The following is a 72,089-nucleotide window of genomic DNA, read 5'->3' on the forward strand; positions in this document are numbered from 1 at the left end:
GATTGGGTCGTTATGTGCGTAGTCGCCCACCTGCTTCCCGTCGGCAGCCGTGCACCTCATCACCTCAAGCAGGAAGCAGCCGTCGAAGATCATCATGGCCAGGAACCGCTCCCTGCCCCCATCGTTGGCGCGCCACTCGCTGTCGAGGTCCATGTACGCGCCCTCCAGCTGCTCCGCGACGTCCTCCACGCCGTGGACGAGCTCGTCAAAGGTCCGATCCGCGCGCTGGAGCAGCTGCCGCAGGGCCCGGTACTTGTGCTCCTCCATGGGCCGCAGATCGCGGTCGCCGTGGTGGAAGGGGCCCAGTGAAACCACCTGCGGCTGGTACGCCTTGCTCTTGATGTTGGTCATGCAGGGCGGCACGCGGTAGATGCAGTGGCGCTCCCACCGCGACATCTCCGCAGACTTGTCGGCTTCCTTGAGCTTCTTCTCCACGTCCACCACCCACATCCTCTTGCTACTGCCGCCGGCCGCCGCCATTCTGATTGATCTGTATAAGATATGTGATTGCTGTGGATAGGTTAGTAGATGTGTGTTCGTGCAGGGGAGGTTAGCAAGCTATATATAGACAGATAAAGATGATGGTCGCCATATACATTGCCTGTGCAATAAAGGTTACTTGCATTGCATGCCACATAATATACTCCATATTACTATATCAAGGAAGGGGTCATGATGGTCTATTGTTTGTTGCATGTGGTCCATACAAGATGCTAGGGGGAACCGTGAGGAAGCAACGAATATGTACGTCAAAGTAGATGCTGTCGGGAATGATAACATATGGTTTAGGATGGAGTGGAGTACGGAACGCATCACATGCATTTGTTTTTCTATAGTTTCCGCAATGTGCGAGAATGGATGGAAGTGGTACAAATCACCGGAGACGTGCCTGTAGACAAAGGTTTTAAATAGCCTGATATAGCTCTGCTATAGCATGCTATAGCGTTTGAAAGAGATGTTGTGCTAAGGGTCTTTTATCCAAACATATGAGCAAACATTTTAAATAGCGCATCAGCTACTTGTTAGTTGTCTGAAAAGGTTTTTTGGGTCAGTCAATTCTATTTTTCCATGTTCAGTCTATGTCGATGCACTATCCCAGGCCAGCCCAACCAAAGTAGTGGCCCAGCCGGTGCACGCTAGCTACATTGAGCAAAGCCAGACCACTCATCATTCATTCGTTACAATGTGCACGTGTTTACTTTAACACCCCTATTATTCGATTTAAGTATTGCCCTGTAACTTCATTCTTTGTCATTTTTCAGTCTGTTTTGTTCAATCTGTCACACATTGTAAGTATGACCGGTGCCACCGTAGCTCAGTTTGATGGGTGCGATGATGTTGCCACTTTGCCATATGTATGCATGAGGCTCAACTTTTTTCAGTTCAATCGCTTATTCTTTTTGTTTGTCAATTTCTACTATTTTACTTTTTATTATCGTGTGAGTATGCGCGTGCGTGCGCCTTTATGTGTTCTTTTCTGTAGTTCAGTCAATTTGTTCTTCTTGTGTGTGCGCGGGCTTGTGCCAATTTGTTGTTCATATGTGCGTGTGCATGTGTTTGTATCTTCGTGCATGTACGCATGCGTGTATCTCCATGTGTGCGAGAAAGAGAATATCAATGCCACTAAAGGGTAACACCAATGCTACTAGTTCATTATTTCTTAGGAACTTTTATTATGTTGACTTTGTTCTAGTTTTTATTTCAATTTCTACCTTCTTGAAGGGTAACGCCAATGCTACTAATTCATTAGCTCTTACAAACTTTTTGCAAAAAATCATTATATGCTTATTCTTGCATATTATTAAAAAGTGCAATTTATGTGTAACTTATGTGCAAATTTTATCATTATTTCTTTTATTTTTATTCATTTTCTTTCTTCTTGAAGGGTAATGCCAATTTCACTAATTCATTTTTGCTTAGAAAACTTCATTTATAAACTTCATTTATTAAAAATCGTTCTAGTTTTTGTTTTGTTTACTTTCTTCTTTTAGAGTAATACTAATGCCACTAATTCATAGCTTCTTATAAACTTTCTATGCGAAAATTCCAGTATTACATGGGTATTATTGTATATTATAAAAGATGCAATTTCTGTGTAAATGGTGTGCAAGTTTTGTCATTTTATTTTTATTCATTTTATTTTCTCTTAAAGGGTAGTACTAATGCCACTACATCATTATTCCTTAGAAAACTTTATTATTTTGATTTAGTTTAATGCTACTAATTCATTCCTTCTTAAAAACATTTTTTGTGAAGATTCCACTATTATAGACTTATTCTTGCATATTATATAAAATAGTAATTTATGTGTGAATTGTCTGCAAATTTTGTCATTGATTTTTTCATTTTCTTTATTCTTAAACGATAATACCATTGCCACTAATTCATTTTTAGAAAATTTATTATTATTATTATTATTATTATTATTATTATTATTATTATTATGTTTTAGTTTTAATTTCATTTTTCTATCTTCTTTAAGGGTTATACCAGTGCCAATAATTCATTCCTTCTTATGAAACCTCGGTTTTTGTGACAATTGTACTATTATACGCTTATTCTTGCATATTACAAAAAAAGTGGTTTTTGTATAAATTATATACAAAATTTGGTTATTGTTTGTTTTAATTTTTACATTTTCTTTCTTCTTAGAGGGAAATACCATTGCCGCTAAGTCCTTCTTCCTTAGAAAACGTCATTTTCTGTTTGGCTTTTATTTTCTACATTTTTGTTCATTTATTTCTGTTATGTTTCAGACCAACCCAAGTATCTGGTTGGCTTCTTCTTTATGGTTGCAAAGGACCTTGTTTTGGTTTATATATGTCTTTGTTCATTGATGCTTACATGATTGTTTTGGTCAGATGTTCATTAATTCTTACTTGATTTTTTTCGTCAGATGTTTATTGATATGTACTGATGTTGCAACAGTATTATCGTACTTGATTTTGTGTTTGAAATTTAAAAGGAAATTCTTTTATGTTGGGGTGGGGCTGCCAATCATAATATTTATTTTATATTTCATTTATTTTCCTTTCTTCTTTAAGCTTAATACCAAAATTACTAATTCACTTCTTCTTAGAAATCTTTCTTGTGCTAAATTCAACTATTATATTATTATTCTTGCACATTGTCAAAACCGCAATTTTTGTGTAAATTGTATGTAAAATTTTGTTTTTATTTGTTTTTTCTTTTTATTCTTCTCAGGGGGTAATACAGATGCCACTAATTCATTCTTCCATCGGAAACTACATTTTTTGTTTTTTTTGTTTTTTTTGTACTGTTTTCATTTATTTTTGTTTTTATCATGCGTCTTACCATGTATCGGATCAATTGCTTTTATGTTTTAGAACAATCCCAAGTATCTGGTGGGCTTCTGTTTTATGGTTAAAAGGGATGAGTTTCTGTTTTACTTTAGTATATATCTTTGTTCATTGATGCTTACCTGATTTTTTGCCGTCAGATGTTCATTGATGTGTTTTGATATTGCAAAATAATTATAGTACTTGATTTTTTTGTTTACAATCTAAAATAAAATTCTTTTATGTTGAGGTGGGAGTGCCAATCACAAACAGGAAGGTGAAGGAGGATGAGGTGGAAAATAACAGTCGTAATTGATGCTTGGCACCATGTCTTGACATAAGGTCTACTGTATGTGTGCTTTACGCTAGATTATGGTCATTTTGGTGCTCGATGACATCCAATTCCGGGATGTGCCAAAAGATTGAGAGACTATCCGATTTTATTTATTTATTTCCACATTTCACCAATGTAATTAGTCCGGGGCCGAAGCATATAAATCAATATTTTTGGAGCTGGAAATGTTGAAACTATATAGTAGTAGAGAGGATGCAAAAATAACAACGGGCTTATAATGGAGTAGTACCTAGGCTAAGTGGTTGTGACACAGTGAGGAACCTATTCGAGGGCACCCAGCGACAGGTTAGCAAAGCATCAACTATACAGCAATGTTAAACACCAACGGTGCGTACGTACGTGTACGCGCATGCGCACGGGTCGCCAAGGCAGGACGCGACACCACCTTTTGGCCGTCCGGCCGGTTGCGGCTACACGCACCGGCACCGACGGTGAGTACCACCGGTAAGACCTATTCAGCCATGTCCACAGTACATGCATGCAAGATCCTCAAGACAAAAAAGGAAAAGAGTGACTGAACCCAAATAATGAATTTAGTCACCTGACTCCTAGCCACCCCCTTTAAATAGCTCCACTTGTGTTCTTGCTTGTATATGCACCCTATATGGGGATTTTTTTTAATATTTTAATAAAAAGTCAAAATAGGTAAGAACTAATTTGACAAAACACTTGACTTACTTTTGCACTAGTATATAAATCTCGACGAAAAAAAAACAAAAGTTGACCACACAGCGAAAAAGACAAAATTTATTTGCTATTATAGGTCACTATTCACACTATTTTAGCCAAAAATTTATCTTTTTTGAAAAGAAGTCAAAGGGATATTTGTTTTTGTGGATTTTTTTTCTCACGAGTACAATAGAAGGTCAAGTTTATTTCAAAAATATTTTCAGGAATTTTTGCCTTTTTGTTGAATTACTATTTTTTTTCCATATAGGGTGCATATGTCCCCATAGACCAAAAGTTCCCCTCCCATATACCACCACTATAGCCGAAAATGCTGTTTGGAGGCCGAGCTCCATGGTGCTCTTTATCATGCGCGTCAGTCTTTGTAGCGATCAAGCTGAGCACCGTATTACTGTCGCGCATGTCATCCTCTAGCTATTTACAAGCCACCATATTTCTTCTTTATGAATAGTCGTGTCCCATGGACGCGTCCGTTCGCTGAGGCACCTCCTCGGGAGGCAACTACTGATATGGGAAGCGGGGATTATCACTTAATAACCATCGGGTTATTATTTTCAACACTCCCCCTAATCACCGCTTGACATAAGAATTCATTATTTTGATTAAGTCTCCTCCAAAAACCCTGTGAAAAAAATGTGAGGAGTAGTGTAGTATGTGTTGTTAACGTGTTGGAATTCGAGACGTAAATGAGAGAGACAACGAACAAATGATTCAACCCTTCTTTATTCATTATGCATGTACACTTATATACAAGGGAAACGGACGCGTCCATGGGACACGACGGTTCGCTGAGGCGCCTCCTCAGGAGGCAACTGCCGATATGGGAAGCTGGGATTATCCCTTGATAACCACCGGGTTATTATTTTCAACACTATATATCCCATGTGAACCACGCCGTCCTACCACCTGTGCTAAAAGCTGCCCCCTCTACCACTGAGCACCCCTCAACTCCACGGACAGGTAGTGTTATTTAATTGTGAGATCAACCCAGCCAAGAGGCCCAAGATAACTATCATCTCCTTACAGCAGCTCGGCACCATTATTACACCTCTATTATTTTTTGAGTTAATTTCTATCTGTGCAAACTGGAGCTTGTCTCCACTATTTACCCATGCTGACTTTTCCCATTTTACTTAATGGATAAGATATCCCCACGGTGATGTTTGCTTGTATAACGATCATGTAAGAATCGTTCGGCATTGGCAAAAAGAAAAAAAAAATCACATGGATCAAATGCACATCGAACAAAAATTTCGTGGACGATATAAGAAATGTTCCATATTCAACACACAATCCGTTTATCCCAAGATGTCCTTCTCTCCCGCAAAACACCTTCAAACATCCGTTCCACACACATAAATGAGAGCAATTTTTTTCATGTTTGTTTTAATTTTAATACTTTTTCTAAAAAAAATCAACAAACAATTTATGGCATTTGATCTGTGATGAAGTTCGAAAAGATTCTAGGAGCCCCCGCCCTCCTCCTACAGCCTCGCCCCTCCTCCGCTCCCCTCCGCCGCCGTCGCCCGGGGCGTCACAGGGCAAAGCCCTTGTGGCGTGGCGGCGGCGGCGGTTTCTCCTTGGATCTCGATCTGGTTGGGAGGCGGCGGTCCTCTCCGGCCAGATCGGCGACGGTGGCGCAGATCGGTGGCGACATGGAAGTGGTGTGGCGGCGGCGGCGGGGGAGGAGGACGGCACCATCAACGGCGGATCTGGCCTTGACTCATGTCGGGCTAATTCGTTGTGCTACCGATCTCAATCGCCGTCGGCGGGGCACTGCTCCTGGACTTGATCTGCAACACGAGGTTGTCTGGGGCGCCGGCCCTAGGCTTGGTGGTGGTGGGCTTCTTCTTCGTCGGAGTTGGTCGGCCGGCTGGTTGTGCTCGCATGGTCATGCAGTGACTGGCGGCTTGGACGGTCGGCGGCGGCGAAACTTGGCCGGTGGCAGCGCCAAAGTTCTATCTGGATCCCGGGGCGGCGGCCCTAGAGGGTGGAGGCCGGTGAAGCTTGGGCTTCCCGCGGTGGCATGGCGTGGTGCAGTCCCTGTCCAAGGCGGATATGTGATGGCGATATGCTATGGATTGGTTCGAATCAGAGACGGCGGCGAGCGCGCAGGATCCTTCTCGGCGGCTCTCACGGCTTGGCGAGGCGGGGTGGGAGCCCTCCTCCTAGGCTCCAGTGGTGGCACACTCAGGCAGTGGCCGGTGCGCCAGGGGTCCCACGGTGGCACTATTGCTGCGGTTGGTCGCCGGATCTAGGCGGCTGGATCTGGGGCTTTCAAGGCGGTCGAGACGGTGCACAGGTTGTTGGGTGGATTTCTTGGGACGGATCCGGATGAAAACCTGATCTTCGGTTGATGGCCGGAGCCGGTGATGACGATGCCCTTATCATCGTTTCCTTCATGAAGGCATCATCGAGGTGAAGCTCCCAACTCCACTCAATACCTCTGGGGGAAACCCTAGATCAGCTGATCGGATGTTGGCGGCAATCATGTGTCGTAACCCCCTTGGGGGCGGCATTCTTGGAGGTGTACTCAGCTTCGCGGGACTAGCGGACGGCTTCTTTGGTGGAGCGGTGCTTCATCCATACATTGATGGCGACGGATCTGGACGGCGTGGCGCAGTGCAGATTCGGAGTTCGATGTGGGAGGATGGACTCGCGCAGGAGGACGACGTTGTCTGGCGTCGTGGTGGCGTCGATGGCTGAGAGACCTGGCACGGTAGATGCAACAGTACAACTTGAAGATGGACTCGTGGCAGGTGGCTGCGGCGGCCCCATACCCGATAGGCGTCCTGTTTGAGGAGTGCGCCGGACTGGTAGGTGCCCCATACCAGGCAGGCGTCCTGGTTGGGACCTCAGGTCTTATATGTTTAGGTTTGGCTGTGATGTCTGTTTGGTATTAGGCCCAGACTATTAGCGCCCATTCATCAATTAGATAGGTGTAGCGACAATTGTTGCTTAGACGGTGGCTTTAGTCTTACTGTTGTATGATTTTGTAAGGTTTTGTGAGAATAATTAATAAAGTGGCCGCATGCATCGCCAAAATGCATAGACCGGGGTCATCCTCCTTTTCTTTAAAAAAAACATGCACTCAACATCAATATCCAATGATACTACGTCCAACCCAGGGCACATTGGCCACCGAGCCAAAAGTATCGCTTCCATGTGATCCCACCATGTCATGTCTCATGACTGAAGCATTCTCCCCCTCCCGATCACAAACACGCCACCCCCCATCCCCATCCTAAAAGTTATAGTAGAAATCGACTTATTTCAATTTTCTCAGTACCCACACCCAGTGGCGGATCCAGGATTTGAAGCTACCCGGGGTGGACTTATAAAGGAAACGAAAAATCAAACCATGATGCAATCAAAGAAGAATATAAAGAAAATTAATTGGTCAAGTAGTATGATTCAAGCAGGACGATTGACAAAATTAATTGTTCAAATTAGTTTCATTGTAAGAACTAGGAGAAAAATATATGACTCACCAAAAAAATTATATAAATTCTAACTCTGACTTCCACTTTACCCCAAAATCTCTAATATTCAAGTCCAATTGGTAAATAAAACATGTAAAAAAGTATTAATATTAAGATAAATATTTAGCATACTCTTGAATTTATTTTTGAAGGCCCGGGGTAGGTTCAATGTATGCTTGATTAAATATTCTAGGAACATTAGCTCGCAAATTGTTCGTATCAGATTCTTATACCTTAATAATTCAGGAATATTAACTTGTCATTATCTGACACTTGGAAGGATATCTGTAATTCTGACCTTAGAAGTTTTTTGAGGTAATTTTCCCTTAGATGGGGGAGCATGGGAGCATGGGAGTAACAAAAACATAGGAAGATGGCGCTCCCAACGGCTCCTGTACGGACAGGCGTTGCGAGCGTCTCTGGCGATGGTGGCGTCGGTGGCGGTGTCTCGGCGCAGGGCGGCGGTGCTCAGGCCCCGGCGGAGGACCCGGCGGCTGGCTGGGCGGCGGCTCGCGCCCCAGTCCCCAGGCGGACGGCTGCGCCCCCCCTGGGCGCCGCCGGGTGGTCGGGAAGCCGCTTTTGGGCGTTGGCGGAGGACGATTCGGACAGCGACGAGGAGGCGGAGTTAGGCGACGCGGTGGCGCTGGGGGCAGGTGGCCGTCCGGCCTGCTCCCTTGGCGACTTCGTGGCGCGGGCAGAGGAGCTCGGGGGCTCCCTCAAGGCCGGGCGCCGTCGTGCGTTTGCGCCCGGGGGCTGTGGCTCGCGGCGGGTCGTTGTGGCTGCGCCCAGAGCGGCTCGCTCGGTGTGGCGCCGCAAGGGTCGCGACAACCTTGCTGCGCCAGACGCGGGGCTGCTCCTGCAGCTCGCGGCAGACCGGCTGTGCCCGGCGCCGGCGTCCCCCATGGCGGCGCCGGCGGCGCGGATGACGCTGGGCGTGGTCAACCCTAGGGCTGGGGCGGACCAGCCAGCGGTCCAGTCGGGCCAGCCCACACGGGTGGTGGACGGCCCAAATGCGGTGGTGGCGCGGGCTGGGGCCCAGTCCCCTGACGCGCGCGTGGAGCAGGGAAACGTTCCTGCCCCCAGGACCCAGCCCGACCCACAGGGGGCGATCCAGCCCAACCAGCCCAGCCCAGAGAGGGCACATAAATGGCTCTGGATCCCCCGCGGAACCCTAAATCCCTCGCTAGGTTTTCCAGCCACCGCTGCGGAGGTGCGGCGCTTCGGTCGTCTCGCCCGATTCCTCTCATCCACTCCACTCCCCTCCCCACTGCGGCGCACCTTTGCTGAAGTAGTGGCGATGGGCTCCAAGCAAGATCGCCGGGGGAAAAGCCTCCCATGGAGCAGCCGCGGGACCGCAACCGTGGTCGCGCCGCCGACGAGGGGGGCTGGGGACCACCGCCTGCGTGGTGGCTCAAGGAACAGGAAAGGAAGGCAAAGAAGAAGGCGGAGCACAAGCAGCGCGGCCTCGAGCTCAAGCGCAAGGGGATGCAACCAGCGCCGGGCGGCGACCGGGGCGGCGACTCCCACGCGAAGAAGAAATCCAAGCCTGCGGGGGCGGCGGCCTCCAAGCTGCCCCTCCCGCCCAGAGCTGAGGTGCCGGGCTCATCCAAGGGCACGGAGGCGGAGCCAATCCCGATCGAGGAGGCCGACGGACCTGAATGCTTCCGATGCGGGCGCACGGGCCATTTTCAGAGCTTTTGCACCTTCAAGCCTCTGTGCGTGGTGTGCACCAAGGAGGGGCACACGTCTGCGCAGTGCCCGACCCGGGGCAAGCCTCTGCTCCTCCAAACCATGGGACACGCCATCTCCGGCGAGGGTTTCTTCTGCCTCCAGTACCCGGATGATTCGCGGGAGGAGCCGCAGATCCAGCTGGGGGCCAACGCGGCTGTGCTCTCCATGCCTTCTGGCGCGCTCACCCAAGAGATTCTACAAGTGGAGCTGCCACACCTCTTCGAGGGCGAATGGGACTGGCAGATCTCCGCAATGGAGGGAGGGGCGTTCTCGGTGGTCTTCCCAGATCCGGTGATGCTCCGGATGGCAACCAGGAGCGGCAAGCTGTTCCTCTCCCTCAACAACCTCATGGTGGACATCCGCGACGCGGTCCTCGAAGCCCCCAAAGGAATGGCGATGCCAGAGGTGTGGGTCAAGCTGGGAGGAATCCCTCCCAAGCACCGGCGTTCCGACCTGCTCTTGGCGGCCACCGTCATGCTTGGCCGTCCCCTGCTGGTGGATGAGGAGTCCCTCACTCGTCCGGGGCCAGTCCGTATGCGTTTCGCATGCCGCACCCCCCGCAAGCTGCGTGGTCTGGTCCAGATCTGGTTCAATGGCGAGGGCTTCAACATCACCATCGAGCCCGAACTTCCCCCGGAGCAACTCACAGCACCTGCCCTGCCTTCTCCACACCCGCCTTCTCCAACTGACCAAGACAGGGGTGGGGAGGGGCCCGACGGCAATCTGGGCGGCGACAAGGAGGCGGATGCAAGCATGGAGGATGATTCCATCGATACGACGGCTTGGGAGAAGCTGGGCATCTCTGACAAGGGCGGGGCGACAACCAGGGCGCCGATGCCTCCGATGGAGCCGCCGCTGACAGGGGGGTCCATGGAGCTGGATCTCCCCATCCCCAACCAGTATGGCTCCAACCTGGGCTCGGTCACGTCCCCCCCGGTGCGGGCGGTGGCGGAGCCTGGTGCGGGCCAGATGGTGGAACCGCTGGGGGAGGCGCGCACTCCTATTGCGGTGTCCATGGAGTCGCAGCCGCTTGCCTCACGCTCTCCATCCCAAGGGGGGCGCAGCTCCAACAAGCTCGGGGCGGTGAAGCAGCTCAAGAAGGTGGCCGTGCGCAAGGTTAGCGCGGAGGCCGTTCGTGTGGCGGAGCTCCAGGGTGCGCCGGTGACCCCCCGGCAGGCGGTGATGGCGCTGGCTGTGCCCACCTCCGCTCCGACCGCGCTGGAGGCGGACAAGACGGTGCCTGTCCCGAAGGCCAAGCGTACCAAGACCGTCGTGGACGGGCAGGTAGCTCATGTGCGGGTCAGCGCGCGGGCTAAGGGCGCTAAAGGAAACATGCCTTCGCTCCAACGCGCCCAACTCCTCCAAGCACAGAAGAACCTGGAAACCTCAGGTAATCCATTGCCCCGTTTCTCGATTTTGGATTGTTTCTCGGACGAGCACCTAGGCGAGGTGTTGGTGGAGAGTGGAGTTGAACCAATCGGGGAGGGCGGGGTTAGCGAGCTAATCTCGCTGGTGCGCGCTAAGGAACTGGCTCAGGCGGCACTCGCAGCGGCGGCTGCTCAACACGCGGAGCATATGGCTGTCGAGGAGGATCCCTCGACGTCGCTAAGTCTCCGGCCCGAAGGGGAGACAGCAACAGGGTTGCTGCTCCTCCCTCGCCTCGCTGCGGCAAGGCGAGGCGCGTGGCCAAGGCGATCACCTCTAGGGGGATCCGCCTGCGAAACCGCGTCATCTAGATGCGGATGCTCATTTGGAACATCCGTGGCTTCGGCCACTCGGGGCGGCGCACCCAACTCCGCGACTACATCAGGAAAGAAGGGATTGATATAGTAGGGCTCCAGGAAACCATTAAAACTGATTTTCGTCACCAAGACCTCGTAGCCATAGACCCTTTGGAGCGTTTCATTTGGCAACATAGCCCGGCTATTGGGCATTCGGGTGGCATGCTGCTTGGCTTTTGCAGTGCCATATATGAGGTGCTGTCCTGGGAGGTAGGCACCTCCTTCATTGCAGCCAATATTCGCGTGAGAGCTTCGCTACGCGAGCTCGTGATCCTGCAAGTCTATGGACCAGCAGATCACTCACGTTCGGCAGAGTTTCTGGGAGAACTCGAAGCCAAGGTGCTGGCAGTTGCCGCATCCCAGGTCCCGCTCCTAGTGGGTGGTGATTTTAACCTCATCCGATCGAACGCGGACAAAAACAATGACAACATCAACTGGTCAAGGGTGACCATGTTCAACAGCGCAATTGCGTCAATGTCACTTAGGGAAGTGGCAAGAACGGGGGCAAGATACACTTGGACCAACAAACAACTAGCCCCGGTGAGATCCGTCTTGGATCGCGCCTTCATGTCTCCGGAATGGGAAGTGGTGTTCCCATTATGCTCGCTCCTTGCTGAAACAAGGATCGGCTCGGACCATGTTCCACTCATCCTATCTTCAGGGGAAGATAAGGTACGTCGCAGCCCGCGTTTCTTTTTCGAAACAGCGTGGTTCGAGGCTCCTGATTTCGACAACATCTTTCGGGAAAGATGGTTGAGAAGTGTTCAAGCCACGGGCCAGCAGCGCGGCCCTATGGAGTTTTGGACAACGGTGGGGGGACGCTTGCGTGCAAGCCTCAAGGGATGGGGCGCGAATCAGGGACGAGACGAGAAAGTTTTGAGGGCGAAACTTCTCGATGAGATCGCAATCCTCGACACTCAAGCAGACTCGCGTCCATTCTCGGCGCATTAATGGGCGCATCGATACGCCTTGGAAGGGCAAGTCGAGGAGTTTCTCCGATCCGAGGAGGAATACTGGAGGCGCCGAGGAGGACTTAAGTGGATGCTCAAGGGAGATGCGAACACTGGCTACTTCCACGCGTACGCGAATGGACGTCGCAGGAAATGCCTAATCCTGAGGCTGCAGACGGAGCAGGGGCTCCTTCTCCAGCAACCAGCGATTAGCAAACACATCTACGACTTTTACATAAGCCTGATGGGGACCGACGAGCCTCAGCGCGCCAGGCTGAGAGAGGACGCCTGGCTGCCAGCTCAAAAGGTCTTGGAGTCGGAGAACGAAGAGCTGGGGCTCACGTTTCTCCCCAAGGAGATTGACGAGGCTCTCCAAAGCATGAAAACTGACACGGCACCGGGGCCTGATGGGTGGCCGGTGGCGATGTTTAAACACTTTTGGCCACTGTTGCGCGAACCCATCTTTGCGTTGTGCAATGGCTTCATGCGAGGTTTTGTGGACATTGCTAGGTTAAACTTCGGAGTGCTATCCCTAATTCCGAAAGTACCGGGTGCGGATAATATCCGCCAGTACAGACCAATAGCGCTCATTAATGTGCCCTTCAAAATTTGCGCCAAGGGTTGTGCCACGCGGCTTACTCCGATCGCACACCGCACAATCAGCCGTTCCCAATCTGCCTTTATCCGCGGTAGGAACATTTTGGAGGGACCATTAGCGTTGCAAGAGACCCTCCACGAACTTAGGCGCACGCGCGAACCGGCGATTTTACTTAAATTAGACTTCGAAAAAGCTTACGACCGCGTCAACTGGGATTTCCTCAGACAAATCCTATTGACCCGAGGCTTTTCGCCGGTGTGGGTGCACAGAATCATGCAGTTGGTCTCGGGGGGCCAAACTGCGGTCTCGGTGAACGGAGAGGTAGGGCACTTCTTCCGGAACAAGCGCGGCCTTCGCCAGGGTGATCCCATTTCACCGCTCTTGTTCAACTTCGTGGCAGATGCACTGGCGACCTTGCTCCGGAAAGCAACGGAAGCAGGCCACATCAAAGGGGTGTTGGGGCACCTCATCCCAGGGGGGATATCGCACCTGCAATACGCTGACGACACGCTACTGCTGTTCCAACCGGACCTGCACAGCGTGGCCACGATCAAAGCCCTGTTGATTAGCTTTGAGCTTATGTCGGGGCTCAAGATCAACTTCCACAAATGCGAAGTGATGCCCATGGGACTCGAGCCGTCCGACAGTAGGCGTATCGCAGACCAGCTCAATTGCAAACTCGGCAAACTCCCGTTTACTTACCTTGGGCTCCCGTTGGATGCCAAACGCATCACGATAGATGGCTGGGCGCCACTCTGGACCAAGGTGGGTGGGCGGGTTTGTCCGTGGAGGGGGAAGTTCCTCTCTTCTGCAGCCCGGCTAGTGCTCACAAACGCGAGCCTGTCCTCGCTGCCGCAGTTCGCAATGGGGCTGTTCCTCTTGGCTGAAGGGGTACACGCCAAGATGGACACTCCAAGGTCCCGTTTCTTTTGGGAAGGTGCGGGACCCAAACGCAAGTACCATATGGTCAGATGGGACTTGGTGTGCAGACCCAAGGACCTAGGGGGGCTAGGGATCACAAACACACGGATCCTCAACATTGCACTCCTGTGCAAATGGATCTGGAAGCTGTCGCAGGGGGCGACCGGTCTGTGGGTGGACATGCTGCGCAATAAATATTTCCCCAACGGGAACTTTTTCGAAGGCAGGACGCGGGGCTCTCCTTTCTGGAACGACCTCCAAGCGGTGCGCCCGGCCTTCGCCCTTGGCGCCAAGTTCGTCGTAGGGGACGGGCGCTCGGCCCGCTTCTGGCTTGACCTATGGTTAGGAGCGAACCCCCTTTGGGTCCAATTTCAGGACTTGTATGCCCTGGCGGTCAACCTGGAGATGACGGTAGCGACGGCCCTAGCCTCGAACCCACCCGCGATCCACTTTCGTCGAGAGCTAACGGGCCTTGAACAAGCACGCTTTGAGGAGCTGCTGGGCCTGACTCAATCGGCGACGCTGTCCACTTCCGCGGACACGGTCACTTGGGCTTTCACCACGTCCGGAAAGTTCACGGTCAAATCCCTCTACCGCAGGCTATGCCAAGTTCAGGGACCGGCATTCCCAATGCCGACCGGTTTGTGGAACACCCGTATTCCGCTTAAAGTCAAGGTGTTCTTCTGGCAACTTTTCCGCAATAGACTCCCCACTTCGGCCAATGTTGCAAGCGCAACGGCCCGTCTTCCGGCTTATGTGCCATTTGTAATACCATGGAAGATGCGAACCATGTGTTTTTCCGCTGCCCCCTAGCGCGCTTTGCCTGGAGCGCAGTCCGAGCTGCCACCAATACCAATTGGGACCCGCGATCGGCCGCTGACCTAGCGGCCATAGTTGCGTCGACGATGGGTGGCAGTAAACGTGTCCTTTGGAGTTGCCTCGGTGCCCTAGCCTGGGCAATGTGGCTTACAAGGAACAACATTGCCATCGAGGGAATCTTCCCATCACACCCTGCTAATATTCTTTACAAATGCAACATTCTTATGCAGCAGTGGAGTCCGTTGGCGAAGCACAAGGATGCTGACAAGATGAAGCAAGCTCAAGATCGTCTTCGCCAAGTCTACGTTTTGGCCAGGGAGCCGCCAGCCGCTTCTACGACGTGAAGTGATTTCTTTTGTCTTGCGAGCGAGCCTGCGTGCTCTATGCTCTTTGGTCTTTGGCCTGTAATAGACTCGCTTTGCTTACTTTTGGCCTCTGGCCTGCCCGCGACCTTGCTGTGCTCTCGTGCCAGCGTAACCTGAGCCTCCGCGCTCATGACCTTGCTGTGCTTCGTGCCAGCGGAACCCGAGCCTCCGCGCTCGTGACGTTTGTCCTAGTCCTCGTCTGTAAACGCTGCCTAAGTTTGTGGGCTTTATTAAGTTAAAGCCGGACGCTCCTAGCGTCTCCGTTCTAAAAAAAAAAAATGGGAGCATGGGAGAGGGCTCCAGATCAATAGCGTGATTGGGAATGAAGGCTACATACAGAAAATAAATGTGCTCTTCTTGTTTTCTATTGAGCCTTACTCATTGGCCCATCTCCTTAGGACCTTAGCGAACCGTTTTCTTTCCTCACTTCCTCTTCGCATCTTCCTCTCGACCTCGCCATCAACGGAACACAGGCAGAGCTTCTCTCGCCTCCCATGGTGGTCACTGGCCTGGCCGAAGCAGTAGGGGAAACTAGGTGTGGAAAAAATTACCCGGGGCGGCCGCCCCTACACGACCCCACGCTGGCGCCGCCCCTGCCCACACCCTGGCGTGGTTGAATACATTGCAAACCCATTGGCCATTTCCTCCCTTGAATCATCAGTAATTAGGGGATTTAATCAATTTTCTTGATGTAGCATGAAAGTACATCATAGCAAGTATGCGGCTACACTTTCAAACTCCTTGCACTTTCCTTCTTCCTATTGTCCCATAGTTAGGGGGTTTTAATCCATTTTCTCGCTATAGCATGACAGTACATCAATATCGAGTATGGAACTATATTTTAAAATTTTCAGAAAATAAAAACTCATCAAGTGTCTCAACCTTTTTATATATTAGATTAAAATATGTTTTGGAATTTTCTGCTTTAGTTTAGTTTTTGTTCTCAGATTTTCTGTAAAAATAACAATGTCTTATTTTGTTCTCAGAACTTTCCCAAAAAACTACTTACTCCGAAGCATCACACTAGTCGTGGATCACAAATTGTCTAGCAGGTGCATGCATGGTCTCACTCCGACGCACCGCAGCCATTAGCACAGCTCGGCCACTTGTTCGTGCAACCCTCGGACATAACGGTGTGTCCTTGTACAAAGCAAGCACATCAAGTCATGGCCCGTATTTCCTACAAACAGCCAGCGTATATTAACGCAATAAGTAGGCTGCACAAATCCCTATGTATCAATGGCTGCACTAGATAACAGGAGCCATGTACCTTGGCCTCCAAAATGCTCCTCCCCACTGTAGCACGCTATAGCATTTAGAAAAGGTCCGCTGCTAAGAGGCTTAGCGCGCTATTTAAAACTTTGCTATAGACAGGTGTGTTGCGTAGTTGCGCCCATTCCACATCGACCAAGACACGCGAACAAACCTGTTGTTGGATGGTTATGTGGACAATGGTATCTCCAGCCCACCTGTGAGTCAACTAAGCCATGGAGGAGAACGGCCATGTGCGGCACTGGAACGCCGACGTGAACAGCGTGTCCCACCACGTGCGTGGCCGAGCACGGCCCCGCCGCCGGCCCCGCGGTGATCCTCCTGCACGGCTTCCCGGAGCTCTGGCTGTCGTGGCGCCACCAAATGGCCGGGCCCCGACCTCCGTGGCTTCGGCGACTCTGGCGCTCGGCCGACCCCACTGCCTACACCATCCTCCATGTTGACCACCTCCGCCTTCCCAAGGTGTGCCCTTCCCTGCATCAATGTAGCTTGCTTTTTTTCACGGCGGCTGTCGCGAATGACGCGCTGATACCGGGCGCTGGTATAGGTTGTGGTGGTGGGCCACGACTTGGACGCCCAGGCGATGTGGCATCTATGTCTGTTGTGGCCGGACCGGATGCGCCCTCGTCTCACTGGGGTGCCGTTCTTCCCACCCTCCCCTCGACCCGTGACGGAGATGTTTGCGGCACGCGGCGACGGCTTCTACATTACTCAGTACCATGTGACTATGTCCTATATATTTTCACCATCCATTCTTCTTATTGCCAAAGCAATGTGGTTGGAAGCAGTGAATTGACTGTTGGAAATATGCCCTAGAGGCAATAATAAAATGCTTATTATTATATTTCCGTGTTCATGATAATTGTCTATTGTTCATGCTATAATTGTATTAACTGGAAACCGTAATACATGTGTGAATACATAGACCACAACATGTCCCTAGTGAGCCTCTAGTTGACTAGCTCGTTGATCAATGGATGGTTATGGTTTCCTGACCATGGACATTGGATGTCATTGATAATGGGATCACATCATTAGGAGAATGATGTGATGGACAAGACCCAATCCTAAGCATAGCACAAGATCGTGTAGTTCGTTTGCTAAAACTTTTCTAATGTCAAGTATCATTTCCTTAGACCATGAGATTGTGCAACTCCCGGATACCGTAGGAATGCTTTGGGTGTACCAAACATCACAACATAACTGGGTTGCTATAAAGGTGCACTACAGGTATCTCCGAAAGTGTCTGTTGGGTTGGCACGAATCGAGACTGGGATTTGTCACTCCGTATGAAGGAGAGGTATCTCTGGGCCCACTCGGTAATGCATCATCATAATGAGCTCAATGTGACTAAGTAATTAGTCACGGGATCATGCATTATGGAACGAGTAAAGTGACTTTCCGGTAACGAGATTGAACGAGGTATTGGGGTACCGACGATCGAATCTCGGGCAAGTAACGTACCGATTGACAAAAGGAATTGTATACGGGATTGCTTGAATCCCCGACATCGTGGTTCATCCGATGAGATCATCGTGGAACATGTGGGAACCAACATGTGTATCCAGATCCCGCTGTTGGTTATTAACCGGAGAGATGTCTCGGTCATGTCTGCATGATTCCCGAGCCCGTAGGGTCTACACACTTAAGGCTTGATGACGCTAGGGTTATAGGGAAGGTATGTACGCGGTTACCGAATGTTGTCCGAAGTCCCGGATGAGATCCCAGACGTCACGAGGAGTTCCGGAATGGTCCGGAGGTGAAGATTGATATATTGGACGAAGGGTTTTGGAGTCCGGAAGTGTTCCGGAGGTACCGGGTGATGACCAGCATGACCGAAAGGTATTTTGGGAGCCCCGGCAAGTGTTGGGGGGCTTCATGGGCCAAGGGAAGGGGGCAAACCAGCCCACTAAGGGGATGTGCGCCCCTCACCTATTCCCACGTGACCAGGGGGTTTGGGGCGCCCCATCTAGGGTTCCCACCTCCTGGCTTGGGGGCCAAGTCACCCAAAGGGGAGATCCCATCTGCCCTGGCCGCCGCCCCTCCTAGGGGAAACCCTAGGGCGCCTCCCCCTCCCCCTTGCCCCTATATATAGTGAAGGTTTTGGGGCTGCCCAACACATGAGTCTTTCTCTCCCAAGGCGCAACCCTACCTCTCTCCCTCCTCGTCTCTCGTAGTGCTTGGCGAAGCCTTGCTGGAGTACCGCGCTCCTCCACCACCACCACGCCATCGTGCTGCTGCTGGACAGAGTCTTCCCCAACCTCTCCCTCTCTCCTTGCTGGATCAAGGCATGGGAGACGTCACCGGGCTGCACGTGTGTTGAACGCGGAGGCGCCGTTGTTCGGCGCTTAGCTCGGAATCGACCGCGATCTGAATCGCCACGAGTACGACAACCTCTCTCTCTCTCTCTCTCTCTCTTGTTGCTAGAATCTCCATAGATTGATCTTGGTGATGCGTAGAATTTTTTTTAATTTCTGCTACGTTCCCCAACAGTGGCATCATGAGCTAGGTCTATGCGTAGTTTCTATGCACGAGTAGAACACAAGTTGTTGTGGGCGTCGATTTTGTCAATTTACTTGTCGTTACTAGTCTTATCTTGATTCAGCGGCATCGTGGGATGAAGCAGCCCGGACCGACCTTACACGTACACTTACGTGAGACAGGTTCCACCGACTGACATGCACTAGTTGCATAAGGTGGCTAGCGGGTGTCTGTCTCTCCCACTTTAGTCGGATTGGATTCGATGAAAAGGGTCCTTATGAAGGGTAAATAGTAATTGGCATATCATGTTGTGGTTTTGGCGTAGGAAAGAAACGTTCTTGCTAGAAACCTATAACAGCCACGCAAAAAACTTGCAACAACAATTAGAGGACGTCTAACTTGTTTTTGCAGCATATGCCGTGTGATGTGATATGGCCAAAAGAATGTGATGAATGATATATGTGATGTATGAGATTGATCATGTTCTTGTAATAGAAATCACGACTTGCATGTCGATGAGTATGACAACCGGCAGGAGCCATAGGAGTTGTCTTAATTTATTGTATGACCTGCGTGTCATGAGTAACGCCATGTAATTACTTTACTTTATTGCCAAACCGTTAGCCATAGTGGTAGAAGTAATAGTTGGCGAGACAACTTCATGAAGACACGATGATGGAGATCATGGTGTCATGCCGGTGACAATGATGATCGTGGCGCCCCGAAGATGGAGATCAAAAGGAGCAAAATGATATTGGCCACATCATGTCACTATTTGATTGCATGTGATGTTTATCATGTTTTACATCTTATTTGCTTAGAACGATGGTAGCTTAAGTAAGATGATCTCTCACAATAATTTCAAGAAAGTGTTCCCCCTAACTGTGCACCGTTGCGAAGGTTCGTTGTTTCGAAGCACCACGTGATGATCGGGTGTGATAGATTCTAACGTTCGAATACAACGGGTGTAAGCCAGATTTACACACGCAATACACTTAGGTTGACTTGACGAGCCTAGCATGTACAGACATGGCCTCCGAACACGGAAGACCGAAATGTCGAACATGAGTCGTATAGAAGATACGATCAACATGAAGATGTTCACCGACGATGACTAGTCCGTCTCACGTGATGATCGGACACGGCCTAGTTGACTCGGATCATGTATCACTTAGATGACTAGAGGGATGTCTATCTAAGTGAGAGTTCATTAAATAATTAAATGAACTTAATTATCATGAACATAGTCAAAAGGTCTTTGCAAATTATGTCGTAGCTTACGCTTTAGTTCTACTATTTTAGATATGTTCCTAGAGAAAATTTGGTTGAAAGTTGATAGTAGCAATTATGCGGACTAGGTCCGTGAACTGAGGATTGTCCTCGTTGTTATGCAGAAGGCTTATGTCCTTAATGCACCGCTCGGTGTGCTGAACCTCGAGCGTCGTTTGTGGATGTTGCGAACATCTGACATACACGTTTTCATGACTACGTGATAGTTCAGTGCGTAATGTTAAACAATTTAGAATTGAGGCATCAAAGGCATTTTTGAAATGTCGCGAAACATATGAGATGTTCCAAGGACTGAAATTGGGATTTCAGGCTAGTGCCCACGTCAAGAGGTATGAGACCTCTGACAAGTTTCTTAAGCCTGCAAACTAAGGGAGAAAAGCTCAATCGTTGAACATGTGCTCAGATTGTCTGAGTACTACAATCACTTGAATCAAGTGGGAGTTAATCTTCGAGATGAGATAGTGATGGTTCTCCATAGTCACTGCCACCAAGCTAGTAGAGCTTCGTGATGAACTATAACATATCAGGGATAGACATGATGATCCTTGACCAATTCGCGACGTTTGACACCGCGAAAGTAGAAATCGAGTAGGAGCATCAATTGTTGATGGTTAGTAAAACCACTAGTTTCAAGAAGGGCAAGGGCAAGAAGGGATACTTCATGAAACGACAAATCAATTGCTACTCTAGTGAAGAAACCCAAGGTTGAACCCAAAACCCGAGACTAAGTGCTTCTGTAATGAGGGGAACAGTCACTGAAGCAGAACTACCCTAGATACTTGGTAGATGAGAAGGTTGGCAAGGTTGACAGAAGTATATTGGATATACATTGTATTAAATGTGTACTTTACTAGTACTCCTAGTAGCAACAGGGTATTAAGTTACCGGTTCGGTTGCTAAGTGTTAGTAACTCGAAATAAAAACCTATGGAATAAACGGAGACTAGCTAAAGGTGAGATGATGATATATGTTGGAAGTGTTTCCAAGGTTGATGTGATCAAACATCGCACGCTCCCTCTACCATCGGGATTGGTGTTAAACCTAAATAATTGTTATTTGTTGTTTGCGTTGAGCATAGACATGATTTGATTATGTTTATCGCAATACGGTTATTCATTTAAGGAGAATAATAGTTATTCTATTTATTTGAATAATTGCTTCAATGGTCTTGCACCTAAAATGAATTGTTCATTGAATCTCGATCGTAGTGATACACACGTTCATGCCAAAAGATATAAGATAGTAATGATAGTACCACATACTTGTGGCACTACCATTTGAGTCATATTGGTATAAAACGCATGAAGCAGCTCCATATTGATGGATCTTTGGACTCACTCGTTTTTGAAAAGATTGAGACATGCGAACCATGTCTATTGGTAGATATGTATGAAGAAACTCCATACATATGGCTCACTTGATTTTCAATCACTTGAGACATGCAAATCATACCACATGGGCAAGATGACTGAAAGGCCTCGTTTTCAGTAAGATGGAACAAGAAAGCAACTTGTTGGAAGTAATACATTTTGATGTGTGCAGTCTAATGAGTGCTGAGGCACGCAGTGGATATCGTTATGTTCTTACTTCACAGATAATTTGAGTAGATGCTGAGTATATTTACTTGATAAAACACAAGTCTGAATTATTGAAAGGTTCAAGTAATTTCATAGTGAAGTTGAAGATCGTCGTGACAAGAGGATAAAATGTCTATGATATGATCATAGAGATGAATATCTGAGTTACGAGTTTGACATACAATTAAGACATTGTAAAAATTGTTTCACAACTAATACCGCCTGGAACACCATAGTGTGATGGTGTGTCCGAACGTCATAACTGCACCCTATTGAATATGGTGCATACCATGATGTCTCTTATCGAATTACCACTATCGTTTATGGATTAGGCATTGGAGACAACCGCATTCACTTTAAATAGGGCACCACGCAATTCAGTTGAGATGACATCGTATGAACTACGGTTTAGAGAAACCTAAGCTGTCGTTTCTTGAAAGTTTGGGCTGCGACGCTTATGTGAAAAAGTTTTAGGCTGATAAGCTCGAACCCAAAGCGGATAAATGCGTCTTCATAGAATACCCAAAATAGTTGGGTATACCTTCTATTTTAGATCTGGAGCAAAAGTGATTGTTTCTAGAAACGGGTCCTTTCTCGAGGAAAAGTTTCTCTCGAAAGAATTGAGTGGAAGCAAAAGTGATTATTTCTTGAAACGGGTCCTATTATATTTTTTCTATTAATTATTTCTTTTTCAAAAAATGCTCACACTTATAATTTTTTGTTCAATATTTAAAAAAAATAACTTTTTAAAATTTTGTTGTTAAACAACAAATATTTGAGATTTAAAAAATTGTAAACATATGTCAAAAACTTGTTCGTGTCACGAACATATTTTGAAAAGAGCAAAAAAAAATTGAAGATGAACATTTTTCGAAAACACCATGAAATTTGAAATTTCAAGAAAAAAATCAGAAATTAGGAACAAAAAATTGAATCCAATTTATTTTGAATTTCCATGAACATTTTTTGTATTTGTGTAGAAAAAAGTTGAATACAGGATTGTTTTCGAAATTCCAAATAAATTTTGAAAGCATGAACACTATTTGAAAATACAGAATTGTCGGAATCGTAAAAGCTTGGCATCATGTTACAAGACCCCGAAATTTGTTTGGTCCATTTGAACGATGTCAAAAAAAGTACTCTGAGACGGATTTCCGCCCCACTCAAAGTTATTTCCATTTAAATTCATGAATATGTTCTGAAATTCACAAACTTTGTTTTCAAATTTAAATATTTTCCATATCCAAGAACACTTTCCAACTTTTACAAACATTTCATAAAAGCCCGTATTTTTTTTAAATTCAGAAGCATTCTTTTTCAAAATTGATGACCCTTTTTCAAAATGGCTTTCACTTGGCCAGGCCAACATGCACCAGACGGAAGCGATGCCGTTGCCCGGTTGGGCAAGGCATGAGTGTATTTCTTTTCTATTCTCTTTTCTCATTAATTTCATTTTTTATCCTTGTTGTACTTTATTATTCATTTTGAAACCTGTTTTAATTGTTTTTCATATTATTGGGATACCAAACATTTTATTTCTCCCAATATATTTTACAAATGAAAAATGTTCTAGAATTTCAAAAAAATTACCTTTTTTGATTTTTTCTTCATAAATATAATGAGTGCTCATATTTTAAAAATGTTGATAAGTTTTAAAAAATGATGTGGTTGCAATTTGTGTACAACATCAATATTTGAGAATTTATTAAAAAGTTGAAAAAAAAGTGTTCATGTTCAGAAAATTTTCATACACAATATGAAATTCCAAAAAATTTGATAAATTTCAAGAAATAATTCAGATATAAGAAAAGGTGCATGTTCGTTGATAATGATAGAAATTGCAAATAACAAAAGCTTTGATGTACCGGCATATCCGAACCACAACCTTTGAACATGATGTGCTTTTTGATAGGCATGAAATGACACCTAATTTTGCCAACATGTGCATGGCAGGCGTCCAAGCAAAATTTGAGGGAATTCAGACATCTTATGCACATTGCATCACGTTCGGCTAGTGTTTTGGGGGTTTTCACTAGGTAAACCCTAGAAATGCCTAAAAAGTAAAAACTCAATGAAATCTATCGTGGATGGTTGGTAGTGTGATGCTAGTGTGTGGGAAAAAATTGGGTCCAATTGATTGATGAGAAAAAAAGTGGATCCAGACTTGCCTTACCGGCCAAGCCGAACCACCACCTTTGAACATGGTGTGCTTCTTGCCATGCATGAAATGCCACCAATTTTTTTCATCATGTGCGCATGCTCATGGCAGGGCTACATGCAAAATTCGACGGAATTCGGACACTTAACGCTCGTTGCATCTCATTCGGCTACAATTTTAGAGTTTTTCACCGGGAAACCCTGGAAAATGCATGAAATGTCAAAACTCATGGAAATTTATTATGGATGCTTGGCATGGTGATACTAGTGTGTGGAAAAATTTTGGGACCATTTTATTGATGTGAAAAAAGTGCATCCATACTTGCCCTATCGGCCTACCAGAAGCACCACCTTTAAAAATGGTGTGCTTCTAGCCATGCATGAAATGAAACAAAATTTTGCCACCACATGGGAATGCTCATGGCAGGCCTCCATGAAAAATTTGAAGGAATTCGGATACCTAACGCACATTGCATCACGTTCGGCTAGTGTTTTAGGTTCTTTTCACGTTGCCTGCGCTATTTTTTGAAGTTTGATAAAAAAAAGTGGGATACGATCCCTCGTACGTGTCACATATATAGATGGGTATACTGTTTGATGAAATGGCAATACTGCCTGTATATGGTTTGTGATTTGGGAAGGGGGTGGGGTGGGGGTGGGGGTTGTGCCGAAGTAGGCCTCTTTTGATATTTACTCCACCGTGGATGAAAGCAGCCCACCAATCCTTTAGCTTGGAGTTGGTCCATGGATTTCATTTTCAGTGGAATGTTTTAAGCTGGCGTTGATATACACTCAGACTGTTGAAAAAGACATAACCGAGTCTAAAATCCATCATGTGGGGTTCAAATGAAAAACTGCCTGCCTAACAGGCAGGTCATATTACAAAATATATATTCAAATAAAACATTAAATGTTTATCAAAAAAGAAACATTAAATGTTCTATGGTATAACTTTTGTGACGTATAATGCATGTTACATATTAATAAAATTAGCGGCCTAGAGATACACGCACGGCATGAGGGAGTATAAAGCAGATGCATGCGATGCCTCCGTCCTAGAGCTGATCAGATGTTCGCTTGCATGGACCATTCACAACAACTGAACAACATCTACTTTCACGTGCGTATTAATTCCTCGCTTCCTCGTGCCTCCGGCCAGCGGCTCCCGTAGCATCTTGATCTCCCCTTTGCCTAAAGCCTGCAACTTCCTATCATCTCGAAGCTGTAAAGACTACATGCAATGACACAAATTGACCATGACTCCTTCCTCACGGTAATAGAATATATTATGTATCATATGAGGAGTGCTATGCGTCCGCCGGAGGATCTTTCGCGAGGCGTTAGATCTGGCACGAATCTAATGCCGAGCATCGTTCTTCACTTTTGCAACATACATTATGTTACAAAACTTTTTTGCAAAATTTGCAGCGGATATTTGTTACAAAGGTTGTGTTGTATATATACTTTTGCAATAGAGATTATATTTTAGATTTTATTTGCAACAGAGGTTGTGTTCCAGAAATTTTTCTCGGCATCGTCGAGTTGCCACTGCAACATTACCCATCTTTTAGAAACATGGATGATGTTGCAAAAACCTTGAGACTTACAATGGGCGTGGAGTGTATAATCGTCCCGATAATTCTAATCATTTCTCATACATCATATAATCAAGTTTCTAAGGAAAACTTTCGATCTATTCATCATCTGTTAAGGTAGTAAAAAGAACACTACAAGTAAATATTACATCTAGGTTTGTAGACCACAAAGCGATGACTACAAGCATTGGAGTGAGTCGAAGGCACGCCGCTGTCGTCACCCCTCCCTCACCAGAGCCGGATAAACATTGTTGTAGTAGACAGTCCGAAGTCATCGTGCTAAGCCCCAATATGACCAGCGCACCAAAACAACAACCGTCGCTGATGAAGAGAAGTGTAAAGCGGAAGGATCCAACCTGAAAACACATGAACACTGACAAACATTGTTGGAGACAGATCGGCGGCGCCGACGCCGGTGGGAGGCGGGAAAACCCTAGTCGCTGTGTGGGGACGTGTTGAAAGAACATTTCCGCGTGAACCTTGCAACCCATATATCATATAGGCTAATATAATACAATATATGACTATGTACTAAACTGCATGCGATTTACCATGGAGTGAAACAAGGGGACCAGCACCAGATAATGGAATAGGACCAGCATGCGTGCAAGCACATGACATGAACCTCTTTTTGTACGTACACACCTGTCTAGCACGCGGAATGTGGCATGCAATGCAACTTATGCAAGTAACGTATCTCTCTACGCACATATATATAGCGCCCTGCGCTCTGCATCAGCATCCACAATTCCACACGCATGCGCAGATCAGTACTGCCTGACCATTATCCTAGCTATAGCAACCATATATCTTGCATAAATAAATCAATCGTAATGGCGGCGGACGGCGGCAGCAGCAGCAAGAGGACGTGGGTGGTGGACGTGGCGAAGAGGCTCAAGGAAGCCGACAAGTCGGCGGATGTGTCGCGGTGGGAGCGTCACTGCATCTACCAAGTGCCGCCCTGCATGACCAACATCAAGAGCAAGGCCTACCAGCCGCAGGTGGTGTCACTCGGCCCCTTCCACCACGGCGACCGCGACCTGCGCCCCATGGAGGAGCACAAGCACCGGGCGCTGCGCCAGCTGCTCCTGCGCGCGAACCGGCCGCTCGACGACTTCGTCGCCGCCGTGGAGGATGTCTTGGGGGAGCTGGAGGGTGCGTACATGGACCTCGACGGCGAGTGGCGCGACGGCGGTGGCAGGGAGCGGTTCCTGGCCATGATGATCTTCGACGGCTGCTTCCTGCTGGAGGTGATGAGGTGCACGGCCGCCGATGGGAAGCAGGTCGCCGGCTACGCACATAACGACCCGATCTTCAGCCCCCACGGGATACTCTACATGGTGCCCTACATCCGGCGAGACGTGCTCATGCTCGAGAACCAGCTACCTCTACTCCTGCTTCAGAAGCTCATTGAGGTTGAGAGTGGAAAGCCTCCGGTAATTATTAACTACTCTGCCTTCCAAATACTGTTTTTGTTAAAAGTTAGAAACAATGAAATTTGCACAGAAATATAATTAAAAAAACAAATACAAATGTAACTTATAAATCCTGAATGTTCGGATTTTAAGCATATCATCGCAAACGTTTTTTCATGGCAACTTTACTTGGGCGAGGTGGCAACTTTAGTTGTTAAAACATGAAAACTTTATCCTAGTTCATTTTTTTGTCAGAAAATTGCTATGTTTACCAACCTCGAGTGAAATAAAGTTGCCATGCTTAAAATCTGGTTATTTTTTTAAATAATACACTTTTTTATTAATTTACAAAAATAATACGCTGATTAATTATTTTTTAAAAAATAATACACAGTCGGCCAGGTGGCAGTCGACTGACCCCTAATTGGCTTCCCTAAAACCGATTAGTACTAATTGGTTTCCCTATAGCCCATAGGTGCATGCGTTCATTTTCTCACCCTCAATGTTTACCGCTTCTTGGTTTCGGCTTATATCTCGGGTGCACACCTAATATATTTCACATCAAAACATATTACCGAATACTACCGGAGGAACTCGGACGGAGAAAATGTCTATTGAATTATACCCTTGAAGCGTGCGAAGCAACAACGAACGACGGCCTTCACTCGCAGTAGCCGGAGCCGGAGACTCCACCACCCTACCGGAGCTTCGCCGGAGCCAGCTCCGGTTATTGAAGGTCACCGTTCGATATTGCTTCACACGTTTCAGAGGTATAATTCAACATACATTTTCTTTGTTATCGTTGCTTCGCACGCTTGAAGCGGGAAACGTTGGGGGTGAGAAAATGCATGCATGCACCTATCCGCTACAGGGAAGCCAATTAGTACTAATCTGCTTCGGGGAAGCCAATTAGTCCCATTCGGCCTCCCCGTAGCCGACGTGAATCCAATCGGCTTCCCTATAGCTGACGGGAGCCAGTTGGCTCGACCTGGCTGACTATGTATTATTTTTGAAAAATAACTAATCGGCGTATTATTTTTGTAAATTAATAAAAAATATATTTTTTAGAAAAATTAGCTAAAATCCGAACGTTCAGGATTTATCATGTCCGTAAAAATATTCCTTAAATCTTTTAAAATATGACATTAAGTAATTAAATCTATGCTAATTAACATATATGCAATAATAGTCTTGTTGTGAAGGTCTCGTTGCCAAAATATCAAATATATAAAAGAGGGCACACGGTTGTACATAAATTGCCCGAATTTATAGTTTGGGTAAGTCAGTTTCGTGGTAGAAGAAAGAAGGAGGAAAGGCCGAGCTTCGAGGACAAGCAAGAGGCGACGTAGTTCACCGCGGTGGCTCAGGCGGATTTAGGGGGTGTTTGGTTGCAAGGGACTATAATTTTTTGGTGGGCCAGGGACTAAAGAAAAAAGACCCTTCAGAAGAGTCTTTTTAGTCCCTGTAGAAAAAGTCCCTCCTGTTTAGTTACGGGACTAAAAGGGACTTTTTTAGTCTAGTCCCTGTAATCAGACACCCCCTTAGTATTAATTCCCACTTGATTTAGAGAGCGCCCTGGCTGGAGGTTTTAGTAGAACTACTTACTACGTCGAGCTGACTTCGGCGGGATGCCACCTTGCTTCTCTTGCTAGCCGCTAATCTTCAGACGAGACTTGCCTGCTCCTCCGACGTGTGCCCATCCGTGCTCCCGCGTACGTGACTTGCTTTGATTGGAACAAAATAAGGCCCGGCCTCACCCCCTTAAAATCAGGGGAGAGATGATTAGATTAAAAAAAGAAAAAGAAAAAAACAGCCGTACGATGAAGTGGGAGCATGGATGGAAGCACGGGAAGGGAGCAGGCAATCCGGATCCCTAATCTTCCACCCGTGTGGTCAGTTTTCTCTTCATTTTTTGGCATGTTTGCCCATTTTTTCTTTAAAAGGGATTACCTCCCCCGATTTCATTAAAGAAACCAAGTCGTTTCCAACCAAAACGCATCCGCCTACCAAACAAATACCACCAAATCTGAGCACTAAGGACCTAGCTGATCAAAACTCTCTTACAGGACTACAGATATTAACTTGGTGTAAACGACTTGTTTGTCTTGTTACCCCAACAAACTTATATTTACTTTTGTTGCAATTGGACATTTTATATGGACTCACCATGGTTGATTTATCTATAAAGCGGGATAAAAGACTGTTTCTACGGTGTCTATTTCTCTTCTACTAATGGATGTTGATGATTGCATGCATGGATGACGGCCAGAACGACGACTTCATCAACCGAATGGTGCTGAAATTTCTGGCCCAATCATCCGGGACACTACCAGCAGGCATCGGCCTAGGGCTCCACCCGCTGGATGTCTTTCGCCGGAGCATGCTCACTGGTAAGCACCACAAAATCCGGAGCCCCCAGGACATTGAGGACGACAACGCCATCATCCGGTCAGCTGTGGAGCTCTACGAAGCCGGGATCCAGTTCAAGCCGAGCAAGACGTTGAGCCTGCACGACATCCGGTTCCGGCGCGGCACGCTGAGCATGCCGACGGTGTCGGTGGACGACTCCACCGAGTACATGTTCCTCAACATGATGGCGTTCGAGCGGCTGCATGCTGGAGCTGGCAACGACGTGACCGGCTATGTCTTCTTCATGGACAACATCATCGACTCGGCCAAGGACGTGGCGCTGCTGAGCTCCAAGGGCATCATCCAGAACGCCATCGGTAGCGACCAAGCCGTGGCCAAGCTGTTCAACACCATTTCTAGGGACGTGGTGCTCGAGCCCAACAGCGCGCTTGATGCCGTGCAGCGACAGGTCAATGGCTACTTCCGGCAGCCATGGAACATGTGGCGCGCCAACCTCATCCACACCTACTTCAGGAGCCCGTGGGCGTTCCTCTCCCTTGCGGCCGCCGTCTTCCTCCTCGGCATGACCATCATGCAGACCGTCTACACCGTGCTGCAGTTCTACGGTGGTGACAACAACAGCCCGCCGCCATCGGCACCATCTCCTATGTGAGCCAGCCGGCCGCAAAAACTTAATAAGGAAGTACCTGCTACTCGATCTTGCTGCATGAATTCATTTTGTTTTCTGTTTGAGGTTTTGTTGTTGTCGTACATCGTCAAGCCTCTGGTTATCTGCACTGTGCAGGAGTGAAGATAGCATGTGTTGTGTTTGTGACTTTGTGTTGCGTTCGTTATGATTCAACTTATTTTCACAATTGTACATGAGACACGGTCGTTGCTGAGTATTTGGGCGTGTTTCGAGTGTAAATGTTACGCCCTATGACCAATGGATAAATCCTCCCCTAGCGATTAAATTCGCCAGGGGAACCTCCCCATCTGACGTTCGACATTCATGAACTGGTGGGATCCTTTTTAAGCTGCTAGCTAATTACCTAGTGTTGTTGCTTGAGTTCATGTTCGTGATGGTGATCGATCGCCACACAGTGGAAGTGGCCGATGATCATGGGACGTTATTGACCGGCTGATGTTGTAGTGTTGGCTAATAAGACCGCTCTCAATGCTCCACCGTGGCACTATCTGTATGCAATACTTCTTTTGTTTATATGTCATCAAAAATATATGATCGAAAATTCTTTCAAATGTGCATCCAATGACATACTTTTTGTGGTGTATGAACAATTCCTCATAATCCTTGTAGCATAGTAATATGGTCTCAACCAACTTTTGATGGCAGGTCAGGAATTTATTCTCCAAAAGCTTGCCTGTTCTTAGTGAATAAACTCTTGTGATCATTTCGCGACCTTTCGGATGTTGTGGCTGGAGTGAAAACCGTCGAGGTTGCTCAAGCAAGGCGTTTTCCTTTCTGCCTTTGTCGAGGTAGCCGAGAGCGTGGGGCAATGTAACGGTGTAGTTAGGGGCGCGACGGTGTGCCGGGAATAAAACAGCGATGCCATCGAGGCAATCATTATGGAGGGTGGCGATGCCGAAGGCGATGTTATCAAACCGTTGTAGACGAGGTGCCGTACAGGGGTTGCCAAGCTCGGGGACGCGTCGGGATGAAGGCACGTGACGGTGTTGCCAGCACCGGGAATGCGTAGACAGGAGCAGTATGAATTGTACGCCATGTCAGGGGACCAACGGAGGAGGCCTCCAAGAGAGAAATGGTGCAAACAGGCATGGGGATAAAAGGTGGTGATGTTTCTCACGGTTTCCAGAGTAAACAAAGTGGTTGGGGATGATGATGACGACTCTGGCGACAAGCATGTGCTAGACGAAGATGAACGGTGGTCGGTAGAACTAGAGGTAACCTAAAGGGGCGATGTTGGTTATCTGTAGAAGCGCGGAGGCTGTGCTCGAAGTACACAAGAAAGAACCCAAAAGTGTGACGAAGACCATGTGCCGAGCGGTGGTGATCCTGTGCCTAGACAGACGACGCGGCGCGCGTCACAATAGATGTCAAGGTGTGGGAACGACGAGGTAGACCGCATGTGGCGACCCTGCGGCTCTTAGGAGCGATATAGCTGCAGTCGTTTATTGGTATAGTTAGGGAAGGACCTCGGGGCAGCGACACTGCGATACGAAGAGACGACACACCAACAACCCATTGCTCGATCGGTGAAGAATTATGCGTACTTGATAGACTTTCAAGGAATCCTGCAAAGACGCGCACCTGCAACTGATCAGACCGGAAGTGTGAGGTGCGGGACAGGATGTTGCCACACTGCAACCTATAAGTAGCGGCAGGCCATGCAGCGCGGGGCGGCGGGCCATCGCAGGAGGACGCGGGCGGTGGCCGCCAACACGTCCAGCTTGGCTGCATCACGTTGTGCAGCAGCTTGGCAATATCACAAGCACCTAACCCGCACTCCTGCAGGGACACAATGTTGGGCTTGAGCACCTTGTCAAGGTCGCTCGAGAGAAGCTTGGATTGATCCTTCTTGAGCAGCCGGCGCAAGTTCTCGAATGAGCCGAAGAGGGGCAGGTAGTAGCGCAGCTTAGGGACGATGGCTCTGGAGCGGAAGCGGCAGTGGACAAGCGAGACGAGGCCGCCAATCTCGGAACGCGACAGCCCGAGGTCCGTGAGGCCGTCGACGACGGGGACCAAGGTTCTCTCCACGCCGGCGCAGAGGAGGCGGCGGAGTAAGGAGAAGGCAGAGGTGGCGGAGGAGGAGATGATATGGGAAGCGATGCGCTGCTGGAGATGGAGCATGGCGGCGGCGGCGACACCACCGGCGGTGAGGAAGATATTTCTGATGGGATTTGCAACGGCAAGTGCGTGTGCTGGTCACTAGTGAGCGGTGTGTGGACTCTACTGGGCTGAGGTTTCGGCCTTTTATGTGTCCCCTCTCTTTCGGCCTTTAGATGTTTAACATTTATATCTAATGTACAATGTGTATGATAAAAAGTAGACATCAAAACATATATGTCAAATAAACTTGTACTGAAAATGTCTCTAATGTATAAAAAAATACAAAATTTCTATGAAAATGTAGTCATCAAACAATTTTTTAAATGTTAACCATGTATTTAAAAATATTAAATATATAGATGAAAAATGTTCCCGATGTACGAAAAATGTAGACATTTGTTGAATAATAAAAAGGAAAACTGAAGAACGATCATGAAAACCGAAGGAACAGAAGAAAGAAACAAAGATAAAAAACCCAATGATAAACAAGATGGAAACAATGAAAACAAACAAAGAAAGAAAGGAAAATAAAACCAGTGTAAACCCGAAAAGAGACTAAGCAAAAAAGGAAAGAAAAAACCAGTCAAAAACCGTGAAAAATGAAGAACACTGATGAAAAAAAAAGAAAACAGGAGAGAAGCAGTGAAGAAACCGAGAAAACTGGAGAGGAAACAAAATACCAACAGGAAAAAAGAAGCAAAAAAAACAAAGAAAAACCACAGTGAGCACACAACCAGCGAACGAACGCGTGTGAAACAAGTGGGTCGGCCCAGTATTGTACGCACGCAGGAAGGTCCTCAGCGAGACGGAACGTACCCTCGCTTTAGGCGATATATAGATCATATGGGTGAAGGTCGTTCATGAGCAGTGGGTGGACTATATTGAGCTGAGGTTTTGGTCTTTTATGGGCCTCCGTTTTTCTTTCAAGTTTCCAAGTCGAAACCCCTGAAATTTTATTTGGAGACCCCAATGGTTGGCTCACGGACCCCGTGAGGTCAGCGTGAACCATTTTAAAGATTCGCTAAGAAACCTTCGCTATATGAGGAACCTTCTCAATGTTTTGGTTCGCTAAGAAACCTTCCCCGCACGAACCCTGCGCTAGTCAGACAACTTCTCGGCCCAACACCATTCTCTTTTACACAGAAAAAAAAGTGTAAACAAGATTTGCCATGATTTGTCTATAAGTTGAAGTTTTTTTGGCCATTCCAAGTCCAGGTATTAAAAACTTGCCATCTTCAAAACACAAAAAAATTTGCCATATTATATGGCATAGCAATGATGCTTGTTAAAGTAAAAACTAGTAGCATAACATTTTTTTAAAATTTTAGAAACATGATTTCGATGCGATTTTTAAATTTGATAAACATAATTTTGGTTTTGGTCAATCTGGTTCAACTAGATAGGTATCTTATGTCGTTGAATTTATTGGCATGTGAAGATGTTTGGGACATTCCTATTATGCCAGGGAGTGCAATTTTGATGTACTGAGAAGTCGTGCGTATAATTCTTTAGTCCTATGTCAAGTACTCCCTCCGTCCCAAAATAAATGTCTTGACCCTAGTACAAATTTGTACTAGAATTAGTATAACGTTGAGACACTTATTTTGAGACGGAGGAAGTAGTTTATTAACCATGGATGTTTTGTCTCGCAACTCCATCTCTCCTATACATGTGCTGGTTAGGGCACTTGTCCGCTCAAGCTATGTCATGAATCCATGGATCAACATCCTCTCTGCCTATCGTTTAGACGGTGGGTGGCAGGGATGGCAATACCAATGCCTTGGCTCTCACTAGTAGTTTAGTTTAGGATTTCTTCCTCACAGGGGCAACGCCTCATCTTCAAGATGGTCCTATGGGCTCCGAGCCTCCTTGATTTTCATCCATCGGAACATAGTTGACAGAGCTTAGGTGTAGACACTAGTAGAAAACGGAGCTTTAATATCGGTTCATAAGGGCCTTTAATACCGGTTCTGCAACCGGCACTAAAGAGTGGAGACTAAAGGGCCCCTCCCCCCTTTAGTACCGGTTCGGCACGAACCGCCACTAAAGGCCCACCACGTGGCGTGAGCTCGCGCCGTGGTATGGAGGACCTTTAATACCGGTTGGTGTTACCAACCGGTACTAAAGGTATTTTTTTTTAATTTTTTTTTGAAAATTTTGAAAGAAAAAAATTGATTTTTTTTCGATTTTCAATTTTCTGAATTATTTGATGATTTAGTTTAGGATTTCTTCCTCACAGGGGCAACGCCTCATCTTCAAGATGGTCCTATGGGCTCCGAGCCTCCTTGATTTTCATCCGTCGGGACATAGTTGACAGAGCTTAGGTGTAGACACTAGTAGAAAACGGAGCTTTAATATCGGTTCATAAGGGCCTTTAATACCGGTTCTGCAACCGGCACTAAAGAGTGGAGACTAAAGGCCCCCTCCCCCCTTTAGTACCGGTTCGGCACGAACCGCCACTAAAGGCCCACCACGTGGCGTGAGCTCGCGCCGTGGTATGGAGGACCTTTAATACCGGTTGGTGTTACCAACCGGTACTAAAGGTATTTTTTTTAAATTTTTTTTTGAAAATTTTGAAAGAAAAAAATTGATTTTTTTTTATTTTCAATTTTCTGAATTATTTGATGATTTAGTTTAGGATTTCTTCCTCACAGGGGCAACGCCTCATCTTCAAGATGGTCCTATGGGCTCCGAGCCACCTTGATTTTCATCCGTCGGGACATAGTTGACAGAGCTTAGGTGTAGACACTAGTAGAAAACGGAGCTTTAATATCGGTTCATAAGGGCCTTTAATACCGGTTCTGCAACCGGCACTAAAGAGTGGAGACTAAAGGCCCCCTCCCCCCTTTAGTACCGGTTCGGCACGGACCGCCACTAAAGGACCACCACGTGGCGTGAGGTCGCGCCGTGGTATGGAGGACCTTTAATACCGGTTCGTGTTACCAACCGGTACTAAAGGTATTTTTTTTAATTTTTTTTTGAAAATTTTGAAAGAAAAAAATTGATTTTTTTTCGATTTTCAATTTTCTGAACTATTTGATGATTTAGTTTAGGATTTCTTCCTCACAGGGGCAACGCCTCATCTTCAAGATGGTCCTATGGGCTCCGAGCCTCCTTGATTTTCATCCGTCGGGACATAGTCGACAGAGCTTAGGTGTAGACACTAGTAGAAAACGGAGCTTTAATACCGGTTCATAAGGGCCTTTAATACCGGTTCTGCAACCGGCACTAAAGAGTGGAGACTAAAGGCCCCCTTCCCCCTTTAGTACCGGTTCGGCACGAACCACCACTAAAGGCCCACCACGTGGCGTGAGCTCGCGCCGTGGTATGGGGGACCTTTAATACCGGTTGGTGTTACCAACCGGTACTAAAGGTATTTTTTTATGAAAATTTTAAAAGAAAAAAATTGATTTTTTTTCGATTTTCAATTTTCTGAATTATTTGATGATTTAGTCTCTAATCGCCCCTCTTAACTACTCAAGTGTGGATCACTCATTCCAAATCGTCTAACTTCCCGATCGGTCACCCACCCTCTCACTTCCCCAGCCTGAGCACACTTAACTTCAGAGTTCTATTCCCCCTACTTTCCAAGTCTGCACTTGTTGTTTTCCTAACAAATGTAAGCTGTAAATCCTATTAACCCTCAGCAGTTTAGCTTGAGCATTAGGTCACACATTTCACCATTTGAGTTTGAAACTATTATTCTAAAAATCAGTAATTATTTAGTAACACTAATATTTCTTAAATAAGTTTGACCATAGTTTGACCATAGTTTGACCAGATTTGACCAAAATTCAAAAATTGAAATAATTATTTAGTAACACTAATATTCTTGAATAAGTATGTAGTAACATTAATACTTCTTGAATAAGTAGTTTGACCATAGTTTGACCAGATTTAACCAAAATTTAAAAAAAACTTAAATTTGAGCATATATTTTTCTCCTTTTGGAATTTGAGAATTCTAAAAAATTGCAAACAGGCCGTGGCCAGTCAAAATCAGATGCGGATTTTCGTGCTGAATTTTTTGATATATTATACGTTTTTTTCCGACATAGTATGCAGAAGTTATAGCCGTTTTACATTTTCCCTACATTTTTTGCAAAACATGTCCAAATTTAAGTTTTTTAATTTTCCTAACTAGTAGATGTAGTAATATAACTACATCTCGAAGAATTTTATTTTTTGAATTTTTTATCATTTTCTTTTGTATTTTTCAAAACTGAAATGGTGATATACCGGGGGGGGGGGGTGGGGGTAGAGATTGAAAATCGCCCTTTAGTACCGGTTTGTGCCACGAACCGGTACTAAAGGTGATCGCGGGGCCCCGGCCTGACGCCAGCCTGCCACCACCCCTTTAGTACCGGTTCGTGGCACAAACCGGTACTAAAGGTTCAAAACGAACCGGCGTTAATGCATAGCCGTTCGAACCGGCACTAATGGTACCATTAGTACCGGGCCAAAATTGAACCGGCACTAATGTGTCTCACATTAGGTTGTTTTTCTACTAGTGAGATTTCGGCTCTCTCCATAGGGTGACAAGGTTAGTGTTTCTAGTCACATGTGCGCGGTGGCAAGCTTTGGTGTTTGGTGCTTCAAGGGTTCAATGGTGATTACTGCGGCTATGGGGCACTCATCCGACTTCTTGTCTATCATCGTCAAGTTTAGTATGGCTCCGATAGGGGAGCGGTGATAGTGGCCCGTCGGGGGGTGGTCTAAGGTTCTCTATGTAATTTTTGTTATATTTTTGGGCTGCTTTGTATGAATCTTATAACAAACTAGAGGATACCTCGCACGTTGCTGCGTGCATTGGTTGAAGAAAATTTGGGTTGCTAACACGAGAACAAAAATTTAAAATACATATGACTTACTATATTTGATTATGTGTAGTTGTAACAATATTTATGAAATATAAGTCGAATAGCTGAATGAAAACATTTTCCGATGCATGGTTGAATGTTGTGGTGGGTCTTTTCGCATGCATGATTGCGTGTTGGGGTGGGCCTTATCCCATTCATAATTGTATGATGAGGTGACATGCTTGCATGTTGAGATAAATAAGTTAGTGGGAATGAGTCTCTTAGGTATATATAGGATTTGGATCCTTTCATTATTATTTTTGTCCATGATAGTTATATGTAAGTTTATTGAATTTGCAATTTGGTGGGAGATGGAATGGTTGGAAGAGGAAAAAAGATGAACAAAAAAGAAAGAAAGATGGTCATTGGATCTGAATCTAATGGCCCAGAAAATTGACTTACCCAAAACAAACTTTGAGGTGACTTACGTATAAGATAAAGATACATAACAAATTATCCAAGATGTTGCTCTTTTTCCTAAAAAATAATCAGATATATTATAAAATTTCATCAGAAGTACAATGCACCTCATACATAATAAAAATTCATTGTGGTCTCTAGACCATCGACGCGCGCTATCGCCGCTCCCTACCATAGCCTGTTTGACCTTGTCGATGATGGCTGGAAATTCTTCGTGCAAGTGGCCCTAAGGACCAACGCCTTGAAGCTGCAATCGTTGCAGTTGAAACCTTGAATAGATCTAAAGCAACTAACATCAAATCTTGTCGAGGTACGACAATGCATGGAACCAGCAAAGGCCCCTTTGCGGTTCGGCTGTGGGAATCGACGAGCACAAAGAGCAGATCCAGCACTGCAAACATAGAGTTTACCTAGGTTCGGGCTGCCGTGAGGCGTAAAACTTTACTCCTGCTTTGATGGATTATTAATATGTGTGAGCTCAAGTTACAAGAGAGCGCGGCTTGCCGGCAAGGTGCGCGGGAAGTGCAGCTACTTAGTGCAATTGAGCAAAGTGTCGACCTTTGTAAAGGTTCCCATGGGCCTTCTATTATAGACAAATGGGCTACCACGGTGACAAAATGGTAAATACATGAGGTGAATAGTTGCTACAGTGCTAAATACCTAAGTATGATGGGTTAGGATAGAAGCATTGAATGCACTGTTAGGTGTCATGCTGGGGTGAACGACCGCAAGGAAATGCCTCTCCGTATGTGCCGTCAGCCCAACGACCTTCTATTACTTTGACACGCCTCTGGGACAAGTGTCAATAAAGTTGATCTTTAGGCGGCGTGCTGACACGTGCCTTGAAAAGCCTCACCTAACCACCTGCCCGCTCGAGACCTATTGACAAGCGACTAGCTGATCGCTGAGGTGGAGCGGTAGAGAGGCAGAGGAAGCTTGCCGGCACGGAGCTTGCCGGTTAGTCTTGGTCTTCAGTACTACTTTAGTACTTCTCAATCACCTACTTGGAGGTCTTCTTCATGATTTTAACAACGAAGTCTTGATTGTTGATCAGGATCATCCTTCGGCAAGGGTTTGCCGTCGGGAAGGCTACTACTGTATGTGCATAAGGTAGGGTATGGAAACACCCATGTTTTATACACCGACAAATTTCGCCATCACGCACGTATGACGAAAAACCCTATTCTCGCCGCCCCAAGAAGACAACATGAATCTACGTCGATGCTCTATCGACTACATACAGAAGGAGGAGCCCGAGGAGGATCGGAGTTTGGAAGACAAAGTGCCATGATCAGTCTGAGTGCCTCACCTACAAGGACTAACAAAGCCTAGCCTAAACTACTAGACGAACCGAAAGTGTTGGAATTCCCCTCCCGTCACCGGCCACCGGAGCGACAACCAGAGTGGAGGCGAATCCACGGGCTCGCTAGGGAAGCATGTAGGGGAATCACCAATGGGAAGGGGCGAAAACGCTTTGATTGGCAGTCTTTCCATTGATTGGCATGCCATCTGCCGAACCGTTCTATAAATCCTACTTCAAATGTCCCTCAGAGTGCACTTGCACATTTTATACCGTCCGAGATTCACAAAGCAAACCAACAAGCCATGGAGAAGCTGGGAATGAACTCCGTCAACGCGTGCCCGCTCACGCCGCTGGGGTTTCTGGAGCGCGCGGCCACCGCGTTCGGCGGCTGCCGGTCCGTCGTCTACCACGACGTCGTCTGGACCTGGAGCCAGACCTTCCGACGCTGCCTCCGCCTCGCCTCCGCGCTCGTGTCGCTCGACGTCTCCCGTGGCGACGTGGTCTCGGCGCTCCTCCCCAACGTGCCGGCCATGTACGAGATGCACTTCGGCGTGCCCATGAGCGGCGCGGTGCTCAACACCATCAACACGAGCCTCGACGCACCCACGGTGGCCGTCCTGCTCGCCCACTCCGGCGCCAAGATCATCTTCGCCGATCCGGCGTTCCTGCCACTCCTCACCGACGCGCTCCGCCTTCTTCCCCCAGGGGGCCAACCTGCGCCGTGTGTCATCCTCGTCGAGGACCCCTACTACGAGGAGGAGAGTACGACGACTCATGAGTTGGCCGTACTCACAACGTACGAGATGCTTCTCGAGAAGGGAGACCCGGAGTTCACCTGGGTCCGGCCGGCGACCGAGTGGGATCCCATGATCCTCAACTACACCTCCGGCACGACGTCGGCGCCCAAAGGGGTGGTCAACTGCCACCGCGGGATTTTCTTGATCACCGTCAACTCGCTCATTGACTGGGCGGTGCCCGCTCGACCGACGTTCCTGTGGACGCTGCCCATGTTCCACGCCAACGGGTCAAGCTTCCCCTGGGGGATGGCCATGGTGGGCGGCACCAACGTCTGCCTCCGCAGCGTCGACGCCGCCGAGGTCTATGCCACCATCGATCGCCACGGCGTCACCCACCTCTGCGCCTCGCCGATGGTGCTCAACGTGCTGACCAACGCACCCGAGGGCGTGCGGAGGCTCCCAGCAACAGGGAAGGTGCGAGTCCTGACAGGCGGCGCGCAGCTGCCGGCCGCTGTGCTGGAGCTGGCTGAGGCTGTCGGCTTCCAGGTCAGCCACGGATACGGGCTGAGCGAGACCGGGGGGCTGGTGGTGTCGTGCGTGTTGAAAGACGAGTGGAACAAGCTGCCAGCGCCTGAGCGCGCGCGGCTCAAGACGAGGCAGGGCGTGCGCACACCGGTGATGGCCGAGGTGGACATCCTCGACAGCGAAACGGGCCGCAGCGTGCCCCACGACGGATCCACAATGGGCGAGATCGTGCTCCGCGGAAGCTGCGTCATGCTGGGGTACCTCAACGATGACAAGGCGACCCAGGCGGCGCTCCGAGACGACGGGTGGTTCCACACAGGGGACATCGGGGTCATGCACCCGGACGGCTACCTAGAGATCCGCGACCGCTCCAAGGACGTGATCGTGAGCGGCGGGGACAACATCAGCAGCATGGAGGTGGAGTCGGCGCTGTACGACCACCCGGCGGTGAACGAGGCGGCGGTGGTGGCCCGGCCAGACGAGGTCTTGGGGGAGGCACCATGCGCGTTCGTGAGCCTCAAGGAAGCTTGCACCGTGACCGCGAACGAGCTGATCGCATGGAGCTGGGAGCGCATGCCGCACTTCATGGTGCCCAAGACCATCATCTTCCGTGCCGAGCTGCCAAAGACGTCCACCGGGAAGATGAAGAAGTACGTGCTCCGCGACCTCGCCAGCGGGATGGGACCCACACGTGGCAGCTCCGAGATGTAGGTCTATGTTCTTGCTCCCCTTTGGCCATATGTCAGCACCATGGCAGTGACACTGTCATGCATAGCATGTATCCTCCTTGTCTATCTACGGATCTTCGGTTCAGCAATGTCGTTCTTACTCCTTACTTCTTAGTCATTATTCTCTGGTTAAATGGTAATCGAACCGAAGTAAGAATCGGTGCTCTTTTCTCGAGAAAAGCAATTCTACCATGCACCGAACCGAATAAGTGCATGTGGATTTGCTGTTCACTGTTGCTTTGAGATTTGTGCTATATTTCCGGGTTTGCCAACTTTTGTCTTGTTTTAGAACGTTGCATTAGGATTTGTTTCTTCTTCTTACAATATTACTAAAATGCTTCATTCTATACTGTTGTGTGCACTACTGGAATCGACGAAGATGCCTAGTTCCAGAAGTTTGCCGAGTGCTTTCTATCAGGATCTCGGCAAAACCTGATATTGGCAAGTATACAATTGAAACCTGGCAAATATACAAGTTGGCCATGCGTACACCGTTTACCGTTGCTTTGTGATCTGTGCTATATTTCCTTGGGTTGACAAATTTTGTCTTGTTTTAAAACGTTGTGTTAAGATTTTTGTCTTGTTACAACATTTATTGAAATGTTTCATTGTATGAAAATAAACATCGACTGCATCATAACTTCATAAGCACAGTTTTGGGCGTCAGCTAACTTTATTTTGCTAGGATCCTTACCGTGAGCGAGTGTCTATTGAGAGAGACTAATTAACCTCGACATTTTTTAGTAACCTTTTCTTAAGATTGTGAACGAGGCCCAGAGGAAGCATACAAAGAGTATGGTGTTGGTTGGAACCACCTCAGCGCCCACTACCACGAGCATAGAAAGGCTCCCCTATGCAATGACAAACTACTTCCAAACCAGGGGGAGTAGTTAATCTTAGCGTGAGCAGCTCTAGTGCAAAGTACAGAGTAGACTGACTGCTTTGAGTTAACTAATCTCGATGGAAAGTGCTTTAAGAATTTGTGGCACGGATATTCTACCGAATGATCTGATGGAACCATATCCGTCAACTAGTAAGACAGGAGGAGACAATGCGTGCGAGAGAGGCCTAAATATAGTGTACGTGCCAGAGACACGTAGACAGTTATATGTATAGAGAGAGGGCCGTCAGAGACTGTGCATGCGTATGCATGTGAGAGAAATAGTGTTTGTAACTGAGATTAGTGAAAATAGTCGTAGATAGTAGTGAGAGAGAGAGAGAGAGAGACCCCGGGAGAGAGTGCGAGCATGTGTGAGAGAGAAAGGCCGATGTATATATAGTGTGTGCGCATATGCGCCAGAGAAAAAATTAGCATGTGTATGAGGAGGAGCCGAGGGAGAGTGCATCTACGCATAAAAGACTGTTCTACATTTTAAATTAAAATATAAATTGTATTAAAAAATTTAGATGGGATCATGAAATTTGCAATTCATGTATGAACAAACATTGGTCTATCAAACATCCATACTCTATCGAATTCGAGCATGTGTAGGGTATCGTTTCACATTATTAATCCATAGTGTAAGTGGTTTGAAATCTAGACAATGCATGGCTTTTGCAATTTATATATAAACGTGAGTAAACTCTATGCTGTCAGTGTCAAGCACATTATACATAAAAACACACATGATATACATTCAAAATTGTTAGCTACGAACTAACATACATTTTGAATTCAATATAAAAGTGGTTTCAAATATTCAAATTCATAGAAAGTGCATTGAACTATTTGAATTCGAGATAATGATATTTCTAAATCACATATAAAAGGGGGCATCAATCTTTGTCATGCTTTTGAACATTCTATATACTCATACACATTTCTAACTATTTTTTGCAACCAAGAAGATATTCTGGAACCATGAATGAATTAAGCTAAGCTGCAAAAAAAAAAAACTCATCTACAAAGTAGATTCAAAATTACCCCCTCCACTAAAACATAATCATAGTTATAGGATTTTCAAGAGTCAAGATGTTTAATGTTAGACAAATCCTAAAAATTCAATTGAAGAGAATATATTGAACGAAGCGCCAAATAAGCCCCTCATCGTGTCAACGCCGCTGAGGCCTACGCCACCATCGCTTGCCGCGGCGTCACCCACCTCCGCGCTTCGCCGATGGTGCTCAACATGCTGGCCAACGCACCAGAGGGCGTGCGAAGGCTCCCAGCAGTAGGGAAGGTGCAAGTCCTAATTGGCGGCGTGCAACCGCCGGACGCCATTCTAGAGTAAGTCGAGGCTGTTGGCATCCAGGTTAGCCACGAGTACGGGCTGAGCGAGACCGGGGTGCTGGTGGTGTCGTGCATGTGGAAGGAGGAATGGAATAAGCTGCCAGCGCCCGAGCGCGCACGGCTCAAGGCGAGGCAGGGCTTGCGCACGCCGGTGATGGCCGAGGTGGACACCCTCGATAGCGAAACAGGCCGCAGCATGCCCGGCGATGGATCCACGATGGGCGAGATCATGCTCCGCAGAAGCTGCATCATGCCGGGGTACCTCAACAACGGCAAGGTGACCGAGGCGGCGATCGGAGACGATGGGTGGTTTCGGACATCATGGTCATGCACCCGGATGGCTACCTGGAGATCTGCGACCGCTCCAAGGACGTGATCGTGAGCGGCGGGGACAACGTTTGCAACATGGAGGTGGAGTCGGCGCTGTACGGCCACCCGACGGTGAACGAGGTGGCGGTGGTGGCCAGGCCGGATGAGTTCTTGGGGGAGGCACCATGTGCGTTCGTGAGCCTCAAGGAAGCTTGCACCATGACTGTGGACGAGCTGGTCGCGTGGAGCCGGGGCGCATTCCGGACTTCATGGTGCCCAAGACCATCATCTTCCGCGCCGAGCTGCCCAAGACGTCCACCGGGAAGGTGAAGAAGTATGTGCTCCGCCACCTGGCCAACAAGATGGGACCCACTCGTGGCAGTACCGAGATGTAGGGCTCTGTTCTTGCTCCCCTTTGGCAGTGACAGTGTCATGCATAGCATGTATCCTCCTCGTCTATCTTTGGATCTTCGGTTCAACTATGTCGTCCTTACTCCTTAGGAATTCATTCCCTGGTTAAAATAGTAATCGAACCCAAGTAAGAATTGGTGCTCTTTTTTGTGGAGAACAACAATTCTGCCATGCACGGAACCAATATGTGCATGTGGATTCACCGTTCACTGTTGCTTTGAGATTTGTGCTATATTTTCGGGGTTTAACAATATTTGTCTTGTTGTAGAACGTTGCATTAGGAAAAAATAATTCTTGTTACAATATTGCTAAAATGCTTCATTCCATGTTGTTGTGTACGCTACTGGAATCGACGAAGATGCCTAGTTTCAGAAGTTTGCTGAGTGCTCTCTATTGATCGGGACCTCGGCAAAACCTGATACGTGGCGGGAACGGATAAAAATGAAGTCGGTAATGAAGTGAACCCCAACAAATATACAAGTTGGCCCAGTGCCGTTTACCATTGATTTGAGATCTGTGCTATATTTTCTGGGTTTGACAATTTTAGTCTTGTTTTAGAGTGTTGCATTAGGATCTTTTTTTCTTAAAGCATTTATTAAAATGTTCAATTGTATGCAAATTAACATCGGTTGTACCATAAGCAGAGTGTAGGGCGTGAGGTAACTTCTACTCCGTGCTGCATTACTTGTCTTAGATATTGTCTAGATATATCTGTATCTAGACAAATTTAAGGCAATTAATTTGGGTCGGAGGTAATATTTTGCTAGGATCCTCACCCTGAGTGAGTGTTTCTTGTAGCTGCTATTGAGCGAGACTAATTAACCTCGAGATTTTTTCAATAACCTTTTTCTAGGATTGTGAACGAGGCCCAAGAGGAAGCAGACAAAGAGTATGGTGTTGGTTGGAACCACCCCAGCGCCCACTAGCGTAAGAAGGCTCCCCTATGCAATGACCAAACTATTTTCAAAGCGGGCAGACTAGTTAATCTTAGTGCAATGTACAGAGTATGCATTGTATAGAGTAGACTGACTGCTTTGAGTTAACTAATCTCGATGGAAAGTGCTCTAAGAATTTGCGGTAGGACGGAGATGTGACAGATCCTAAAAGATTCAGGAATGAGCAGGGAGGGAGAAAACTGTTATTTTCATGTGCTTTGAAGTTAAGGCACTTGCGGAGGAAAAAGGTGAAAACGGTCTTTAACTTGGATATGGAAGAGGTCCAGTCAAGTCCAGCCAGTTTGGACAAGAAAATGGAGGAGATTGGACAAAAAATGATGTTGAGAAAGAAAGAAAGAAAGAATTTTGATAACTTAAATCAGCATAGAGAGATGATTGAGAGAGATCCCAGCTAGTGATGAGACGGGAGAGGATGACACTATGGATTTTTGTATTGAATGGGGTTGAGAGCATGGATGATGACAGTTTGCAAGGAAGCTAGGCTATGGGAGATTGCTGAATGTGTGAATGTGATGGTTTGTGAAGATGTTTTTGTACGATGCCTTGAGTACTTTTTGTTATAGGGTTCCCTTTGTGGTTCACTGTTTCTTTATCTGTTTGTCGCTTGTGAGAAACTATGGAACGATTCTGTCAGTAAGTATTGACGCGCCGTACCTGTCGGTCCCGTCCATGGAGCGGTTTTAACATCCGCCAATACGAACAGCAAAGCATGTGACATACTCCCTATGTAAATAATTATAAGAGCGTTAGATCACTAAAGTAGTGATCTAAACGGGCGGTTTTAACGCCAGCCGATAGAAACAGAAAAGCATGTAACGTAGATAATACTCCATGCTGCAGCAAACTTCTTAAAGATTGCACTGCAGCAAATTTTGAGACATGTTTTTGCAAAAATGCCAGAGTGACATTTTTTTCTGGAAGGAGGGAGTATCTACCACAACAATTTTGATCACTTAGAGGACAGTGTTCCCACTTGTAGATTACTGCGGCAAACTCCATTGGCAATTCACAAACCAAACATACCGCCCAGGCCCAATAGCAAGCTAGTTTCTCAAAAGAATAAAAAACAATAAGGAAGCAACCATGAATGTTCAGTTTGATCATGCACTAGTTGAGAATTAATGGTTGCCATCATATTTGAGCTAGTTAGCTCAGCGTATGTGTGATGCTTCCATTGGTGTGACTCACTCTAGTGTAAGCAACAAGGCGTGCTCGAATTTTTGTCTTTCCTCCTTGCCGTCCCAACAGGATGGTGGCAGTGTCAAGGCGAGAGGCGAGAGCAGGCTGGGGCGATAACCGCCGAAGATGTTCCATTGGCAGTTGGACGGTGTTTGCGGCAGCTGGACTCGCCGGTCACATTGCGGAAAATCAGCGTCCGGAGATGGCTCCGGCGCGCGTCCTCTCGTGCCATGCTTGTACAAGACCTCATAGTCCTTGTAAGACAATGTCATCTCCGCGTGGTCGAACCAGGCGCTCCTTGGCACGTCGAACACGTAGTGGCCGCAAGCATGGAAGCTATAGCGCAGCTCCCAACGTGCCTCACCGTTGTCGCGGTCGGGAGGCGACGGCTAAAACATGAGTACCCAGAACTGGATCTTCCGGACAGTGGTGTGCACGCCCCGCAGGATGTCGACGGCGAGGCACAGCCGCCCGCCCATCTCGCAGGCGTTCACCAACGGGTCCCAGGCCGGGTGGTACTCGTCGGCCTCGAACGGAAGACGGTGCGTGCGGCGCGCCTCCGTCGCCTCGTCGACCTCCAGCAACCCGTCAGGATTCCGGGGCTTCTCTGGGCCTGTCTGGCCGGGTTAACAAAGTAGAGCTTGCCTTGGATGAGCAACGGGTGAAAGGTGACCAGCAGGGGACACTGAGAGAGGAACGAGCACTGGCGCCATCCGCCGCCGCCGGCAGCACCGTGTCCAACGTGAACACGCTCTGGTCCACGTCGTCCCCTTTGATGCTATAGAAGGGCGAGAAGGCGAATCGGAACAGCTTGTGCTCCTTGGTGGATGGGCTGAACGCCAGGGCAAAGTGATGGTAGATAGTGCAGTCCGGGAGCCCCACGGGCGGAGGCGCCTTGGAGACCGTCGCCGTCTCACCGGTCACTGGGTTGCAGATGAACGCCGGCGCCTCGGGACTGTCACGGACAAGGGAGAAGCAGAGAAGGCCGTTGCAGACGTTGGAGAGGCGGTAGCCGCTGGGGATGCTGACGCGGTGAGGCATGGCGGTAGGTTTCGGCGAGGAGGCCCTGAAGAAGCTGGCTTCGTCGGGCCTGCCGGCCTCCCGCGTCACCGTGACGAGCAAGGCCTCCGGAGGCGCGGCGGAGACGTGATTAGCCTCGGCCTTGGCGTGGAGGGTGGGGAAGTTAGGGTCGGCGACGACGCTGCGCCATAGCTTGCAGACGCAGCAGCAGCGGGCCACATCCCTGGTGGGCAGCTTGAGCAGGATCTCCCGGCGGCAGAGCGGGAGCGGGAGCGGGAGCAGGTCCTCCCATAGTCGACGGTAGATTGAAACGAAGATCGAGATCGATTTTGCTGCTGACGGTTTCCCCGGGCGGACACAAACAGATTATATATGGGCATATTTAGTCGCCGTCATAAAAAAAATAACTAGTCACCGGAATAGATAGATCGATTGCAAGTTTATACAACACTAGTCGCCGACTTAGATTGATCACAAACTCAATCTGAGTCCGTGATTGTTTTCCATTAATTGTGCTACATTCAATCTGCAAAAAATATGACTTGGTGAGTTTTGGTTAAGAGCATCTCTAGCAGATCCCATAAACCGGATCATCCGGCAAAATAATCGCCGGTTTATGTGATGGAAGCAATTTTTCTGTCCTGAGTAGAACCCGTATATTCGACCATCCTGGATTTTTTTTTGCAGGATCCTGCATATTCCGGGCTGTTTCTGCAATATCCATGGGAGTGGGGGCAACTTTTATAGGGACCTGAAATACAAGAAACGGTTGGCGGGAGGGAACTTTCAGCTCCTGCCACGGTCTTCCCCAAGTGCGACCTCACCGGAACGCCTCAACGCCGGTGACCACCGAACCCTAGCTGCGGCCCCGCGAGCTGCCGCCGCTGCTCGAGACACGAGCTACGACCGCGCGCGCTAGCTATTGCCGCCGCCGCTAGCGCGCGCTAGTCGCCGCGGCCGCGGCCGCAGGATCGATGCGGATGTCACTTTTTGCTGTGAGCTCCAATGTCAGACTCTGTCCATCCTCATGAGATCCTCGCGGTGAAAGCAGCCGAGACGGACCCAATTGTAATTTAGCGAGCGTTTTTAGGGGAGTTTGTGCAATTTTGCCGGGACCATAAAATAATTTAACTGCTGATCTGTTCTGTCGGAACAGAATTCATACTGTAAAAATGTGAAGAAACTTTTTGTGGCATCCTGTAAACCGATTTTTGTGGGGCGTGGTATACCGGATCTGCTTGAGATCCTCTAATAATCTATTCTTTCAATGATCTTGTGTTTGATTTCATGTTAAATATCCTTAAACAATTTCCTGTGTGTTCACTTAGCTCAGTAGCTCTCATTATATCTATTTGAATATAAGTTGGAGCATGCTTCTCTGTTTTATGCTCGACTTATCATTTGTTTTTCTTAGACTTTTGAAGTATTGGTTTCACACTGGTTGCGTATCACACACGCTACACTACTAGAAAATAAAAATATGCCGAGTATTAAAAATGCTCGGCGAAGCCAAGATCGAACTTGGCAAACTGTATGCATAGTGTTGCGCTCGGCTTCGTCTCATCAGCCTATACCATGTCCACAAAGGGTTGTAAGCCAAGAGCTTTTTCAGGGGCACTCGGCTTACACTTCGCCGAGTGCTAAATGTGGGATCTTCGGCAAAATAAGGCAACATGACGGCCCTCAGACAGAGACGGCGATGCCATGTGGAATCTCTATAAGCCATGTGTCATGCTCATCATTCTCTCCAACTAGGGGCCACCTGAAGGTAGACACATGGAACAGTCTAAGCCGAGTACCGTCTTGTCGGTGCACGGTATAATTATAAGCCAAGTGCTTTTCCAGCTTGGCGCGAGATATAAATAAGTCGAGTACCACCTTGCCGGTGCATGGTATAGCTATTAGCGAGTGTTTTTCCAACTACACTAGGCATATTTCTAAGCCGAGTATTTGTGTTCGTCGAGATCGTTTATGGCGGCTCACAACAGAGATGAACACTGAGTACGTGGCAGCAGCTGTCGACGTAGGTCTAAGCCTAGTGCTGTACTTGGCATAGGGTTATACCCTGTCGTGCCATTTGGTCCTACACTTCCGAGATCATGGTATGTGTCCTGTAAGCCGAGTGTGGCACTCGGCCTACAAGTATAACTGAGGCAACACTCAGCAAAGATATACCAGAATACATTTTTTCCTATAAGCAGTTGAAATACACAAACACTATCTGTTCGATGTCGTTAACAGAATATTATTCCCAATCATTGTACTGACGCGTATTCTATCAGAACGAGGTGTGTAATGTACATAATAGCTAAATGTCAATCGAAAGACTTTAGCTATTGTGGTCAGTCGATTTTGAATGAAGGAAGGAGAAGGAAGGGGCTTGCCGGAGGGCTACCCCATTATCTATCTCAGGGCTTAGGGTGAAGTTGGTGGTGGAGGGCGGTGGTTGGGGCGGTGGTGGGGCATCACTGGAGGAAAAAGTTGGACATGAGCGGGGCTAGAAGGATGGACGGGGGTGGCGGCAAGACCGGCGGTGGGGGCGGTTCAGTGGAGGGCGGTGCGGCAAGGCGGTCGTGGGCGGCGGTGGCCGGTGGCACATTTGGCGGGTGGAAAAAGAAGACGCAATTTGCACCGTTTATTTTCTATCCAACGGCTGAAACAAAATCAACCGACCCAAATTCGTTTTTCAATCAACTCACGTGTAGCCATTCCCAGTAATATATCGTTGGCAACTTGGATAAGGCCATCACTTCTCATGTAGAATCCACATGGTTTAAGAGAAATTTTGAAGAAGGCATTTCTTTTCAAAAAGGGAAATGATTCCACTCAACCGGCCGATTTCTTGGAACTCATCCGCCACCTCGCTCGCACAACATGTGTCCCACGTGACATGTCACTAGCTCCTCATGATATTTTGCAACTTCTGCAACATCACCAATGTTGCATAAGTTTCTTCCGTAACATTAGCTATGTTACAAAAAGACAAAGAAGAAAAAAGAAATTCTGCAAAAAAGCCTCTGTTGCAAAAAAAACCGGCAACAAAATCTTAGTTCAATTTTTTTTGCAAAATGAGATATCCCATGGTGTATGCTCTTTGCGGATGATGTGGTTCTAGTTGACGATAGTCGGACGGGGGTAAATAGGAAGTTAGGGTTATGGAGACAAACCTTGAAATTGAAAGGGTTTAGGCTTAGTAGAACTAAAACCGAGTACATGATGTGCGGTTTCAGTACTACTAGGTGTGAGGAGGAGGAGGAGGTTAGCCTTGATGGCCAAGTGGTACCTCAGAAGGACACCTTTCGGTATTTGGGGTCAATGCTGCAGGAGGATGGGGGTATTGATGAAGTTGTGAACCATCGAATCAAAGCCGGATGGATGAAGTGGCGCCAAGCTTCTGGCATTCTCTGTGACAAGAGAGTGCCACAAAAGCTAAAAGGCAAGTTCTACATGACGGCGGTTCGAGTCGCAATGATGTATGGCGCAGAGTGTTGGCCGACTAAAAGGTGACATGTTCAACAGTTAGGTGTGGCGGAGATGCGTATGTTGAGATGGATGTGTGGCCACACGAGGAAGGATCGAGTCCGGAATGATGATATACGAGATAGAGTTGGGGTAGCACCAATTGAAGAGAAGCTTATCCAACATCGTCTGCGATGGTTTGGGCATATTCAGCGCAGGCCTCCAGAAGCTCCAGTGCATAGCGGACGGCTAAAGCGTGCGGAGAATATCAAGAGAGAGCGGGATAGACCGAATTTGATATGGGAGGAGTCCGTGAAGAGTGACCCGAAGGACTGGAGTATCACCAAAGAGCTAGCTATGGACAGGGGTGCGTGGAAGCTTACTATCCATGTGCCAGAGCCATGAGTTGGTTGCGGGATCTTATGGGTTTCACCTCTAGCCTACCCCAACTTGTTCGGGATTAAAGGCTTTGTTGTTGTTGATGAAGATGAAAAAAAAACTGCAGCAAAGCTTGTGTTGCAAAAAAAAAAACTGCAACAAAACCTCAATTCAAAAAATAAATAAATAACGCAACAAGACATCTGTTGCAGAAAATTTTCGCAACAAGAACTACGTTGCAATTATGGAGGGCGCCGGTGCGCCTAATCTAACGGCCGCGGACGCATTGTAGTCCCCTTTCATAAACAAAAATCATATGTTAGCTCATTTTCAAACGATGTATCGAAATAGGGTGAAAGGATGGTGTTGGAAAGATGCTCCAAATACGCTCCTTTTTCATGTACAAATTTTTCCCAAATTCCATGAAATGGTGTATTTGGAACAACAACATCTTTTCGCCTCTTGTTTCACATGCTCCCCTAATAGTGCAATACCCAATAACACGACTTTTTCCTTATATCGTCAACTAACCTAGGAGAAAATATGCTTCCCCTTGTAGTTAATTCTACTTCAGTATACTCCTTTTATAAGGAGGTGATGCAATATTTTGTGCTCTTGTTATTCTAATATATGTTGAACCAACCATAAATCTTTTCAAGTGTTTTCAACATAAACGATGGCATGCATATTAATTAGGTATATTGTTTCTATCTATCTATCTATATCTATACTACTTAAAAAGAACGTAAGGTTCCCATTTCACCATTCTTCGCACCGCCCCTTCGTCCAACCTGCCATCTATGTTAATCAATCAACTTAATTTACTTACTTTCTTAACCAATTCACTTTAATTTACTTACATAACTTCTGATCAAAATATAAGGTAATTCATGGGCAGGATTTAACGAACATTTATTTACATAATCGCATTATTATGGATAGGGAAAGCACAAGCTAACATACTAAAATATTTATATCTCGTTGCAACGCACGGGCATTGTTCTATTGACATAAATAAATGGAGCTACATAGGCTCGTCAAGGTATTAGTTGTCTCCTTTCCTTTCATTTCCTTTTTGTGCCTTTTTCAGCACTATTGGATCAATTAAATTAAAATCAGTGAAACATGCTATGCTTTCTTGCGTACAACATCTGGTCCAAAGTACGGAAGTGTGTTGAATCTTTTACCATGAAACATACCTTGCATAAAAATTAAGAAACTAGTATTACTAGATATACCAAGAAACATACTTACACAATATACTCCCTCCTTGCAAAATTAAATTTTATATAGCATTATTCAGAAGTCAAACTTTATAATCAAGTTTGAAGAGAGATGTATCAACACTTACAAACACCAAATCAATACCATAGATACATCACCTGAACCATATTATTATTTTCGTGCAAGCCACAAATTTTCCAAGAAACATAGTCGAAGTACTATCTTCAAGACCGTGTCATGTCATAAAAGACTTAGCGGATTCACACCTGATTTCCAATGAAGTTAAATTGGCATATTATGTCAGAAATAAGTAAAAACACATTACCTATTTTTGATGTTGAGATCCATACTAAATTAACATTGCTCTGAATAAAATCAATCTTATATTTTGGAGACTATATCCATATCTAAAATGACAGGGTGTTTAAAATTGTGAATAAATTAGAGTAGAATGTGAAGATCTAGGTAAATTAAAATAATTATTTAGCTTAGTTACCTGTCAAATTCAATTGGTTGTTTTGTTGAGTTTACTTCAATAAGCAATTCCTTGTGTTATTCAATTAAAACTATTATTTAAAATTTTAAATGGTTCCATAGGTATCAAAACAAGTTTTATTATAATTGTATAATAACCTTAGGGCATTTGTCATGTGAACACTAACTATTAATGGACCATAAGTATTCATATTCATATGTATACATCTAAAATCGCATAAAACCAGCTATATATAAGTTTCTAATCGGAAATTTTGCCTAGTGTATTGATATACCATCAGATATAACTATGGAGATCTGTACTTAATTATGTGTTCTGATACAAATACCAAGCACAAACATACACATGATCACTGTACTTATCACTAGCCGCTCAGATTTTGTACATGTCCTTTTTCGCCGAAAAAGGCTTTCGCCGCGCTTTATAAATAAAGCAAACCACCATAGCCAAACGGTACACATAAGTTCACCCACACACACAGTCACACGAACATAGAGTAGATATAGGTTCTGTTGAGGGCACAACTCAACAAGCCCTAAGAACGAAAAAACGAAGGCGGGTCAACCGCGGTAGCATGGAAGGAGCTAATCCGGCCCGGGCGGTACATGTCCTTTTTTCCAAGGACTCGCTTTCTTTAAAACATTGAATACTAATATGTACTCGGTATAAATATTTCGATGGGATACTTTGAAAGTTTGAATGTGATTTGCGACAAAAAGTACTCTCACAATATACATCTCTTTTCAGATTTGATATAAATAGTAATAGGAGTTGTTGGTCAAAGTTGTATTTTGATGATCTTGCAAAAGTTCAAAATAACAACTTCTAGATTACCGGACAGAGGTCTACACAACTAACTGAACTGTATTATTTTTGGATTTTTTTTGGAACTATGATGATTTTTATAGCAAATTCGGAAACTATACACCCTAATGGAGAAAAAATCAAAAGTATCACCCGTCGGCCTCCTGTTGGCCGAAAAGGGAGGGACTTTTAGGCCCACCGTTGGCCAAAACGGACTTTTCGGCCAACCATTGGCCAAAAAGTACTTTTCGTCCAACAGTTGGCCAAAGAGTCCCTCTTCGGCCAAGACCTGCTCTACTTTTTAGAAAATTCATATCAAATAGGATTTTTAGTATTTTAATTTGATTCTTTTTGCATTAGATTAGAAATTTTATGAAGTTTGTGTAGATATCAAGTTTGACTAGATTTGAAAGTTTGAATTTGAATTTTCATGAAACAATGATAATTTGAGCTAGGAGTATTCTTTTTAGATGATTCTTTTTGCTACTGGTTCTTTGTGACTTTATTTATCAGTTGTAATTAATTGATGAATTTTAGGATTATTTAAAATTAGGTGTTCTGATACAAATACCAAGCACAAACAATACACATGATCACCATTAATATGGTGTCTTTGTGAAAGCTGTAATTATCACTAGCCGCTCAGGTTTAGTAGATGTCCTTTTTTCCAAGGACTCGATTTCTTTAAACATCAAATACTAATATATGTACACAGTATAAGTATTTCGATCGGATACTTTGAAAGTTTGAATGTGATTTGCGACAAAAAGTACTCTCACAATATAAAGCTCTTTTTCAGATTTGTTAAATAGCAATAGGAGTTATTGGTCAAAGTTGTATTTTGATGATCTTGCCAATGTTCAAAATAACAACTTCTAGATAACCGGACAGAGGACTACACAACTAACTGAACTATAGTATTTTCGATCACAACATATATATATCCATGAAAGCACAATTTATATTTCAAGCACAAAATAAGAAACTTACAGTGATGCCCTAGCATTGTTAGGGCCACTGTCCTAGTTTTCAAAAACAAAAATAATAAGGAATCTTACCCGCAAAAAAACATAATTTGGAAGCTATAAATAATGCGACCATGAATATGCTGAGTTTGATCCTGCGAATATGTGGAGTTCGATCCTGCACTAGGAGAGACTTAATGGTTGCCATCATCTTTGAGTTAACTCAGCGTATGCAGGATGCTTCCATTGGTCTGACTCGTTCTAGTGCAAGCAACAAGGCGTGCTCGTATTTTTGTCTTTCCTCCTCGCCGTCCCAACAGGACGGTGGTGGTGCCAAGGTGAGAGGCGAGAGCAAGCTGGGGCGATAACCCCCGAAGATGTTCCATTGGCAGTTGGACGGCATTTGCGGCAGCTTGATTTGCCGGTCACATTGCGGACAATCCTCTTGTGCCGTGCTTGAACAAGACTTTGTAATCCCTGTAGCACAGTGTCATGTCGCCGTCATCGAACCAGACGCTCCTCGGCTGGAAGAAATAGTAGTTGCCATGGACGTGGAAGCTGTAGCGTAGCTCCCAATGCAGGTTGTTGCTCTCGAGCTGCTGGTCCTGGTGGGCAGGCGGCGAGGAAGACATGAGTACCCAGAACTGGATCTTCCGGGCAGTGGTCTCCGTGCCGCTGAGGATGTCCACGGCAAGGCACAGCCTCCCTCCCATCTCGCAGGAATTCACCAGCGGGTCCCAGGCCGAGTGGTACTGGTCGGCCTCGAACCGGAGGCGGTGCGTTCGGCGTGCCTCGGTCGCGACGTCGACCTCCAGCAACCCGTCGGGGTTCCGGCGCTCCCCTGGGCCTGTCTTGCCGGTGGTCACCAAGTAGAGCTTGCCTTGGACGAGCACCGGGAGCAAAGTGGACAGCAGGGGGCACTGGGAGCGGAACGAGCTCTGGCGCCATCGGCCGCCGCCGTCTAAGGTGCACACGCACAGGTCGATGTCTTTCCCATGGATGGAACTGAAGGGCGAGCACGTGAACCGGAACAGCTTGTGCTCTGTAGTGGAGGGGCTCAACCCCAGGGCGAAGATGTGGTAGATGGTGCCGCCCGTGAACCCCATGGGTGGAGGCGCCTTGGGGACCCTCGCTGTCTCGCCGGTAATGGGGTTGCAGATGAACGCCGGCGCCTCGGCACTGTCACGGACACGCGCGAAGCAGAGAAGGCCGTTGCAGACGTTGGATAGGCTGTAGCCGCTGGGGATAGTGACGCGGTGCGGCATGGCCGCGGGCTTGGACGGGGAGGAGACCCTAAAGAACGTGGCCTCGTCGGGCCTGCCGGGCTCCCGCGTGAACTTGACGAGTAAGGCCTCCGGAGGCGCGGATTCCGGCGGCGGAGCGGGAGCAGGTTCCCCCATCGTTGGTAGATCGAGACGAAGATCGAGATCAGTTTTGCTGCTGACGGTTTCTCCGGGCGGGCACGTCTGAAGCGCACAACCACAATGGAACAACATATAAAGGCACATCTGTCACCGACATAGATTTGGTTACAATATGAGTTGCCGACATATATAGATTGATCACAAAATCTGAATCCGTGATCGTTTTCCGTAAAATCTGATTCGGACAAGGAATCAAATCCACAGCACGTCCGGTCTTGACAAACTACATGGAATACGTGTTATTCTGACGGAAAAAGATTGTACAACAAACTATGTGGTACACAAGTAGGAGTATCATCATCATAGTTCCTGTGAATAATAAGCTAACAAAATGCATCAGTACACATGTGGTTAGGGCATCTCTAACTGACCCCCTAAATAATAGATGTGTAAACGGCGGAGTAAACTTTACTGGAAGATTTTTACTTTTTTAACTTTTGATCGTTTCTAGTGGATCCCTTAATTTTCAGCCACCAAAATAAACTTCTCACATATAATACTTTATTAAACTACATGATGGTTACACAGTTCACCAATTCTTCGCCAAAGGACTGACCCAAAGAAAACTATAATAAAAATTAGACACTTGAATATAAATCCAAGTGCCCTAACTGCTCCGACTAGTTCATTTAATACTTCCTCTATATTTCGATTGCCCACATTGTTTGCTTTTCATTATGGGCTTCTTGAGTTTGCACACTTCGTTCTTCTTCACCTCCACACAATTGGACACTGGTTCGTCTCTTGCCTAAACTCTATAGCAAGTAGTGCACGAGCATCTAGCAAATATCTCTCTTACAATAGATCGATGTGTTCTTCTTCCCAATATTTAAACTTGTATCCTTCCTACAAATTTGAATAAGTCCCAAAATGCGACCAATGCGAAGAACAATCGCAAAATAGCACTCACCCCGTCCTTTTTTGCATTTGAAGAACACCCATCCGAGATGTTTCGAGTGCTTGAAACTCTGTACAACATCAGCCGCAGGGAGTGATCACACTTGATGACCGACATCGTTGAACCAACGAGCCCCCGGGCTAGTTCTCAGCCGACCAATGTCTGAACTTGGCTCTGCCGGTGGTAGGTAGATGAGTAAGATCCGAGTGCCGAGAGGAGGAGGATATACCGATATGCGGCGTGGATTGGTTGAGGGGGATGCATGGTTCAGTCCCTATCAATTCCATTGAAAACACGATGGCCCCCGTGCCTGGGATGCATCGAATCTCCCACTGGCGGCGAGGGCCGTAGATCTACTGATTTAGGCACGGCCGTCGGCGAGAGAGGACGAAATACGGGTGGTGGAGGAGCGTGGCGAGTCGGGTGGGGGGGGGGGGTGACGTGTGGTGGCCGACGAAGGCTAAAGAGGAGCCCCTAGAGTAGATGCGGCAGGAGTGGGGTGGGTGAGGCCGAGGAAAGAGGGGTTTGCTTTTGCTCGGGTGGCTGGGCGTCCAAGTAAAAATAGGAGCCCGCGGTGCTAAGGAGTAAATTTTTGACACCTCCATCCAGTTTACGACCTCGGCTAGGTGACGTTTTGAGGAGTGGAATTAAACTTAAATTTTACTCCTCTAACCATTTTAGGGTTCGGCTACAGATGCCCTTATACACTTGAAAGAAAATAGTACTTGGTCACTATTATTATTTCCTGCAGGTCACCTGTATCATAGCTCAGTCAAGGTTTTTCTCCATCCCATTTTTTTACCCAAAAGGGGCCGAGAAAACCAGTTTTCATAAAATCTTGAAAAATTCAGATTCTTTCGTACAAAATTATTCAAATGAATCTTGAATTCAATTTTTCCATCAACTATTATTTTTGACGGGATGGGGTATATGCTCCATTTTACTGTATTATACATATTATATTGGACCGCATTAACTTTTTTAGGTAAACTAGGGGCTTTATTGAATAACTATAGTGTCTGGAATATAGATTATATCAGGCACTACCCCTAGCCCCAAATGGCGCCCGTTACAAGTGTTGAAGAAGCTTTAGCTAAATCATGTGCTTCAGAATTAGACTCCCGGGCTTCAAAGCAGAAAGTAACTTCCTCAAAGTCCTTCATGCGCTAATGAATCTCATTGATCTCCGGTGCATAAACTGACGCTGCATGTTTCTTGATGTTCGTGACAACCTCGAGGCAATTGGATGCAATTACCAGTTTGGGTAAGTGGAGATCTTTAGCAAGAGAAAGGGCCTCATTACATGCTTGTGCCACCAAAGATGACGGGTCAAGAAGTCCATGAAATGACACAGAAGACGACCGCAAGAACTGGTTGCCATTCCCCAGGAGGAGACACCATCGAATGATCGTTCCCGTTCGTTCGAGCGAGCGAACAATTTTTGAGCATAATTGATTTGGTACCAAAAATTGGCATGCAAATATTTGGCACTGTGCCAAATATTGGGTACTACTTGCTTGATTACCGAGTTGTCTTGCCATCTCATACAAAGTTGCCAATAGTTGGCAAGTGTTGGTATTGTCAATATTTGGCAATGCCAAGATATGGCTAGCCAAATATTGGCAACAAACCAATCATGCTCTTTGTTCGCTAGGAGAACCCAAGGCTAAATAGGCCCAGTCAGCCCATTTAATACTCCTCCCAGGCTATTCACCATTTTACAAAAAAATTCAAATTCTTGTCATCTTATAAAAACAGCTAAAAAATGAATTATCACCAACTCAAGGTTTTTGGGTGCATAAAAGGAATTCCATGATTTTACTCTACGTAATTGCCATTCCCGAAATTGACTGTACAAAGAGTTTTCAGAAAATTGAAAGTGACATATTTGATTAATCTGTTTTTGATGAATTTTGTTTGTGAGATGTTTCATGTCATGTCACTGTGCAAAAGACTGCCATGTTTGTGACAACATTTTCTTTGTTTTCTCCATGGACCAACACAAAATGCCATGTTACAGTACAAAAAAGTCTAAAAGTGTACCATCCTCCTAATAGTAAAAATGCCATGTTATTAATAATAAAACTGCCATGTACAAAAACAAACTTGACTTGTGAACATTAGGAAATAAAAATGTCATCATATTAATAATAAAAATGCCATTCTCTTAATAATAGAAATGCCATGTTATTAATATAATAAAACTACCATGTACAAAAACAAACTTGACTTGTTAACATTAGGAAATAAAAATGCCATCCTCTTACTAATAAAAATGCTATCCTCTTAAAAGTAAAAATGTCGTGTTACTAATAATGGAATTGTCATGTACAAAAACAAACTTGACTTGTGAACATTAGAAAAAAAGTTTAAATTTTCCATGCGACAAATTAATTTTTTTATAAAAACTGTTGTGTTATTTTTCTTTAAAAAATTGCCATGTACCTAAGCAAAAGAAAACATATTTTGACGTCTCGTAGAAGAGTAGAAAAATAAGGAGGGGCCGAGATTCTATCCTAGGTCTTCGAGGTGGAGGCTCACGTGACAAGTCAGTGCGGTGGGTGCTAGTGTTTTTTATAAGACAACGTTCGCTGGATTTGTATCACAGTGAATGAGTTCAAAATCTGATGTGTCTCATGTCCCCTGTGCCAAGACTCGTGCAACAAAACCAACATAAAAGAGCGCATTCGCCAGGATTGGCCCCTGGCAAATGGACCAAAATTAAAATTTCTGGTTATATTTACCTACAACATACACAAACTCATGCTTGTTCCGGTGGTCAGTTTGTTGTGCAGCTTCTGCAGAGGTCATGGGATTGAGTCCTCCTAGCCAAGCTTGTTTTTTCTATTTTACCTGCAAGTGGGCCACCGGTAAAGAGAAAAAATGCGTGATCGATTCCATGACCTCCAAGGTGAAATTTGGTAGCCGTTTCCGCTGTGGTAAAGCAGGTTGTGTGTCTACAAAGACATAGGCACACTATATGATCATTTGTGTAGTTCAAATTCAAATAATTTGAATTTTTTTGTTCATAGCGACATTTCTCGATTGGTAACGAAAAGGCTGGTTACCGACCGGTTTCCAAAAATCTCAGTTGAGAGAAAAAACAAGTTCAATACACATGAGATATGATGGCTCATGGTGGAGAACCAAGGGACGACATATGAAACTGTAAGCGTATGGCCGTGCTCCGATGATTCCAAGGGTGATTCCACCGATCAAAGTGGAACTGGGAGTTTTCCACCTGCGCGCGCTGCCTCACCCCTCGCCGGAATGCGGGGGCTGGGGCAATATTGTTCAGGGCGCTCATTGTTGATCCGTACATGATCTTTCTAATTGCTCTATACAAAATGCAAACCGACAACAACCACACTTTATGGTACCAAACTTGAGCGGCTTGATCTCAACTACAACTATCTTTGTTCTAGTGCCCCCTGCTCCTCCCCCCTCCCACCCATACACATGATATTGTATCATCCTCATCACTGTTGGATCCATTCGGGCACCATCATTCTCTCTGTTCTCTTCCACGAACTTTGGAACATCTTAAAATAACGTAGTTTAAAAAATGACATGATATTTTCGTTGCAAACTCCAACCCTCTTAAAGAAGTTATGACAATTCTATATTTTCCAACACAAAACACATGCTCTCACATAGATCTTGCCTTTATGTTTAGGGTGAGCACGTGATAACAAGGGTCTTGAACATACCCGAGATGCTCGTGGGTGGTGCGAGATTAAATCTATGTGAATTGGGCACCATAATTACCAAGTGAAAGGACATGACAAAAAAATAGTGGTGTGTCATTTTGTCGTGGTCATAATAACAGAACTTTTTACTACATTGCCATATGTGGTTGCCCCATAATCTCTTTCATCACTAAGATATTGAAGTTTAATGGTTACTTGAGTTTCGAAATGAATTTTGTGCAAAACTTGTAACCCTCGTTTGCCATCTTGACATACAAATATCGAATAGAGAAGATACCCCACACAGTCAGGCTCCAATAGAAGATGCCAAGTTTGTGTGATTGGTTAACTGCCATCAACATATTAACAAGGTACAACCATGCCACCCACTTACGACAAAGAGCGCATGCTGAAAACCAATGTCCTTGTTACGCGCGCAAAGTATTTTCCCTGGTTCAAGGGCTCCCCGCCCCAATTTCATTGATATGAAACTGATCATACATGATAGTGGTTTGAAAAATAGGAAACGAAGCGTCACCAGAAAAGCACAGCCGCCCCAGCTGATCTCATATATCTTGTTATATACTTCCTCCATTCGAAAATAATTGGAGTTCTAGCTATGTCATAAGTCAAACTTGTCTAAGTTGGACCAACTTTATGTAAAAACCAACAAAGATCTACGATAGTAAATATACATAGTTCAAAATATATTTAACTCTAAATATCATTAGACCAAATTGGTGTTCTAGATGTTTATATATTTTCATATAGACTTGGTCAAAGTTAAACAAGTTTAACTCAGGCAAACCTAAAACTTCAATAATTTTGAAACGGAGAGAGTAACTACTACACAATATTTAAGGCCGAAAGACCAAACCAAACGAGATCCCAGAAAAGCGAAACATCACTACAGTTTCTTTGTTGTAACAGAACTGAGACTACGAGTCATTGACATTACAGATACAACTTTCTATCCACAAGACTTGATTCACATCTCACGAGTGCAGCTTTTTCGCCGAAACCTTTCTTCTCAAGAACCCCTGGTGAAACGGCAAAGCATCCAGCGTATTAGAATAAGTTGTATAGGGATAGGAGAGGTTAGTTTGAATTGTAATATTTCTCTCTATCCCTTCTTCTGTTATTCCTCTCTGTAACCGATGGGGTCTCGATCTCCTCTTCTCGATCGACCCTCCTTCCTTGTAAGCCACGACATATCTTCTATATGATGCAATGCGGCCCGGATGAAGGGTTCTACGCTTCCCACAATAATCTTACATGGTAACAGAGTCTCTTCCTCATTAGATCGGAAAGAGATCAGATCTAGCTACCTTCCCCCCGACCGAGATCATGTCCACCGCCGCCGCTGCCATGACTCCCAGCACCATGGGTGCGCTCACCACCGCCTCATCTACCACTTTCGCCCCATCATCCTCCACCTCCAACAATTCCTTTCTTGGGTCACCACCCCAAGAGAAGCTGACGAGGGGAAATTTTCTGCCCTAGAAGGCTATCGTCCTGCACCAGATCAAGGGCCCGCAGATGGAGCATCATCTCGACACGAAGGGTCCGGCACGGCCGGCCACCCTCACCATCACCAAGGACGGCAAAGACGAACAGGTGGTCAACTTTGCACGATCCCTCTGGTACGCACAACAGCAACAACTCCAAGGCTACTTGATGGGCTCCCTCTCCCGCGACATCCTTGCGCAGGTCGCCACGCTCCAGACGTCGGCCGAAGTATGGAGCACCATCCACACCATGTTTGCTGCCCAGAGTTAAGCTCAAGCGATTAACACCCTCATCAAGCTAACGAACCTTCAAAAAGGTAATATGACTATGGCCGAATATCTTGGAAATATTAAGAGCCTCAGCGACGAGGTTGCCTGCACCGCCGCCATGCTCTCTGATCCAGAGATCGTGTCCAAGATTCTTGCCGGGCTAGACATGGAGTATAATCATGTTGTCTCGTCTCTCGCTGCTCGGGTTGAACCCATCACCGTCCAGGAGCTCTATAGCTAGCTCCTGAGCTTTGACGGCCGCCTCAGCCTCCTTTGCGGCACCAACATCAGACAGTCCTCCGCCAACTCTGCCTCCTGTGGCTGCGGTGCTGGGGAACGTAGTAATTTCAAAAAAATTCCTACGCACACGCAAGATCATGGTGATGCATAGCAACGAGAGGGGAGAGTGGTGTCCACGTACCCTCATAGACCGAAAGTGGAATCGTTAGCACAACGCGGTTGATGTAGTCGTACGTCTTCATGGTCCGACCGATCAAGTACCGAACGTACGGCACCTCCGAGTTCAACACACGTTTAGCTCGATGACGTCCCATGAACTCCGACCCAGTAGAGCTTTGCGGGAGAGTTCTGTCAGCACGACGGCGTGTTGACGGTGTTGATGATGGTACCGACGCAGGGCTTCGCCTAAGCACCGGTACGATATTACCGAGGGGGAATCTGGTGGAGGGGGGCACCGCACACGGCTAAGAGATCAAGAGATCAATTATTGTGTCTAGAGGTGCCCCCTGCCCCCGTATATAAAGATCAAGGGGCAGGGGGCGGCCGGCCAGGAGGAGGCGCGCCAGGGAGGAGTCCTACTCCCACTGGGTGTAGGACTCCCTCTTTTCCTAGTTGGAGTAGGAGGGGGAAGGAAGGGAGAGAGGGGAGGCAGGAAAGGGGGGGCGGCGCCGCCCCCCCTCCTTGTGCTATTCGTACTAGAGGGGGAGGGGGCATGCGGCCTGCCCTGGCAGCCCCTCCTCTTCTCCACTTAGGGCCCATGAGGCCCAACGAACCACCTAAGGGGTTCCGGTAACCCCCCGGTACTCCGGTATATGCCCGAAACCTTCTGAAACAATTCCGGTGTCCTAATATACTCATACAATATATCGATCTTTACATCTCGACCATTTCAAGACTCCTCTCATGTCCATGATCATATCCGGGACTCCGAACTAACTTCGGTACATCAGAACACAAAAACTCATAATACCGATCGTCACCGAACTTTAAGCGTGCGGACCCTACGGGTTCGAGAACTATGTAGACATGACCGAGACACGTCTCCGGTCAATAACCAATAGCGGAACCTAGATGCTCATATTGGCTCCTACATATTCTACGAAGATCTTTATTGATCAAACCGCATAACAACATACATTGTTCCCTTTGTCATCGATATGTTACTTGCCCGAGATTTGATCGTCGGTATCTCAATACCTAGTTCAATCTCGTTACCGGCAAGTCTTTTTACTCGTTATGTAATGCATCATCCCGCAACTAACTCATTAGCTACATTGCTTGCAAGGCTTATAGTGATGTGCATTACCGAGAGGGCCCAGAGATACCTCTCCGACAATTGGAGTGACAAATCCTAATCTCGAAATACGCCAACTCAACATGTACCTTCGGAGACACCTGTAGAGCTCCTTTATAATCACCCAGTTACGTTGTGAAGTTTGGTAGCACACAAAGTGTTCCTCCGGTAAATGAGAGTTGCATAATCTCATAGTCATAGGAACATGTATAAGTCATGAAGAAAGCAATAGCAACATACTAAACGATCAAGTGCTAAGCTAACGGAATGGGTCAAGTCAATCACATCATTCTCCTAATGATGTGATCCCGTTAATCAAATGACAACTCACGTCTATGGCTAGGAAACTCAACCATCTTTGATCAACGAGCTAGTCAAGTAGAGGCATACTAGTGACACTATGTTTGTCTATGTATTCACACATGTATTATGTTTCCGGTTAATACAATTCTAGCATTAATAATAAATATTTATCATGACATGAGGAAATAAATAATAACTTTATTATTGCCTCTAGGGCATATTTCCTTCAGTCTCCCACTTGCACTAGAGTCAATAATCTAGATTACACAGTAATGATTCTAACACCCATGGAGCCTTGGTGCTGATCATGTTTTTCTCGTGGAAGAGGTTTACTCAATGGGTCTGCAACATTCATATTCGTATGTATCTTGCAAATCTCTATGTCTCCCACCTGGACTTGGTCCCGGATGGAATTGAAGCGTCTCTTGATGTGCTTGGTTCTTTTGTGAAATCTGGATTCCTTTGCCAAGGCAGTTGCACCAGTATTGTCACAAAAGATTTTCATTCGACCCGATGCACTAGGTATGACACCTAGATCGGATATGAACTCCTTCATCCAGACTCCTTCATTTGCTGCTTATGAAGCAGCGATGTACTCTGCTTCACATGTAGATCCCGCCACGACGCTTTGTTTAGAACTGCACCAATTGATAGCTCCACCGTTCAATATAAACACGTATCCGGTTTGCGATTTAGAATCCTCCGGATCAGTGTCAAGGCTTGCATCGACGTAATCATTTACGACTAGCTCTTTGTCACCTCCATAAACGAGAAACATATCCTTAGTCCTTTTCAGGTATTTCAAGATATTCTTGACCGCTGTTCGATGATCCACTCCTGGATTGCTTTGGTACCTCCCTACTAAGCTAATACCTAGGCACACATCAGGTCTAGTACACAGCATTGCATACATGATAGAGCCTATGGCTGAAGCATAGGGAACATCTTTCATTTTCTCTCTATCTTCTGCAGTGGTCGGGCATTGAGTCCGACTCAACTTCACACCTTGTAATACAGGCAAGAACCCTTTCTTTGCTTGATCCATTTTGAACTTTTTCAAAACTTTATCAAGTTATGTGCTTTGTGAAAGTCCAATTAAGTGTCTTGATCTATCTCTATAGATCTTGATGCCCAATATATAAGCAGCTTCACCGAGGTCTTTCATTGAAAAACTTTTATTCAGATATACTTTTATGCTATCCAGAAATTCTATATCATTTCCAATCAACAATATGTCGTCTACATATAATATCAGAAATGCTACAGAGCTCCCACTCACTTTCTTGTAAATACAGGCTTCTCTAAAAGTCTGTATAAAACCATATGCTTTGATCACACTATCAAAATGTTTATTCCAACTCTGAGAGGCTTGCACCAGTCCATAAATGGATCGCTGGAGCTTGCACACTTTGTTAGCACCTTTTGGATCAACAAAACCTTCTGGTTGCATCATATACAACTCTTCTTCCATAAATCCATTCAGGAATGCAATTTTTACATCCATTTGCCAAATTTCATAATCATAAAATGCGGCAATTGCTAACATGATTCAGACAGACTTAAGCATCGCTACAGGTGACAAAGTCTCATCGTAGTCAACCCCTTGAACTTGTCGAAAACCTTTTGCAACAAGTCGAGCTTTGTAGACAGTAACATTACCATCAGCGTCAGTCTTTTTCTTGAAGATCCATTTATTTTCGATGGCTTGCCGATCATCGAGCAAGTCAACCAAAGTCCACACTTTGCTCTCATACATGGATCCCATCTGAGATTTCATGGCCTCAAGCCATTTTGCGGAATCTGGTCTCATCATCACTTCCTCATAGTTTGTAGGTTAGCCATGGTCAAGTAACATGACCTCCAGAATAGGATTACCGTACCACTCTCGTGCGGATCTTTCTCTGTCTGACCTACGAGGTTCAGTAGTAACTTGATCTGAAGTTTCATGATCAATATCATTAGCTTCCTCACTAATTGGTGTAGGCGTCACAGGAACCGGTTTCTATGATGAACTACTTTCCAATAAGGGAGCAGGTACAGTTACCTCATCAAGTTCTACTTTCCTCCCACTCACTTCTTTCGAGAGAAACTGCTTCTATAAAAAGGATCCAAATTTAGCAACAAAAGTCTTGCCTTCAGATCTATGATAGAAGGTGTACCCAATAGTCTCCTTTGGGTATCCTATGAAGACACATTTCTCCGATTTGGGTTTGAGCTTATCAGGTTGAAGTTTTTTCACATAAGCATCGCAGCCCCAAACTGTAAGAAACGACAACTTTGGTTTCTTGCCAAACCATAGTTTATATGGCATCGTCTCAACGGATTTTGATGGTGCCCTATTTAACGTGAATGCGGCCGTCTCTAAAGCATAACCCCAAAACGATAGCGGTAAATCAGTAAGAGACATCATATATCGCAACATATCTAGTAAAGTACGATTACGACGTTCAGACACACCATTACGTTCTGGTGTTCCGGGTGGCGTGAGTTGTGAAACTATTACGCATTGTTTCAAATGTAGACCAAACTCGTAACTCAAATATTCTCCTCCACGATCAGATCGCAGAAACTTTATTTTCTTGTTATAATGATTTTCAACTTCACTCTGAAATTCTTTGGACTTTTCAAATGTTTTAGACTTATGTTTCATTAAGTAGATATACCCATATCTGCTTAAATCATCAGTAAAGGTGAGAAAATAACGATACCCGCTGCGAGCCACAATATTCATTGGACAACATACATCAGTATGTATGATTCCAATAAATCTGTTGCTCGCTCCATAGTTCCGGAGAACGGCATTTTAGTCATCTTGCCCATGAGGCATGGTTCACAAGTACCAAGTGATTCATAATCAAGTGATTCCAAAAGTCCATCAGTATGGAGTTTCTTCATGCGCTTTACACCAATATGACCTAAATGGCAGTGCCACAAATAAGTTGCACTATCATTATCAACTCTGCATCTTTTGGCTTCAACATTATGAATACTAGTTGATTCCCCGCGCGTTGCAGCGGAACGTTTTGTACCAACCAGCTCATAGGTGAGAGATGCACATCAAGAAAGATAATAAGAAAAAGAATTGATAATTGTTTGCTGACCTGCACGAAAGATTAACAAAGAGACTATTCGGTAAACATCTCCTCCAATAAGAGTTTTTTCACGGTATCTCCTCAAGTGAAGTTGCTTGGTGATCAAGTGAGTTGATGAAATAATGCTTTTTATGAACTCGATCTCGAGAGAAAAACACTAAGCCATCAGGGGAGAGGTAAGCACACTGAGGGAGCTCTAGCGGGGTGTCCGGGACATCTGCCTATTTGGATGATGATAGAAGCATCTACGACGGTGAAGCTGTGTTAGTATATCAGCCGCAGTGAAGTTGTTTTATGTCAGAGAAACTGCGGATGAGATCAAAAAAGTAAAGCAAAATCAACGAATCCTTACTTGTTAGCGAGGACATTAGAAATGCTCATCTGATCACATCTCATCATGACTACTCCAATTAAGATGAGACCCACGGACCCACGACTTTGGATCCTGCAATATAGGATCGGCCCAGGTCAAACAACGGCAAGAGGAGATACCTGTAACCACCGCCATGTGCGGACTCCTCCGCAGGCCGTCGCTTGTGTAGCGTAGCTAGGACATCGTGGTGTTCACCCGAGCCACATAAGCCATATTTGGCCATTAGGACTAGCAAACATAGGGCATCGATGGAGGCTTAGGCAAGGCTCGACGCAACGACGACCTTTCATCATAAATTGATGTCCCCGTAGACCTGAGAGCGGCAGTGCACGTCCTTGACGATTGTGCATGCAACCGTGGCCTCCCTGTAATGCCCCCGTGGTACAGTGTGGTTGGATATCTCCCCTCCCGATTTGTGTGTTATATGATAGTAGAGCTTTGCTAATATTACATCAATTGTATGGTCTGATCAGATAAACCAAATCACCAAAAAAATCAATCCAAAACTAATCTGAACTATGATTTGCTGGTTTCAAGTCTAATTTTTGGATAAAGAACTTGATTGATTTTCTAGCTTACCTTGGCTGCTCTAGCGAGTTCAGTCGACCATCGATATCTCCGGCTCGTGGCGCCAAGCCCCGCTGCTACGTCTGCAGAAATGATTGCCATCCAGCCTATTTCTCTGGTCGATGGGCATCAGTACACTATATCCGCTCGTGATCTGTATGTAGATGTCTACAGTAGCATGGGAATGCATGTGGAAGCCGAATTGCGCTTCAAGCCTGCAGATTTCTGGTGAAGGCAACCAGAGAAGGCTTGACCAGCGGCATCGCAATATGAAGAGTGTCACGAATAAAGAAGGAAGGTGAAGAATCAGGAAGATATGGTGGAGTTTTATTGGTGGATAGTAGATGGAAGGAACCATCAGACGAAGAGGCAAACAAAAAATATTGATTTGCTCACATTGAAGGCTGCATGTTACAGATTAGTTGATTGGTGTTTACGGCTGGAAACAAAACGCATGTCATCGTGCATGTGGAGAGTTGTTGATCTGCACGCATGTGGAGTTGCTGATTTGGATGGACCGATGAGGTGGATAGGCCTAGGGAAAGAGACCGAGAGGAGCTGGAGACTGATTGGTCGATTGAAAACTGAACGCTGACGTGGCATCATGATGATGTGGATAGTGTACATGTAGAGAGAATTGCTAGTAGTGGGGATCAACTTCTTAAGAATGTAAGATGTGTATCATTACTATCGAGATTCAACAAAAATAGACCACTCTTCAAGGGTGCATGACCATAAAAGATATTACTCATATAAATAGAACAACCATTATTCTATGATTTAAATGAATAACCGTCTGGCATCAAACAAGATTCAGATATAATGTTCATGGTTAACGCTGGCACCAAATAACAATTATTCAGGTTTAAAACTAATCCCGAAGGCAGATGTAGAGGTAGCGTGCCGACCGCAATCACACCGACTTTGGAACCATTTCCCACGTGCATCATCACCTTGTCCTTAGCCAATCTTCGCTTAATCCTAGTCCCTGTTTCGAGTTGTAAATATTAGCAACAGAAACAATATCAAATACCCAGGTGCTACTGCGAGCATTAGTAAGGTACACATCAATAACATGTATATCACATATAACTTTGTTCATCTTGCCATCCTTCTTATCCACCAAATACTTCCTACGCACACGCAAGATTATGGTGATGCATAACAACGAGAGGGGAGAGTGTTGTCCATGTACCCTCATAGACCGAAAGCGGAAGTAGTCGTACATCTTCATGATCCGACCGATCAAGTACCGAACGTACGACACCTCCGAGTTCAGCACATGTTCATCTCGATGACGTCCCACGAACTCTGATCCAGCAGAGCTTTGCGGGAGAGTTCCGTCAGCACGACGGCGTGTTGACGGTGTTGATGATGCTACCTACGCAGGGCTTCGCCTAAGCACCGCTACGATATTACTGAGGTGGAATCTGGTGGAGGGGGGCACCGCACACGGCTAAGAGATCAAGAGACACCAGTCCATCCAATTCCCTAAACTTCAATCAAATCAAGAAGAAACTAAAGGGAGATCAATTGTTGTGTATAGAGGTGCCCCCTGCCCCCATATATAAAGGATCAAGGGGGATGGGGCGGCCGGCCAGGAGGAGGCGCGCCAAGGAGGAGTCCTACTCCCACTGGGAGTAGGACTCCCTCTTTTCCTAGTTGGAGTAGGAGGGGGAAGGAAGGGAGAGAGGAGAGGAAGGAAAGGGGGAGCGCCGCCCCCCCTCCTTGTCCTATTCAGACTAGAGGGAGAGGGGGCGCGCGGCCTGCCCTGGACGCCCCTCCTCTTCTCCACTTAGGGTCCATGAGGCCCAATAAACCCCCCGGGGGGTTCCGGTAACCCCCCGGTACTCCGGTATATGCCCGAAACCTTCCAAAACAATTCCGGTGTCTGAACATAGTCATCCAATATATCGATCTCTACGTCTCGACCATTTCGAGACTCTTCGTCATGTCCATGATCATATCCGGGACTCCAAACTACCTTCGATACATCAAAACACAAAAACTCATAATACCGATTGTCACCGAACTTTAAGCGTGCAGACCCTACGGGTTCAAGAACTATGTAGACATGACCGAGACACGTCTCCGGTCAATAACCAATAGCAGAACCTGAATGCTCATATGGCTCCTACATATTCTACGAAGATCTTTATTGGTCAAACCGCATAACAACATACGTTGTTACCTTTGTCATCGGTATGTTACCTGCCCGAGATTCGATCGTCGGTATCTCAATACCTAGTTCAATCTCATTACCGGAAAGTCTCTTTACTCATTATGTAATGCATCATCCCGCAACTAACTCATTAGCTACATTGCTTGCAAGGCTTATAGTGATGTGCATTACCGAGAGGGCCCAGAGATACCTCTCCGACAATTGGAGTGACAAATCCTAATCTCGAAATATGCCAACTCAACGTGTACCTTCAGAGACACTTGTAGAGCTCCTTTATAATCACTCAGTTACGTTGTGACGTTTGGTAGCACACAAAGTGTTCCTCCGGTAAACGGGAGTTGCATAATCGCATAGTCATAGGAACATGTATAAATCATGAAGAAAGCAATAGCAACATACTAAACGATCAAGTGCTAAGCTAACGGAATGGTTCAAGTCAATCACATCATTATCCTAATGATGTGATCCCGTTAATCAAATGACAACTCATGTCTATGGCTAGGAAACTCAACCATCTTTGATCAACGAGCTAGTCAAGTAGAGGCATACTAGTGACACTATGTTTGTCTATGTATTCACAATTGTATTATGTTTCCGATTAATACAATTCTAGCATGAATAATAAACATTTATCATGATATGAGGAAATAAATAATAACTTTATTATTGCCTCTAGGGCATATTTCCTTCACGCGGCCATGGGTGCAGTCACCAGGGGCAATGCGGCAGCGGGCGTGGGCGCGGCAACAACCAGCAAGGCGATGGCACCTACAACAAGTCCAGTGGCGGCAGTGGCTACAACAACAGGACAGGGGTGGCGGCTTCAACACCAACAACAGCCACCATCCCTCCTCTTCTCATCCATGCCCTCGATGCCAACTCTGCAAGAAGGCGGGCCATGAAGTCATGGATTGTTGGCACCACTACGATGAAGATTACGTCAACGGTGCTCGTTATGTTGCTGCAGCCATGCGTGAGGAAGGAGGAGAAGGAGTTTTGTATGTTGACTCTGGTGCAACGTACCACGTCACAAGAGAACTATAGCAACTTGCTCTCCGTGAAAAGTATCTTGGCAATGATCAAATTCACACCGCAAGCGGTGGAGGTATAGATATTACACACATTGGTCTAGCTTTTATTAATTCGCCTACTCCTAAACATGACCTAGTCTTAAGAGATTGTTCCGCAAGCCGACAAAAACATTACATCCATGTCTCGTTTAGCCACTGATAACAATGTCTTCTTTGAAACTCACCCTCGTTACTTTTTTATAAAGGATCGGGCAACGAGGGAACTCCTCCATCACGGTAGATGCATTGGAGGTCTCTACCCCATCACATCCGGAGCACTTAGTCGCAATTTTTGTCGAGTCTACTCCGTCATCAAGCCCTCCTTGGCAAGGTGGCATCAAAGATTAGGACATCTGTCATCAATCATAGTCAAGCAAGTAGTTAATAAAGGCAATCTCTCATTGTTAGATAGTCAAACTAGTGAGTTTGTGTGTGAAGCTTGTCAATGTGCCAAGAGTCATCAACTCCCTTATCTTAGGTCAAATAGTGTGTCTCATGCTCCTTTAGATCTTATTTTCAGTGATGTACGGGGTCATGCCCGAGACTCTTTTGGAAGAAAGAAATATTATGTCAGTTTCAATGATGACTACAACAAGTTTACTTGGATTTATTTTCTGAAGTACAAATCTGAAGTTTGTTCTATGTTCCAAGAGTTTCAAAAACTTGTTGAAAGACACCTTGATAGAAAAATATTAATAGTCAAAAGTGACTGGGGAGGAGAATATGAGAAGCTTAATTCTTTCTTTTGTAGCATAGGGATTGCGCACCATGTGTCTTGCCCTCATGCTCACCAACAAAATGGCTCCGCTGAGCGAAAACATCGCCACATTGTTGAAGTTGGTCTCCCCCTTCTTGCTCATGCTTCCATGCCTCTAAAGTATTGGGATGAAGCGTTCATAACTGCCACATATCTTACTAATCGCCTCCCTAGTAAAGTCATAGGCAATACCACTCCCTTGGAGCGATTATATCATCAAAAACCTAACTACAACTCTCTTAGAATTTTTGGGAGTGCCCGCTACCCCAATCTACGTCCATACAATCGTCATAAACTTTAGCTTCGCTCTACCCAATGTGTTCTTCTTGGCTATAGTAATCTCCACAAAGGGTATAAGTGTCTAGAAATTGCCACTGGACACATTTATATTTCTAGAGATGTTGTCTTTGATGAAAATCTTTTTTCGTTTGCCAAACTTCATCCCATTGCAGGGGCCCTTCTCCGTGTTGAAATAACACTCCATCCA

At 46.1% G+C, this 72,089-nt stretch overlaps 3 protein-coding genes and 1 pseudogene across 3 annotated transcripts in view; 3 read left to right on the forward strand and 1 right to left on the reverse strand.

Annotated features, from left to right (window-relative positions):
* The window catches only part of LOC123133257 (UPF0481 protein At3g47200), a 4,681-nt gene extending 4,174 nt beyond the window's left edge, over positions 1 to 507 (reverse strand). The window contains exon 1 of the mRNA XM_044552769.1: positions 1 to 507. This exon is cut by the window's left edge and continues 123 nt beyond it. Coding sequence (XP_044408704.1) covers positions 1 to 480 — 480 coding nt within the window. The 5' untranslated portion in view covers positions 481 to 507.
* Positions 508 to 26,127: 25,620 nt separating this feature from the next.
* Positions 26,128 to 30,176, forward strand: LOC123133258 (UPF0481 protein At3g47200-like). The gene is made up of 2 exons (XM_044552770.1): positions 26,128 to 26,796; positions 29,045 to 30,176. Exons 1-2 carry the CDS (start codon positions 26,194 to 26,196, stop codon positions 29,795 to 29,797), a joined length of 1,356 nt encoding a protein of 451 aa, XP_044408705.1. The 5' UTR covers positions 26,128 to 26,193; the 3' UTR covers positions 29,798 to 30,176.
* Positions 30,177 to 38,786: 8,610 nt separating this feature from the next.
* Positions 38,787 to 40,551, forward strand: LOC123133259 (2-methylpropanoate--CoA ligase CCL4-like). The gene has a single exon (XM_044552771.1). The coding sequence runs from the start codon at positions 38,817 to 38,819 to the stop codon at positions 40,485 to 40,487; it is 1,671 nt and encodes a 556-aa protein (XP_044408706.1). The 5' UTR covers positions 38,787 to 38,816; the 3' UTR covers positions 40,488 to 40,551.
* A 913-nt stretch (positions 40,552 to 41,464) lies between these two features.
* LOC123138697 (2-methylpropanoate--CoA ligase CCL4-like) lies at positions 41,465 to 43,438 on the forward strand (annotated as a pseudogene).
* The last annotated feature ends 28,651 nt before the right edge of the window (positions 43,439 to 72,089 follow it).

The sequence above is a fragment of the Triticum aestivum genome, chromosome 6B, assembly GCF_018294505.1.
Source record: "Triticum aestivum cultivar Chinese Spring chromosome 6B, IWGSC CS RefSeq v2.1, whole genome shotgun sequence".
NCBI lineage: Eukaryota > Viridiplantae > Streptophyta > Magnoliopsida > Poales > Poaceae > Triticum > Triticum aestivum.

What these genes read in the sequence shown, in the direction of transcription:
- LOC123133259 (XM_044552771.1), top strand. Translation starts at nt 38,817, where the DNA reads ATGGAGAAGCTGGGAATGAACTCCGTCAACGCGTGCCCGCTCACGCCG.
- LOC123133258 (XM_044552770.1), top strand. Translation starts at nt 26,194, where the DNA reads ATGGCGGCGGACGGCGGCAGCAGCAGCAAGAGGACGTGGGTGGTGGAC. An exon ending in TTGAGAGTGGAAAGCCTCCG is followed by an intron (nt 26,797 to 29,044) that starts GTAATTATTAAC and finishes GATGACGGCCAG; the next exon opens with AACGACGACTTCATCAACCG.